The sequence below is a fragment of the Amphiura filiformis genome, chromosome 1 (genome assembly GCF_039555335.1).
Source record: "Amphiura filiformis chromosome 1, Afil_fr2py, whole genome shotgun sequence".
Classification (NCBI taxonomy): domain Eukaryota; kingdom Metazoa; phylum Echinodermata; class Ophiuroidea; order Amphilepidida; family Amphiuridae; genus Amphiura; species Amphiura filiformis.
In genome coordinates this window covers 58,155,237-58,227,325 of record NC_092628.1, presented here as the reverse complement: position 1 = coordinate 58,227,325, position 72,089 = coordinate 58,155,237, and positions in this window count along the sequence as shown.

The following is a 72,089-nucleotide window of genomic DNA, read 5'->3' as shown; positions in this document are numbered from 1 at the left end:
TTTTCAGTACAGTAGTTGTAGTCCTTGCCCCTACATATCTTACTTATCACCAATGTGCGATAATGTTTGAGAAAAATGCAAAAATAGGTACAAAATTGACCAGGGGTGTAGTACCCTCTTAACCTATAAATTAACCCCTGATAGAGGGCAGAGCCTGAAGAATGCGCAAAATAAGGGGAAAAAAAGGAACTTGATGTTTTTTGTTGATACTGGACCAGCCCAACAAAATCAAGGGCTGAGGCCGGAAACTGCTATTATAGTGAGGACTTACAACTAATGGAATTTTCAAATGGCCCCGTGGGGCAAGAAAGCAATGTGTAACATTAAGTTATCGACAGCCCGTCACCTTTGGTTTTTGTTAGTTTTTTAATAAGCAATGCGTAACCTTAATGTAACGTTGACCAACAGAAGGCGTCAATATACATGAGATACTGTCCTCAAGAGGAGGAGTAGTTACTAGCTCTTGGATGATTCTAAACATGAGATGCTGAACAGTATCCCATATATTTTTGCATGTTCTACTACTCACATTGGGTGAATATAAATTTACGGTAGGTTGTTGGACAAAAAAATTGGCATGGAAAATCAAATTTAGCGCTTTTTCAAAACCTATCAGAAATCGGCTGTGCTAGTTGGATTGCTTGCATCATTTCCTTTCTGAAAATATGTGACCGTGCACGACGAATGAGCCGTAAATTCCTCCCCTGTCAATTTTGTTTTATTTCGTGTTCAGAAAATATATATCATAAGCTTTAAAATGGTATATAATTTGACTTCAAACGATATTCAGAAGAGGGGTTATGGTTTGTTGAACTTTGCTCCTTCAACTATATGGCGCCTTTTTTCGTTTCTACATGGCTCTTTTTCCACATTGCTGGTAATAAATATCAAACAGTCATAATTGGCGGTCATTAAACCCAACACTTGAACAGGATTTAGCCAAAGCAAACAAAGACTAGAGCTATTAAGAATTCTATAGACATCTAAGGTAGAAGCTTATTATTCTCTTCAACAATAGGATTATTGACTGGTTTAAATGGTGTTTGACTATCCAAATGAGATACTTGTCGAAGCAACTTGAGGTACCGATGAAAACTACCTTCGTGCACATTATTTTTACACTGTAACTACAATATAAATACAATTTAGGACATTTACGGCTCATTCGTGCTGTATGGTCACATATATACTTTTAGGTACTTATCATCATAACTTTTAAATACAATACAGCACAATCTCTAGAGTAATCATGCCTGCCCCCTTAAGATATTTGCTAGCAGTCTTCGGCATTCTAATGACCACGGGTGACTGCGACAAGCACACAGACACTGTATAAGATCCATATTCAGAGAAGCGTAACATTATCAGCATAGATAATGGATGCTTTCGTAAGTATTTAAGTGGTATCGTCTATAAATAGAACGGTCAAGAATGGATCCTTGTGGAACACCTGCGTTTATAGGTTTATCGCTAGACCATTTGTCGTTGTTGGATGTCATTACTATACGTTCATATTCATCTGTCTTCTATGGCTTTTGTTCTGTTACTCACATAGAAAGCTATGGTTCAATTAATATCTCTGCACTAGCCGCTTTTCTATGAATATTTCCACTGCTTCTACAATGGTTTTTTAACCTGTGTTTTTATCAGTTGCTTTGTTAATTTGTTTCATCTATTTGGTATTAGATCAGAAAATACTGGATAGAGAAAGGCACCATCCATGCATTATATCATGTGAACAATTGACCTTAGTCTGATACTAACATTTACTTGTAATTGTAGCGGAATATTAACAAAATTATAACATCCGACCTCTCTGTTCTATTATGCAAGATTTTACCCATTGCTTGCGAAGTTGACAGCAGTTGTCCATTAACTTGATTTTAATAAAATATCAGTTTCTATATATTCCATGTACAAATGGGTATATTACCGGTACTATACAAAAGGCATGACACTCTCTTCAGTGTCTCTTGTCTCCCAACTAACAAACACACCACAACTTTTTATTATGCCGAATGAGATGAGAATGACATTTCAAATCAATAGTAAATCACACAATCTTGAATTACAATCCCAAGTAAGTTGTTATTTCTATATTTTAATATCAAACATAGCGAAAGGAGAATCCCTATGGTGCTTCAAAACATGTGATCGCGGGCGACCTGCAATTGATCCTGACATTCACTGATCACATAACTCAGAACTGAACTATAGGAACATCCATCCATGTCATTAACCTTTCTGGCGAAATCAACAACTTAAAGAGAAGACGTGCCAAATGAGCAGCGGAAGAATTTTATTTTAAAACATCGGGTATATAGCTTACAAGTGCATCAATTCCAGAGAGTTTTTTTAGAAAATTAGATTTTCTCGCATTTTATATGGACTGCACAATGTTCAAAGTTCATTGTCAATCCATCTCCTTTCTATAACTATTGTCTATTCTGTTATTTGCACAATACAATTCAGACAAGTGCAGGCTATTTTCGCATCAAACATCCCTTTTATTTTTCACAATCAACATCCGTCGTGAATGTCACTGGTCATTTGTGTGTAGGCCTATTTACATTATAACACTGTAAAAGACACATAGACCTAAAGGTCATACTCTTTGATCTGCACCATCTTCGTGACAGATGTGGACACACACAAAGGTCCCTTTTCCAATAAGATTTTACCATCATTTATGAGTATTTCTGTCAATCTTTTCCATGTGAAGCATCAATAATTCTATCATCTAATGCACTGTCTAAGTACTCTTTTTCATCGTCATGTCTTAATCATTTTCAAGATTCACATTCAATTGGTCACGTGACTTTCGAGTAGATATTTAGCTTCTAGCTGCATTTCTTGATCAGCTTCTTGATACACGAAATACTTTTACAAATTGTCTGCTGTTGATGAAATTTTAAACAGGTATTGAAGAAATATGAATACCGAGTATGAACATTTTTGTATATTTCAGTCAAACTAAATGTATTCTCATGAATACAAATCTCCACAGCACTAATGCAGTGGGGTTCAAAATATAGTTATGATACCTTTAAAACTGTTATACATGTAAGTCTATATCAAACATGCTGTGCCACACAATAACATTAAAGTTGCTGGCGGTTATGTCAATCAAGAAACAAAATTATCTGAACTAAAACCGATTTGCCTCTAACATTTCGTGCATAAGAAATCAAATAGGGCCTAACAATATTTTGTCATATTAAACATATTTAGATATGGAATTTATAACCGTCAAGGCACTAAAGAGGCCGAACCGTTGTACGGATTCCAGAAGGAAGAAAGAAAAGCCAAAGAGTAGAAAGGAAAGAAAAGTGGGCAAAGAAAGAAAAGGAAAGAAAAAAGAAAAGCACCAAAATTGACTCGAACTCTCAACCATCACGACCATTTGTTTAGCAGCCGAAGAAATTCCCGCTGCACGACGTAAGCCGCTTGATGAGAGGAGTCCATTTTAAACGTATTCATTATATTGTGTGTTCAATGCGCATGTGTTGGATATCTAGAGCTCAACACATGTAAGGGAATGCGTAGACTCGCTATTAGCGGGAAATACGAAAAGCACACGTAAGGCCACCCCCGTACAGCGTTACCAAATGGGATTCTCGTATTCTGAGTGCACTGGAGTGTGTCTGATATGCTTTTAGGTCCCCAAAACGCCACTGTAAAAAGGTGGCTATGAGACGCATTTAAGAAATTAAATAAAACACATTAATAAATTTAAAGCTACGACGAAACGCATTGTTGTGTAACACACTCATCAATAGCTTTTCTATTATACTGGCCCAATTACATTAAGACGTAAGATGAAACTCAAAATCACGTCTTTTTAATTATCAATGAAAAGTAATGAAATAAAACAACACATTTTTCTTTTTGAAATACGACGTGTATATAGAAATATTTGTAATACAATTGACCAAATAAAAATATGTTCACTGGCCCAAGAAACAATTTCACATTTCTATAGATGTGAAGCAATAAGTTGCTACAATTTGCATCCTTAATCGTTCATGTAGATTAAACTATGTGACTCGTCATTATTTTTAGACCATAATTAACCTATGTGATAAATACTGCATAGTTCTACAAGCACACAGACACTGTATAAGATCCATATTAGAAGCGTAACATTATCAGCATAGATAATGGATGCTTTCGTAAGTACTTAAGTGGTATCGTCTATAAATAGAACGGTCAAGAATAGATCCTTGTGGAACACCTGCGTTTATAGGTTTATCGCTAGACCATTTGTCGTTGTTGGATGTCATTACTGTATGTTCATATTCATCTGTCTTCTATGGCTTTTGTTCTGTTACTCACATAGAAAGCTATGGTTCAATTAATATCTCTGCGTACTAGCCGCTTTTCTATGAACATTTCCCCTGCTTCTAATACAATGGTTTTTTAACCTGTGTTTTTATCAGTTGCTTTGTTAATTTGTTTCATCTATTTGGTATTACACCTTGGTATGGGGCGGACATTTTAAAAATGAATTTAGAAGAGCAGCAACGATATCAATTGCATTACATTCCAGATGTTAAATCTACATCATATGCAAAATTTGAGGAAATTCGCACGAGTCCGTTTTATTTTAGGGCCATTTGTCTTTTACTGGTCTTTACATGTAGCCCTATGGAGAGAGTGCCCGCTGAGAGCACTATAACCCCCATTTTAGGAACAAAAATGTGATTTAAAAAAAACGGAATCGTGCGAATTTTCTAAAATTTTCAGAGTATGTAGTATGAACATGTAGAAATATAATCAAGTAGTTGCCTCTCCGAAAAAATAAAAAGTCCTACACCTCAATGATAATGAAACCTAGGTGATTAGTTCAGAAAATACTGGATGGAGAAAGGCCTCATCCATGCACTAGATCAGGTGAACAATTGACCTTGGGCTGATACTAACATTTACTTGTAATTGTAGCGGAATATTAACAAAATTATAACATCCGACCCCTCTGTTCTATTATGCAAGATTTTACCCATTGCTTGCGAAGTTGACAGCAGTTGTCCATTAACATGATTTTAATAAAATATCAGTTTCTATATATTCCATGCACAAATGGGTATATTACCGGTACTATACAAAAGGCATGACACTCTCTTCAGTGTCTCTTGTCTCCCAACTAACAACACACCACAACTTTTTATTATGCCGAATGATATGAGAATGACATTTCAAATCAATAGTAAATCACACAATCTTGAATTACAATCCCAAGTAAGTTGTTATTTCTATATTTTGATATCAAACCATCAAACATAGTGAAAGGGGAATCCCTATGGTGCTTCAAAACATATGATCGCGGGCGACTTGAAATTGATCCTGACATTCACTGATCACATAACTCGGAACTGAACTATAGGAACATCCATCCATGTCATTAACCTTTCTGGCGAAATCAACAACTTAAAGAGAAGACGTGCCAAATGAGCAGCGGAAGAATTTTATTTTAATACATCGGGTATATAGCTTACAAGTGCATCAATTCCAGAGAGTTTTTTTTAGAAAATTAGCTTTTCTCGCATTTTATATGGACTGCACAATGTTCAAAGTTCATTGTCAATCCATCTCCTTTATATAACTATTGTCTATTCTGTTATTTGCACAATACATTTCAGACAAGTGCAGGCTATTTGCGCATGAAACATCCCTTTTATTTTTTGGCAATTCACAATCAACATCCGTCATGAAAGTCACTGGTCATTTGTGTGTAGGCCTATTTACATTACAACACTGTAAAAGACACATAGACCTAAAGGTCATACTCTTTGATCTGCACCATCTTCGTGACAGATGTAGACACACACAAAGGTCCCTTTTCCAATAAGATTTTACCATCATTTATGAGTATTTCTGTCTATCTTTTCCATGTGAAGCATCAATAATTCAATAATATCATCTAATGAACTGTCTAAGTACTCTTTTTCATCGTCATGTTTTAATCATTCACAAGATTCACATTCACTTGGTCACGTGACTTTCGAGTAGATATTTAGCTTCTAGCTGCATTTCTTGATCAGCTTCTTGATACACAAAATCCTTTTACAAATTGTCTGCTGTTGATGAAATTTTAAACAGGAATTGAAGAAATATGAATACCGAGTATGAACATTTTTGTAAATTTCAGTCAAACTAAATGTATTCTCATGAATACAAATCGTCACAGCACTAATGCAGTGGGGTTCAAATATAGTTATGATACCTTTAAAACTGTACCTGTAAGTCTATATATCAAACATGCTGTGCCACACAATAACATTCAAGTTGCTGGCGGTTATGTCAATCAAGAAACAAAACTCTCTGAGCTAAAACCGATTTGTCTCTAACATTTCGTGCATAAGAAATCAAATAGCGCCTACAATATTTTGTCATATTTTAATATGTTTAAAAACATTCGGACATTTAAATAGGGAAACCGTCAAAGGCACTCAAGAGGCCAAACCGTTGTACGGATTCCAGGAGGTTGTTTGTAGGAGACACACTATCAGAAAAGAACTAACACAGATCGCCTACCAAATAAATTAGCAGTTCTGGTATTGCAGTATATTTCCCATATTGACCTCGAGATTGTGTGCCAAAGCAAATGGAAGTAATAAATAAATAACTAAAGAAAGAAAGAAAGAAAGAAAGAAAGAAAGAAAGAAAGAAAGAAAAGAAAGAAAGAAAGAAAGAAAAAAAAGAAAAAGAAAGAAAGAAAGAAAGAAGAAAGAAATAGAAAGAAAGAAAGAAAGAAAAGAAAGAAAGAAAGAAAGAAAGAAAAAGAAAGAAAGAAAGAAAGAAAGAAAGAAAGAAAGAAAGAAAGAAAGAAAGAAAGAAAGAAAGAAAAGAAAGAAAGAAAGAAAGAAAGAAAGAAAAGAAAGAAAGAAAGAAAGAAAAGAAAGAAAGAAAGAAAGAAAGAAAGAAGGAAAAAAAAAGAAGGAAAGAAGAAGAAAGAAAGAAGGAAAGAAAAAAGAAAGAAAGAAGGAAGGAAAGAAAGAAATTATGCTGAATATCTACAGCTCAACACCTGTAGGGGAAGGCGTACACTCACTATGAGCGTGAACTTCTATACAGTTTGTACCAAAAAACCTTAACACTTGCTTGGGTGACGAATAATTTTAGAAACCTTTTACCTTTTTCTAAAATAATTCACAATCAGAGTGTCAGGGTTGTTTTCAGACCCCCTGTGAACGTTTAAGTTGCGTATGCAGCAGTTATGCTGTGGTACTTTTTGTACTATTTTTTACACATTGACTTGTCTTTTGATTAAAAACAAAAAAGAACTACAAACCTAAACAAGTAAAACCCTAATAACTATAGCCACTTTCCAAAGTAGAACATGTCCTCAAGACACAGACTATCCGTCTTTGTATACATGCATGTTGATTTTATTTAATGTCACATTTACCATGTTTACAAATCACACATTCTTAAACAATGTCACTCTCGCTTCAGATACATTTATCTGTTACATCCGGGGTTACATCCAAGTGGTCAGCAAGTTCTTCAAAGCCATTGATGCATTCATTTAAGATGCAGAAATATACATTGCTTTAAGTCAATTTGACAAATTATTCTCACTACTTTCGCTCCGATGTATGTTGATAATCTTTCTTCGATCAAAGTAATCTAATTTGAAACATTAACTGCAAGTGTCTTTTACTCCTTTCCTCAATGTTTACATGTAAGTCTACGTGTATATCCGTTAATAGAGTTTCCCAAGAACATGTATGCTGGCTTGCCATTGAAAATTTATGAATGGTGGAGCCATTATGTTTACTTATGGACGACGGTACAACATATAAATTTAGTTTAAACAACGCCAAAGCACATTTAATTCCTCAAAGGCCTTTTCGGTAAATCCCATAAGCCTTTGCGAGTAGTCCAAAGATGTCGTCATTTGACGTCACGCCGATGCACACATTGTTTAGCGAACATCGTTACTGCGCATTTCAGAGCCGTAAAATGCGCATCACAGGTCTACCCGAAAAGGCTTTAATTTACCGAAAAGGTCAAAAGACATAACATGATGACATAATAATTACTTCCATCGACGTCATCAAAAACATTTAAGTTGATAAATACAGCAACTAGGCACCAAGCTGTTTGTACAAGTAAATACAATATACCATTACATGACTATCACTGTTCAAAATTGCGATCACGCCAAAATGCCGAATAGAATTCAAGTAAACCGGCTGTATTAAAGGCCCATTTAGTGATCACAGCGCAAGTGTAAAAAATCTAAATTGTTTATAAATTGCTTTAAAGTGAAGAATAAGTTATTCAAATTGAATTTTTGATGATTTTCACGATCATCCGGATGAGCAAATCACTGAATGGGTCTTTAAAGGCCCATTCAGTGATTTGCTCATCCGGATGATTGTAAAAATCATCAAAATTCGGATTTTGGTACTTTCGTCATTGTCATAGATGTGTTAAAATAGCCTGCTAGTGATTCAGCCAAAAGCTGTGTATTTAAAAGGCATTTACATGAATCTGTCATTTAAATACTGACATTATATAAATTGACTACATGCATTTGAATGGGGCTTCAACTTCGTCAATAATGCCATTTTCTTCGTTTTTTGCCAAATTTTTCATTTCAAAAATACCAAATGACAATCCTTCACTTTTAAGCAATTTATAAATAATTTTAATTTTTTTACACTTGCGCTGGGATCACTGAATGGGTCTTTAATGTTTTATGTCAACAGGGGGTAACGTTGTCGATTTTTTTTACATGAAAAGCAGTTTTTACTTGATCGTCATTTACTTTATTGTTTCATTGCTGTCTATTTTTCTCTGCTGTTTATTTGAATTGTGTTTGTCATCATTAAGCGCTACTTTCTAAATGTAACAGCGCTAAATAAATATTTAATATATCGTATATGTATGTGCTCCAAGTATGAATCACATTGTGTAAATCACAGGCAACAGATAATATGTCATAATATGGAAGAAGAGCATCCTTATACTAAATTTGAGGCCACATAGTTCGGGAAAGATAAGATCATGGTGTTGGTATTATATGTATGTCACTCATTGTGAATTCTTAAAGATACATGACTTCACCTGTACAAAAAAGTCGTTTGTCTAAGATACGCCTTAATCAGAGAGACATTATATCTATATACCTATTGTTAAAAACCCATCTAGTTGACCAGGCAAACTTTCAAGGGCAACCCAAATAAGACTAGCAGGCTTAAAATATAATCAAGTCAATGTTCACCTCTATACCACTAGACCACTTTGAACAGCTCATAACTTAATGTGTTTTCCAGATATCTGGAGCGGCCTTTAAACATAAGGTACATGATGTAACGTCATGTATAGAGTCGGTATCTTCTATCAATTATCATAAATTATTTCAGTAACAATCGGTGCCTGGCAGGATGAGTGTACTGGCTCTAAAAGTTTACATATTACAGATCACGAATTTTCCCTTTAATCATGCAGGAAATTCATATTGACTTATATGAGTGATCACGGAATGCCCCTTTAAAGGTCATAAACTATTAACGCTTTGGTTTATTCGCAAACAGGCATTGAGCTTTGAATTCGATTAAAATGTTCAAGATTTCTGTCTTTGGATATGTCTAAAGATTCTGCTTTGAATTCCTTACATTAATCCCGTGTCTATTTTAAGGAAGGCACAATATGTCGAAGTCATTAAACTTAATCTGTAAATGGGCTGATCAAATTGACACCACGACACTCCCAATCACAGAAGCGCAGCAGCGATTGAGATTCTACACATTTCTTTTGATTAATGCGTTGTCATGGATAGTATTTATTCTCTATTCATACAATGTTAGAACCACATAGCTAATCAGAAAAGCTGTTAGAAACATACGCGGAGTGTATTAATATTGTTTCATACACTCCTATATCAAAGCAGCCAATCAGAAAAGCGGTTAGAAAAGTACGCGGAGTGCATTGATTGTTTATATAAATGTGCACTCTCCGTGTACTACGCGCAGCTCGCATTGCATCAACGCTGCTGTATTGTTATTTTGTCACGCAGAACAGACTTCTTTAGACAACCAACAATGCTCTGAATTTACTCACAATCTATAAGTTACAACTGCTAGATGTTTATTATTTAACATATTAAAACAGTGTCACACGAGTCATGCTAGTAAAATTAAAAACAGGAAAATGGGACACAATATCCAATGGTGGAATAATACAAAAGGTATACAAAAAGTTTAAAACCCGACGTTTCGAAAAGACAAAACTTTCCTTTTTCAAGGAATATTCATAAATAGCTTTTAATGATTAGAGCTGGTCTCTACTACATGTAGTTGTGTATTGAGAGCGAGTCTCTAATTTTATTCCTTGAAAAAGAAAAGTTTTGTTTTGTTTTTTCAAAACGTTTGGCTTTTAACTATATGCTATTCCCTCATTGGATGATGTCAGATTTTCCCCGTTCTTAATATTATATATTTAACAGTTGAGATATACCCTTTAAAAGAGGGTTGAAATGATCATTTATTGGTATTTTACGATTTCATGTACGCTTATGTCACTTTATAACTTATTTTGCGATCCAAGATCCAAAGTCAGTATTTCTAGGGAACTTAGAGACTGAATGTTATCCGATAAGTCACGTATAATGATACCAGACAAAGAGCTACAAAGATCTACAGCTGTATTTGAATATTAATGCATTAAGTCATGCGGAGAAGGTAATATTTGTACCAGTCACTTTGAAAGTCATATTGCCTACTAACAAGTTTAACTAAAACAAAACTTTGTTTTGAACAAAAAGAGAAAATAATCGGATGCACTTACCCCCTTCCTCAAGCAAAGTTTAAATCCACAGAGTCAACAAACAAACACGGGTGATTTCCTACGAATATTCCGTTTTGATCTCTACAAATAAATCGTGTCGCCATGTTATGCTTTTATTCCATTGAAAGCAAAATAGAATTTTTAACATAGCAGTTAAAGGTGGATGTACGCCATTCAATTATTTATTTTGAGTTCATTGCAATCCGTTAAAATTGGCACCCTATGGTGAAGGGAAAACGACTCGAGCTAGTTGACTCCTCTTGAACTTCCTTCCTATCTCCCTGGGACTTTTATATAACATGCTTACCAGGATATGGTATACCATAGATATAGCTGCATTATATAGGCCTCAAATATCCAATTTATCATCACTTTTTGTGCTCCAGACTCACATATATATAGATCAAGCTAAAGGCAATTATTATTTGTTTTTAGACTAACATGAACTAGAAAGCGAGGTATAACAAACAGACTTGTTTAAAATATCAAAACCTTAGGCTAACATGCATGATAACTTGCTACAGATTTGGTAGCCACTGGGCTCTTATATTGACTGTCACTGTACAATAGTTTTGTCCACGTGTTATGCCATAAGGGTATTAAGGGGTTATGCTTTCTAGGATAGAAAAATAAAGATTAGCACCATTCCCCGAAAAGGTTGTACCTGAAGCATATTATCAATTTACACGTCTATAAAGTTCATCTTCTTGTTGTATATAACTTATGTGAAAAGTGGGTTACTGTTCCAATACAAACACAAGCTGGTAAATGTGAAGATCTTTGCTTACCTTACAGCTCCTTCTTGAAATAGATTCTGATACCCAGTGCAATTGTGGTATATTTTACCTATTCCTTCAGACAAGCACATATGAAGATTATGCAACCATGTACAAATGAAAAGTGCGCGAAAAATTAAAAAGAGACTGATACAATAATTTGATGACCTCCGGATATTTCATAATGCTATACGTACGTGCGTGCTTAAAAGAGAATTTCTCAAGAATTCTCGAGAATTTCTTTCATATCCTTAGAGTTATAATTGAGTTTTCTAAACGTGATACTTATATATTTTGTATGTAACTCAATCAGTAAGCCAAGAAAAGTAACCATAAATCGGATGCAAATACAAATTGATGCATAGCTTCAAATGATAGAAACAGAAAGGCAAGCAGTGTGGGATAAAACTCTTTTATTTTTTATGATCACAGGAATGAAAGATGAAGATATTTCTACATGATAGAACTAAAGTGGAGTTGTATGAACACAGTATTAAATATTTAATTTATCTTGCTCAGGTTAATAGGAGTCACGAGCATAACAAATATCCTTATCCCCTACTCTTCTGTATTGGCAATCAGCTACTCATCCTCTCTTTTCTTACATCTTCCGTCTCCTCCTCCTCCTCCTCCTCCTCCTCCTTCTTCTTCTTCTTCTTCTTCTTCTTCTTCTTCTTCTTCTTCTTCTTCTTCTTCTTCTTCTTCTTCTTCTTCTTCTTCTTCTTCTTTTTCTTCTTCTTTTCTTTTTTTTTTTTTTTCTTCTTCTTCTTCTTCTTCTGCTTCTTCTTCTGCTTCTTCTTCTGCTTCTTCTTCTTCTTCTTCTTCTTCTTCTACTACTAACTTCTTCTGCTTCTTCTTCTTCTTCTTCTTCTCCATTCTTCTTCTTTTCCATTCTTCTTCTTCTTCTCCTCCTCCTCCTTCATATTCAACTACAGCTATACAGGAATCTTCAAAGGATGGGAAGATTAAAAAACGTGTCGATGGCAACATTACCATGATTGCAGGGCATGATTGTGAAACGTTATTAACATCCTTCTGGCTGTCAGTGACTGTCACTTTATCTGAATCTATCACTCACAAATTAAAGAAGCTCTACTTCAATCCTAACCATGTGATTGCAAAATGTGATCTGTCTTTAACTCATGGGACTTCTGTTAAAAGTTAAAACAAAATGACATCACTGTGTAATTGTCACTTTAACCTTTCAGAACGCATTCGTATCTATAGTAAAACCTATAGCAAATTGGTCTTTTTTTCCCAAGAACGTATAGCTTTTAATTACGAATGTTCGCTTTTTATACCTTGGGATCAAAATACTCCAGGGTTTTGAAAACTCCTACGCCGTAGTATTGTTCTTTGAGATAAACATTATATCGGGTACGAGTATCATTTTACTCACTTCTCAGAAATACAAGAATATATGATTTTCCATTCATACAGCAGATGTGCATACATTTCCATAAATTGTTATTTATCATCGTGAGCATGCAATTACAAAATTAATGACTGCTAAATGATGGGGTATTTTCCTATAATGTTGAGAGTAACGTAGTGAAATTAAATATGAAAATGAAAACTTTATTATAGTGCGAAGAAAACTATGTTTTATGTTTAGAAAGGCATGTGTCAAAATGTTACACAATTTGCAGTCATTTGTCAAAGGGCTAATTTAACGACATTGAGGATGAACTGTGTGTAATTTGGTATACCCGATGCAACCTTTTCATGTTTTCAGTTTTAAATCTACTTTCGTACTTATTCGTTTCAGTGATTACTTGTTGAATTTAACCACATGTTACCAAATCATTTGAAAGAATTTGTCTAACAATCACGAAAAATGAACTTTTAGGGGTGTTAAATTTTCAATCTAACCAGTAAATCAAATATTGGATTTTACAATAGAAAAAGCAAATTAAGACCCCAATAATTTGTTATGCAGAACTAGAAACTTAAACATATCCCAATATTATCTTCCGTCCTTCCCGTATGTTTGTCCCAGATTGTATATTAATTCCTGTTCTCATTTTCAAAATAAGACAAACAAAATGTTGGCATTGCGTGCTAGAAACACGTAAACCTCATTTTAGTAGCGACATTGATGACACGTAATATTGCAGTCTCCAATAATGTTTTGTGAGATTGAAATCAGTCACGAAACTGGAGACATATCGAGTTTAGAGACTGCATGATTTAGAAGACTATATTAAAGGTATATTCAGTGATCAAAAGAGATTTTATTGATTATCTGATTAGACAATATTCTCAAACCGGACTTTTTCCCTTATTCCTGTCTTATCCGGTTTACCTCGTCGTGCTATGTAGTCGTAGCTGTATAAAATTGCGCTTAACAACAGCGTCTTGAAACCAGTCGACTTTGACCTTTGTCCCGCGACTCTTAATTTTTAAATCCTTTTAAATTCCTCTAAATATTGAGCGGATTTCTGGAGTTTTTGTGCAATTTTCTTTAAGTTTCGCCGATTTGGTGCAGTTGGCCGCATGTATTGATGGTCCACTATAGTCAACTGCGCCACTACGCGATACTCTCAGCATTATTCATGAGCATTCGTTCATCTGATATGAATTCTATGCTTAATTTCAAACATAGTTTTAATAATTGTGTAAGATTAATGCTATCAATGATCGGGATCTTTTCTTCCTAGAGATAGTGAGTTATTATACAGTCATGGACAAAAGTTTGGAATATTTTTATTTTTTTGCATGGCCCTGTTTTTAACTGCAGATTTCTTACCACTTACCAGCAATGATCCGTCAGCCATGCAGAATGGATCACGGGTGTCTGGCAAGGTCTTAGGTACCATTTCATATCACACATTACGTAATGTAGGACAATGGCTTCTTATGCCTGACTAGTGAACCATCAGGCATCGCTTTCGCAGTTATTGTAGCGATATGATTCATAAGGTTACATTGGCTTTTCCATTACCGAGTGAAGAAACCAGCTTTATTTTGTTGCATCTGTCTGTTGTATACGATAGTTCTGATCATGGGGTGCGAGTTGAGCGCAGATTTCTACGACCGCGTCATTGAATTACGTAATCTCGGCTACAAACAGAAGGATATTGGTGCCGCTTTAGGAATCACACAAGGTGCAGTTCCTACAATTTTGAAGAGACGTCGAGAGACCGGAACTACTACACCTAGTTCAAGGTCAGGTCGGCCCTGGAAGACAACCGCCAGGGAAGGCCGAGACTTTGCCGCAATGGCCGCACAAAGCCTGCATCTCAGCTACGAAAAGAATGGCTGAGGTCCATAAACGCGCCTGTTACCAGGAAACTTGTGAAAAATAGACTGGTTAGTGCAGGCTATCGCGCTAAGCGACCAATAAGAAAGCCGATACCTCTGCAAAGACATCGGCATGTGCTCTTGCGTTGGTCACAGAGACACAGGAATTTGACAGTAGGCCAATGGCGTAATGTGATCTTCAGTGATGAGGCCCGGTTCCTCCTCTACAGACATGGTCGGCGATTCAAGGTCCGAAGCAGGTTGGTCAAGCCCTGCTTGAAGATTGTATCCTGCCTGGAGTCCAGGGAGGTGATGGCGAGCTCACAGTATTATTTCATAGTAGGTCAAAATCACACCTCTACATGCTAGAAGGACACATGAACCAGGACCAATGCATGCATGTTCTTGGCTCAGTAATATGCTTCCGTTTGAAGAGACTTTTGGAACAATTTTTGATCAAGATGACAACACTACTGCGCACAGAGCCTGACGCGTGAGGGAATTCCTTGAAAATGAGAATGTAGAACACCTGGACTGGCCCAGATATGAACCCTATAGAGATCTTATGGGCAGATGTATCCCGCAGGTTAGGTAACATGGACAACCAACCAAACACCTTGTAGGAACTTATACGCTCTCATTGCTTGCTGGCGAGATATTCCACAAGGAACCTTGGCAAACCTGGTCGAGGGAATGCCACGTCGCGTACGTGACCTTGAGCTGGCAAGGGGTGGACACACCAAATATTGAGCTGTGTTTTCGCAAGCAAGAGACTAATCTGAACATGTCACAGTGAGAGCTTAAGTTTTTGTTGAAGCAATAAAGTTTGCTAGTGTCTTTAATCTCATTTTGTGATACAAAGAGGCCGCCAAAAAGTGTTGCAATTGTGTGACCCTTCCATTGAAATGCGCTTCCTCAGGTAATTCTTTGTTTAATTGACAAACTGTGTGATGTAAACATCAAAGGACATTTGTATCTTTCAATTAAATTCAACTGAGCACTACTCCAGAACAATAAACCGGTTCCTAATATGATTGAAACTGCATTTGATTCAAAAATATAAATATTTCCAACTTTTGTCCATGACTGTATTTTTCAATTTTGAATACTTTAGTGATCTGATTCTTTTGCAGATCAGATATTGCATGCACAAAATTTCAAATGTTAATAATAGCAACATTTTTTTGAAAACAAATTTCACTGATAAGTTTTTTACCTCACGCTCCGAAGTCACGAAATCAAAGCGCTGTTGTGAAGCCCAAAGCTATACAGCTATAGTACGACGAGATGAATCGGATAAGATGGAACAGGTATATGGGAAGAAGGCTTGGGATTTTATATTCCTTTTATATTCCTATATATAAGTGAAACCAATGTTCCTCTATGCGTAAAGGAAGAACAGCCATGCTCTATGGGAAGAAGGACTTCGGGGATTGTGATGTGAGCTACTTTCCACTGTGCTACCCTGTAATTTGCACGTTTGATATGCGGAATGCGAGGCATTGTGGCACAACTCGACATTTACCCTTTTATTATTTTTTGTTTCATTGATTCATGATTCATACATGACAAAATGATGAATGTCAGCAAACGTATGAAAGACGAGGAAAATACATGTTATTAAGAAAGCCTGGGAGGCACAAATTTTCACTGACAATTACATGCGCATATGTAAATCGTTTTGTAATGGCAAAAAGAATCATAGCACTATACAAGCATAGGCTCTGGTAAAACAATGTTATAGTTGAATGGTGATTACAGTTTCATTAGGATTACTTTAAACGGCCACATAATGATTACTTTAAACGGGTCGATCCATTATTTGCGGTTTTCATCAATTGGATGGTACTTTGAACCCGATTTTCAAAATGGAATTTCCAGATTTCTTTTCTATATAATCCTTATTCAAATCAAGCGAGGTTCCAATTCTATATAAATGTCAAATGTTTTTACTGAGAACGGAAATTAAATTGAATTTGTCTACTTCTAGGTATGTTGATTCGATGACATCGTTAACAAAGGAGGTATGCACACAATAAAGTAAAACGCGCACACAAAGGTACTTTGCAACGGGGCAATCCGCCGTTTAATGGCGACAAACTAGGCAGGTATTATTTCATGCAACAGAGCTGGAAAGAAAAGACTGAAAAAAAATAATGCGATGAAGAGCGAAAGTGCTAATATGAAGCTGTCATACTTTCCCAAAAGGAAACATATAATAACAAACGTAATAATAACCATTTCTGTAAACTGCATGGGGTGAACTTGGGGTGAATCATTTAAAGCATATTCACGGATAATATAAAAGTTAAAATTCTGTTTAAACACAAAATCATTGTAAGCATTTAGAAATGACGGACCAGTCGCATATGGAACTTATGTGACTCTATGTTTGTAAGTTTAGCGGATGTAATCGACATAAAAAGGCCTCAAAGCAAAAGGAAATAATCTGAAGGAGGTAGATTCCTCTGCTCTAGTTAAAATAAGGACACAAATATGCAAGACGATACTGATTGAAGATGATTGGTAACTCATAGCCTGAATGCACCCATGACACCATCGCACCAAAAGTAGGTCTGAGTGAAGCTCGTACTCTCTATTCTTTTTCACCAATTGATAGAATGATGATCTATATATCACTGCAGCATTGGGTGTTCCAGATATAAACTGCGTGGTATTTGAAATGTAATAAGTTTAGTGATTTGAGGCTAGAAAATACAAATTCGAATCATGATAACCTTTTACGAGAGGGTTCGTTGCAAAGTAAAGCTCTTTTCGGAGCCACCATTAAATAATTCAATCTTATCTTTTGTTCATGATGGACTTTTGAATTACTTTTGGTGAAAACATCAATAACGCTTATGTAAAGATTTTAATCGAATTTTCTTCTTCTTTATCTTTTTCGTCTTCAGCTTTATCTTCTTATTTGTCTTCATCTCCTTCATACCCATCCAAAGGAATCCAAAAAAAGATGGAAAGATTAGAAAACGTTTCGATGGCAACATTACCATGATTACAGAGCATGATCGTGAAACGTTATTAACATCCTTCTGGCTGTCACCGGGGGCTGTCACTTTATCTGAATCTATCACTCACAAATTAAAGAAGCTTTACTTCATGTCTAACCATGTGATTGCAAAATGTGATCTGTCTTCTTTAACTCATGGGACATCTGTTTTTAACTTTAAAAAGTTAAAAACAAATGCCATTACTGTGTAATATTGTCACTTTAACCTCTAGGAACGCATCTTCGTGTCTAAGACCTATATAGCAAATTGGTCTCTTTTCCAAGAACGCAGCTTTTAATTATGAATGTTAGCTTTTTTCCCTTTTGATCAAAATACTCCAGGGATTGAACCTCAGATAAGCATTATATCGGGTACGAGTATCATTTTACTCACCTTTTATTCTAATAATAGAAATACAAGAGTATATGATTTTCCATTAATATGCTGTATAATTTTCATACATTTAAATACATTTTCAAACTTTTATTTATCATCGTATGTATAAAATTACAAAATTGATGATGCCAACTGATGGTGGTATTCTCCTATAATGTACAGAGAGTAACGTAGTAAAATTGGAAATTGAAATTAAAACTTTACTATAGTATGAAGAAATCTATGTTCTATGTTTAGAATGCTGTATGCTGTTAAAAGGCATTTGTCAAAGAGCTAATTTAACGACACTGCGGATGAACTGTGGGTAATTCGGTATACCCGATGCCAGAATTGTGACCTTTTTATGTTTTTAGTTTCACATCCTAATTAATTTTATTTTCCTACTTATTCGTTTCAGTGATTACTTGTTGAATTTAACCACATGTACTTTTAAGTTACTAATCATTTGAAAGAATTTGCCTCTCGATATTACAAAAAACAAAACTGTAGGTATTTTTTAAAATGTATTTCAGCCCATCAATTGAACCAGTCAATCAAATATTGGACTCTAACTAAATAAAGAAACTAAGACATTGTTCAACAAGAAACTTAAACATTTCTCAATATTAGTTTCCGTCCTTCAAATATGTTTCTCCCGTGTCGTTTATTACTTCCTGTTCTCATTTTCAAAATAACGCAAACAAAATGTTGGCATTGCGTGCTAGAAACACATAAACCTCATTTTAGTAGCGACATTGATGACACGTAATATTGCAGTCTCCAATAAAGTTTTGTGAGATTGAAATCAGTCACGAAACTGGAGACATATCAAGTTTAGAGACGGCATGATTTAGAAGACAATATCAAAAGCGATTTTAGTGAGAAGGAAATAAATATTGCTCATCTGATTAGATAAAGTTTTTACGAGGTGTACCAATATATTCACAAACTGGACTTCTTCCCTTATTCCTGTTCCGTCTTCACCTCGTCGTACTATACTCGTAGCTGTATACAAAATACGCTTCACAACAGCGCCTTGAGACCAGGCGACTTTGAACTATTGTTCCGCGGCTCCAAAATGATCACCATGATTTGGTAACTTTGGGGAAGGGGGGGGGAACTTCTGACTTTGGGCTGAAAAAGTTAATCATTGCCCCTTTTCAATGAAGTTTGTTTCAAAAACAGCAATAACGTACGACACATATCCGAGCGTATCGTTGGCCATGTCTATCAGTTTTCGAGTGGGTCCGGTCGAGTGAGATTTTTCTTGGTCGACCGGGCTAAATCCGCACGACCGAGCATCTTAACCAATCACGCAATGAGCCCACTCGGTCTTACAGTTTTCCATTCGGCCAAGATTATCGACTCGGTGAATTTCCATGCGACCGGACTTTTGACCCGCCCACAGAGCATGGAGGTTGTGAAAAAGGCACGTGGAAAGAGCATGATAATAATTTTGTTGGCTATCTGATATAACCGGTAGTAGCTACGCCATAATATAATCACAGGGGTATTCACAACTCTACTGCAATAAACGGGCCGGCTCAATTAAAATACTGTGAATATATTTATTTGCGGGATTACCAATTGTATGTTATTTGTATTATTATTGTATTGTGTTATAAAAGGCATCGCAGAGCTAAATTTCTAAATACTGTTGCTTTATTAATTTGATATTGTTATTTTAAAATTATATAAGACGCATCGAATGCAACACATGAATGGATGACATTACCGAGTGCTGCAAGCTGAGAAGGCCTATTCATATAATTTGAACCAAAATATATGATATAATTATTCCAAGTAGTTTCCCACTTATACACAGCTCAAAAATACTAAACATGGCTGTATAACTATAAGACAGTAAAGCATATACAGGTCCAGCAATGCAGCAACTTCATTTGCCATCATATCATTGCGTGTAATTTTCCGTGATACTAGGCGTGGCCTTCAAAACTGGTATGCCCACCTAGAAAATACGAAAAAGGACCGGATTCTTGGTTGTAGGACACTCAGCCCATTGGGTATGATCAGTCGTGTGCCAATCAGTTTAGTAAATCTAAAAAAAAAGCCATATATTTAATTTCACACATTTAGTGTTAGTCATATTTAATATGTATAAATTAGGGGGGTAATCTATAAAAAATAATATCCATTGAGGTAGCACCCCCCGGTAGCCCCGTTTGAAGTCTGAGAGGCTTTGTCTCTAGACAAGCTTCGAGAACTGGCCCATAAGTGAACCCTGCATGTATTAAGTGAATTCGGTACGAGTGGGTTTATGTAGCCAATCAGATTGTATATCCCGGTCGACGTCGCATGTACATTATAAAAGGTGCTGTAAACTTGAGCTAACGAGCGGGATTCAGATGCCGATTCAGGTGACCACATGTGTCAATCATGAATAAGCAAACTTTACGACCGGGTCTCATTGGCTGATTGGATTACTCGTACCAAATACATGCGAAACGTTTTTCTGATTGGTATTACCTATTCACTATTCATGACAATATAATTATTATCAAAATTAATAACAATCTAAACATCATTTTACTCAAAGGTTTATAACAGTACATAAAATAACTACAAGAGAATTTCATTCATAGAAAGTTCATACTTCAATAATACTAAATACATGTAAAATCAGTTGTTGAACAAGTAATGATACACAAACTAACGGCATTTGGAATCAATCTCAGCTCAGCTAGCAGGGAAATCCCCTGATGGCAACTCCAATTTCAACCACCTGTGGTCAGTTAAGGTTAACTATAACTGAGACGTGGACATGGGATTCTCAAAGTTCAAGATCAAGGCATGAATGAAGATTTATGTCCAATTATCTCGGCTACTTCTGCTAGGTCAAAAGGTGATAGCCCGGTATGCCTATAGAGCGCTGTACTGAAGCAAGAACAGTGCATTTAATATTGTAAATTGAAAGGGGGGTGTTACTTACTCAAAAGAAAATATAATGTTAACAACATTTTGCATCGAACATTCTACGTATAGAAAAGTATACAGTGGATCTTAAACCATTGGAGGTCTATTATTTAGGTCTAATTAGAATGCAATGAATGCACCTTTTTTCCAAATCTGGTAGCTACATTATTTTTAGGTATGTGATTAAACAACAAAGGTTTACTTTAAGTCTACTCCATAGGTCCTGTACTTTTAAATTTCTAGTCGTTCCTATTTATATAATACCAACAATGACATCTAGAATGTGTTTCGTAAGAAAACATAGTAACAGACTACTATCATGTCAAGTCTTCTCTGCGTACTTTGTTAATTCAACAATGCAATAAGAACTCGGAAACGCAGTTTATGACATGAATTATTCGATATTGGTTATCCAAGTAAAATAATGTTGTAATGCATAACATTCAAAATACTGCATATGCCTAATTGTCGATATCTTCTGTGTTATCTTTTGATATTTAAATTTAATCATGCAGTGTTTATGAACGCTTCACTGCATGTAAGGCATGTAATGTATAGGTAGGCCCAGCAATAAGAGTGTTCAATGGTCACAATATACGCACATGGTCTATGCTTTCATGTGAGGCATGTGTATTTTTCTTTGTCTGGTAAATGATATCAGAACTAGCAGCCCGGTCGTATTGGGAGCCAGTCATTCTGTACTCTACGACCGGGCTAATCACGTGGACACGCCACGCCTCTTATCCCGGTCGAGTGAAACAAAGGCTAAAAATGGGCTGTCCGATTTAGTGAGTATGTCGTGCGAGTGAACTAAAATAAGAACGAGTGGGTTATTTGCGCTGATTGGTTAAAACAACCATTCGCTCGTATTTTACCCGGACAACCGAGAAATTTCCCGGTCGACTGGGCCCACTCGAATTCTGATAGCTATGGCTTACGATACGAGCGACACTTGAAAATCGCACAAATCCGTGTATTTATTTTGTGTATTTATTTATTATTTATTTATTTATTTATTTATTTATTTATTTATTTATTTATTTATTTATTTATTTATTTATTTATTTATTTATTTTCCCGAGTAGCTACGTATACCAGGCAGAGATGATATAGGTTGTAAGTTTCGCCGATTTGGCGCAGTTGGCCACTATTTCTTACACTGAACCACGACACGAAAAGGCGTCATTCTATGCTTAATTCCAAACATAGTTTGAATAACTGTGTCAGGATAAGGATATAATGTTTTCAACAGTGATTGGGATCTTATCTTCATGGAGATTATTATATTTTTCAATTTTGAATATTTTGTTTAATAATCTGATTCTTTTGCAGATCAGATATTGCATACAGATTTTCATTAAGTGATATAAATGACAAATGTCCACCGTGATTTCGTGACTTCGAGCGACTTCGGAGCGTGAGATGAAAAACGTTAATATACCACATTTTAATGAATTCAATCATTTTCATAAACTTCGTGATTTGTTGTTTTTGAAACAAACTTCTGCAAATGGGGCTATAATTAATGTTTTTTAGCTCATGCTCCGAAGTCGCCCAAAGTCACGAAATCGCTGTGATCATTTTGGAGCCTAAAGTCGGCTGGTCTCAAAGCACAGTTGTGAAGCCCAATTTTATACAGATATAGTGCGACGAGTTGCATCGGATAAGACGGAGCAGGTATATGGTGTACGAGTATACCCCCAAAGAGCCATGCGAGGACGGCCATGCTTCAGAACCATACGGAACTGCGGTGAATTGAACCTGGGCCACAGTGCTGTGACGCGAGTGCTTCGACCACCACCAACTCGTCCTCCCAATGGAAATGCAGAGGAGTCATGGAAATATGATGAGTTCTGAGCTGCTGCGCAATGATGATAATATACCTTCGTTTATATTCAGATCACTTATACCGCAGTGCTGCTATGCATCATTTTAAATTATTGCTGATAATAATAATAATAATAATAATAATAATAATAATAATAATAATAATAATAATAATAATAATAATAACAATAATAATAATAATAATAATAATTACACGTGGGTGATGATGAGACTAAGCTCAAACAATTGCTCAAGCCAGACTAAAAAGCCTACATTATAAATATGTTAACTTGCACAGAGCGAATGAAACAGAATTGAAGATAAATAAAAAGGAAAAGGAGCCCACTCCTAACAAATCATGTGTACATTTTTTCTGTAGTCAGCCTTTGGGTCAAGAGAAAATTCTTAATCCAATCTCATTGCCATAGAGGCTGAACTGCCACAAGCTTATTGGACTCAGAGGTGAACGGAATGATCTACTTCTAATGTATATTATTGTTCCTATTCTCCGGTAAGTCAGAAAGTAGAAAACGGACAGTATATTGTGGCATAACTCGACATTTACTTGTTTTTAATTATTTCATTGATTCATGATTCATAAATGACAAAATGAAAATGACAGCAAACATATAAGACGAGGAAAATACATGTTATCAAGAAAGTCTGGGAGGCATAGTCTTTCACTAACAATTATACATAAGCATAAATCATTTTATAATGGCAATAAAAATTATTAAGTTATAGACAAAATAATACGAATATCCAGGCTATGGTAAAAAACCACATTATGCCTCATAATGATCATTACTTAAAATGGGTCGATCCATTCATTGTGTTTTCATCAATTGGGTGGTACTTTGAACATCAATATTGCACGGAAATGCTCCTTCTAATGGAACTTCCAGATATATTATGAATTGTACAATTATCAAAATCAAACGAGGTTCCAATTCTACATAAATGTCAAATGTTTTTACTGATAACGGAAATTAAATTGAATTTGTCTATTGCTGTGTTCCAATATCTGTGTGCTAAGTTAACCCGATGACATCTTTAACAAAGGAGGTGTGCACACAATAAAAGTAAAACGCACGCACAAAGTTACTTTGCAACGAGCCAAGCCTCCGTTTAATCAGTTTAATGAAGGCAAAGTTTGCAGGTATACATTATGCAACAGAGCTGGAAAATAAAGACTGAACAAATTTAATGCGGTGAAGAGTGAAAGTGCAAATTCGATGCCGTCATACTTTGTCATAACGAAGCATATTAGCGTCGTTGTGCTGAAATAAAAACAAAATAATACAATAATAATCATTTCTTTAAACCGCAGGAGATGAACTTGACACATTTTAAAATATGGATTCAGTTAAGTGGTATAACTTCAAGTTACAATTCTATTTAAACATGAAATCATTTAAAGCATTTATAAATCACGGACCAGTCATATATAGAACTTATGTGACATTATGTTTGTAAGTTTAGCGGATGTGCTCGACATAAAAAGGCCTCAAAGCAAAAGGAAATAATCTGAAGGAGGTAGATTCCTCTGCTCTAGTTAAAATAATGACATAAATATGCAAGGCGATACTGATTGAAGATGATGGGTAACTCATAGCCTGAATGCACCCATGACACCATCGCACCAAAAGTAGGTCTGATTGAAGCTCGTACTCTTTATTCACCTTAAAATTTGAATACCAATTGATATCATGATGATCTATATATCACTGCAGCATTGGGTGTTCCAGATATGCATGGTGTTTGAAAGGGGGTAACCTTTTACGAGAGGGTTTTTGCCAGATAAGGCTCTTTTCAGAGCCACTATTAAATAATGTTATCTTTTGTTCATGAGGGACTTTTGAACTACTTTTGGTGAAAACATCATTAACGCCTGATGGGAAAATATTTGAATCGATTCTCCGGAACTTTGTAAATGTATAACTTCTATAGACATGTAATCCGGAATTACTTGCTGACGAGAGGGTTCGTTACCAGATAAAAAAATCCATTTCAGAGACACCATTAAATGGTACTGTTGGTGAAAATATCAATAACGCTTGGGGAAAAATTTGAATCGATTGTAATCCGGAAGTGGTTGATGAAATCTGATTTTCCACTTTTAGAGTTTAGATACCACGTGTTAGAATGTAACAGAATTCAAAACGTTGGCAATCATTACAGCTATTTTTTAGTGATGTGAATTCATAAATAACCTTTGTCAACTTCATCTGGAGATATTTTGTCCCCATCACTATGTTCACCCATCATAAGTTGTAATCGAGAACAAAACCAAGTTAATTTTTACTCACTGCAATTTTCGTCCTTCACATTGGACGAGTTCATCAGGTATGACCGATGGTCACTTGGTCGCTTTTTACAAATACACCAATCAAAGACATCATCGGCATAGTTAAAGCCATATTATAACATTTGCTGAAAAGAACGCCCTCAAACAATTTTTAATTCAGGTTTTTACACGATTGTAATGTACTTTAGTAAACAACGATTATCTGCAAAAAACAAGACTTTAGGTGCTGTAGTTTTGTCCAAATCCGAGATTTTCAATAAACCGCCGGAACCGGCGTTTTATTATTACGATAGAAATGTTAGTCGAACGCGTATGCGATGTCAACACACCCCTACGTACACGGCGCGCGGGACACACACAGACACGCCACAGGATCGTACCATATTACAACCGCCGGAGTAACATGCATTGGCGCTAGTAGTAAATTCCAATTTTCTTTGCTTTACCTCACTTGTTTGGCTCAAAATTAAAAGGGGACATATCTGACAGTAAATGCTAACATTTTATTGAAAATGAATACTAATCTATTTTTTTTTTAAATGTTATAATATGGCTTTAAGCAAAGACTTTAAAATGCGCACGAAGTCGACGACATAATCGAGTTCCTTTAATTCATATTGACCACAACCTATTCTGAATTCCGGGGCACCATTTACAGGCAATGCTTTGGTGTAGCGATGATCAGCCCAGTTAGCCCCAACATAGTTCAAGCCACGGTATTGGCGGTGTTATGTTTACGACGTAATCGAGATCATAAAAGGGGGACAGTTGTAAAACCTAAACGACCATATGAATGCTATCGACATAATAAAGATCATAAAATTAACTTTTGAAGAAGAGAAAAATTGTCAAATTCCGTTTTAGATACCAAAGGCATGATGGTCTTTCCTTATGTCGGTGGCCTTTCGAAGCGCATTCAAAGAGTATTCAAGATACACAAAGTTGACATAGCAATGAAACCCGACCGCCCTATCAGACAAACCTTAATCCTTCGAAAAAGCAAAAATCGGCATTTGCATTTATGAAATCGAATGCAAATTGTGGTCAGCGAGACCTCACGCATGTTCGGTACCAGACTTGCTGAACATCAAGCGGAAGTGAAAAAGGCAAATGAAACGAAGTACACTCGCTCAGAGCGCAGGACATTTGAACTGGAACAGGCAAAATCAGCCATCTCATATATATCACGGGCTACTACACGGGCTAACCATGTTATAAAGACTGGAAAGAATCTCCGATATTTGGGCGGGAGCACAACAAAAGGTCTAGAGAAGTTGGTCGGGAAGCGATGAACTAGAAGGCTATATATTTGTACACAAATACGGCTATACCCGCATGTTGTCGGTGTACCCAAACTTACAGTCCTTATTTGCTGAGGACTTAAAATAAAGAAATTGTAAAAAGTCGCCCATTTGGGCAGAAAATGTGTAAAAAGTGAAAGTCCAAGTCACAAGCTTTAATTGAATGTAGGTTGCACTGTCGTAGCACTTAAAATAAAGAAATTGTAAAAGTCCCTCCCAGAGGAGTCGTCTCTCTTACTCTCCATAGGTTGCTGTTGTCAGTCTATCTTACTCACAGTGAGGCTATGCAATATGATTAGGGGAAACTATTCTATTTCAGAGGGAGTATGTGAATTAAACGGAACAGCCTTTTTGGGGGACATTTCAGAGGGAGTATGTAAATTAAATGGAACAGCCAATGGGTATGTAATTTAACTGGAACAGCCTTAACGCTTCACGCTGGTATTTCCAATTATGATATAATAAGATCTGTCTGTTTAGTCCTACGTGTGTGGGGTGGATGGGTGTGTAGGTGTTAGTAACAATATAATTCTGAGGTGCTAGATCTGTGTACAAATTCTGAGTCCGGAAGCTGCTTTCTTTGATGAGAAACGGCCCGCCCTTTGTTTTAACATTTGGGGCACTGGGACCCATAATATTTGACTTATGAGGCCCATGTACATAATTATGTTGAAGTATAATTCTCTAGTGCTATCAGTAGACTCAAGCTGGCCACTGTAGCTACTTTATTTACTGAGTAACGGCCGGCCCTATGTTTTAGCGTTTGGGGCCCCAGGGGCCAATGGTGGGTGATATATGGGGCTCATATGTACATATAACAATGTAATTATCAGGTGCAATCTGTGTACAAACTCTGAGCCATAAAGCTGCTTTATATGATGAGAAACGGCCGGCCGTTTGTTTTAACATTTGGGGCCCTGGGGCCCAATATATATGACTAATGGGGCTCATGTACATATGTTGAAGTATGATTCTCAAGTGCTATCAGTAGACTTAAGCTGGGCATTGTACCTGCTTTATTGACTGATTAACGGCCGGCCCTATGTTTTAGCGTTTGGGGCCCTGGGGCCCATATTATGTGACATATGGGAGTTATATATACATATGACAATATAATACTAAAGACCTATCTGTGTACCAAATCTGAACCCTGTAGCTACTTTATTTGCTGAGAAACGGCCGGCCCTTTGTTTTAACATTTGGGCCCCTGGGGCCCCTAGCCTTGTACATCTGGAGCCACAATGGGCCAAAGGCACCATACCAGTCACACCACACCTGATGAAGTCCGATATGTGGGACAAAATATTGTTGTGAGTAAAAATTCACTTGGTTTTGTCAAACAGGAATCCAAAAAGGTTTCTTAACTGAACAAACCTGATGAATCTATTCAACGTTGCAAAAAAGTTATACGTTCCTGCCCGCGTGGATTTATCAATGGTTTTGGATGTATGATACGTCTGAAATTAAATTTTTCAGGTTTGGTTCAATTCACCTGCGTGGGGGTTTCATCTCAAAATTAAAGGCAAGAAACTCTCAACAAATAAAAAAAATTCAATGTTAAGCTCAATTGATATTTTGTGGCATCATTTTGTAAGTAAATGTAAACATGACCAGAAGTTCTTAGAACATTCATTTTCAGATGACTTGTTTAAAATTTAAAAACAACAACAAAATAACACAATCTGTCATTTGGAAATGGTATATGAACAGAATGGTTACAGTGTATCTAACCAGATGCACTCCAAACCCCGAAATGGCGGGAAATTCTAAAGAGAGTGTAATCTAATTTCAATTCGATTGGACAGCATCAACAGGATCCTAACAGAATCCTGAACACATTTCCACTTTTTTTCTATCTTGTGTATTTGAATGGGCATTGATTTAAAGATATGTTTCAATCCCATTTTCAGTGTACCTTTACTTAGATAATGGTCAATGGCATGCCTGGATAACAAAGTAACTCAGTTTGATATTCGTTTTAATGCGCGAGATCGATTAGCTTGTACAAGGTATTCATATTTCTTCAAGCATCTTCACTAAAGATGTACCTCATTTTGATTAAAATTAATGTGTATCAGGATTGGGACAGTAGGATAACTTGGTCCACGCTTGTAATTTCACCCCTAACGCCATATCAAACATATCCAAGGCCCACTAAAGAATATGCATAATACTACATATAGCACTATTATAATTTCAAAAGATTCAGCTGAGGATGAAACTCAAATCGTTAATGAAAACAATGTTATATTGATATAAGCGATAGGATGTGAACAAGACCAGCCACATCAACCAATGTATTGTAATTGTATTTCAATAACCCAATCTTGGAACCAAATAGATTGAATACCTTCCTCTTCTTCTTAAATCGTGTGACCCACACACGCTAGATGTTGTGTTTGAGACAAAGCTGGGCACAACTCTGAACAAAATATCAAGGTCCTCAGCCTTGCATTCTTGCTCCAATACAGGACATCGCAATATGTGCCTCATGGTTAACGTTTGTGGTTCAGTTCCACATACGGAGGTTACATCTTCGGTGTTTAGATAACCCCACCTTTTGAGAGTCAGTACCAGCTCTCAGTCTGTTGAGGCATTTCCATTCAGCCCAGTTTGAGTCGGCACCAGGGGAAAGATCTTCTTTGGAACTTCTGGACATGAATGTTGCTGGTGGAAGATTGGCAAGCCTCTCTTTCCACAAGGCAGCTCTGATGCCTTCAGGTTGTGCACTTGGTTCAACTTCATTGAGAAAGCTTTCCTTAGACTTCAGCCGATTCTCCAGCCGATTAAAAACTTAACCATTGAAATCTTCATGAATAGGGTTAAAATGTAACATAATGCAATGTATGGAAAAATACCAGCCACATCGACCAATATCAAATGTATCATTTCATTAACCAAATCTTAGAACCAAATAGATTCAATCAATACTACATGTATCTTCAGTATATATATAGCATCATGTCATATTAATTATTGGGTTAAAATGTAGTTTATAAAATAAGGCGAAACACCTGTTTAGTATTTTCTGAAAGCCTGATGACCTATATCTTTAATATCCAGGTAATTGAAATAGGGCTCATAATGTACCACTAAGGACACTGTAATACAACTGTGCATCGAGTATAGTTTACATAGCCACATTCAAAAAACATTATTACATAACATCAGTGGTAAGTTGGTAAAGACATTTATGGCATATATCACATTAATTTGTATCCTTCATCTGGAATAGAACATGCGACGAAGCTTTAAAAAGTATAAATTGGAGGGTTCATATCCTGCCGATATCGTCTTAAATTCTCAGCTCAACTAAGATAACCTCAAGGTATATGTCTTTGTCTGTAATATTTTTAAGACTACTTACTTAAAATGCAGAAATAAATATTCTTGGTATATAAAAAAAAATCATAGAAATAAACAAGATTTCGCTTTTATGATCAATTTCTACGACTGCTGTCAAGCAAGTGTCGGTTTCAACTCGACTTCACAGAGAAAAACCATGCTAGTACAACGATCAATATCAAGCGTGCTGTCTTCTGTCAGACGGTGCCGGATATCACAGAGGAAACATGAAGATTGCGTGCATCATTATATCTCACGGTAGATAATGTTGTCGTTATTGGGCCAAGCATATTATTTGAAATAAGTTACTCTTCATCATGAGAAGAATATATTATTCAATCTTCCAATCTTTTTCTTGACATTTTTCAATTTCATATCAAAATGGACTGACAATTTCGTCTCGTTCTTATTTAAAGGTTACAATTTGGGAAGAGAAATGTGAACTATCTCTCTCTAATGAGGCTACAGAGAATCTTAAAAGCATGGTGAATAAAGTGGTATGAAATTGTTTTGACTGAACTCGTTCCAGAAAAGCTTAGAAGAACAATTTTGCAAATAGATCAACATTCTTATTGATGATACGATACAGACAATCTGTAGCGTAGCCAGGATTTTAGTGTGAGGGGGTAAGCCAAATTTTCGTCCCCATGTGTCAATTTAATTGTCCCATGTTTAGTCATTTTAAAGGCACTTTAGTCTTTGCCGTCCCCCATTTTATACCTGAATATTTTCTGTGGGGGAGGAGCCGGCACCCCCTAGCTACACCCCTGGATACAGATTGCTTCATGTGGGATGTTTTGCTATAAAGTTAAACATATTGCGGTATAAATAGCTTTTTCAGCACAATTTGCGATGTAACCACTAGCCCACGTATGTATGTTATCATGAAAATGAGATTGTAATTGGCAGAATAATGACGATAAAACATATGCATCTGGAAGTGGGATAGACTGGTAAGTACAGTTTTATTTCGATTAACTTGTTATACTTTTTAACCACCGGCTTAAATGTTCGGCAATAATGCTTCATGGCATTTTCCCTAAGACTAATGTAAATGAGTTTTAAAACACAGGGCACATACTCCCATGCCACAAGGGATTGTTAACTATTGGGAAACATTTATAAAGGCGACTTTATTTTATGCATGGGAAGCCGCTTATATAAATGATGATGGTTAAAACATGGTCCAAGTGTAGCCAAGCTTGGTGAATGTCCTTTGAATTTTAAATAGTTACAGATATGATACCTTAGGTCATGTACATGCATTCATGTAGGTGCATAAATCTAAGAGTATGAATGCCATAGTTGTTAGACTCTGGCTTGAACCGTCCCAGATATAATGGAAGACAAAGATAAAAAGACTAGTTTGCGTCTGACGTCATCAGTCAATCAAACTCGAGCACGGTTTGTTTACAAGTGTCGTGATGATATGTGTTACTGAACGCGGCGGTAAAACCGGGCGCCTTATTGTTAATTTTGCACCTTCAAATACAAAACCATCTCAAAAGTTAGGTCTTTAAAGTAGGAAACTTTCTTTTGCGAAGGCACCATGTCAACAATGCCTAGAAAAGTTGCTTTTTGCCTTGTAAAAGTACGCATTTTTTCGCCATTTTCTGCTATTCCTTTTCTCTGATCGGCACCAGATAAATCAACCTTCCTTTTACGCGCTATTTAAACCAATCAAGGATCGTAGGGAATTTAATTGACGTCAGACGCAAACTAGTCTTTTTATCTCTGTCTTCAATTATAGTTTGCAGCAAAAGCAGTTATCAATGGCGTATTTTGTACTTAGATAATGATGGTCAATGGCATGCCTGGATAACAAAGTAACTCAGTTTTATATTCGTTTTCATGCGCGAGATCGATTAGCTTGTATAAGGTATTCATATTCCTTCAAGCATCTTCACTAAAGGTGTACCTCATTTTGGCTAAATGTGTGTCAGGATTGGGACAGTAGGACAAGTTTACGATTTGTAATATCACTCCTAACGCTATATCCAGCATATCCAAGGCCCACTAAAGAGTATGCATAATAGTATATAGCACTATTATCATTTCAAAATATTCAGCAGAGGATGAAACTCAAATCGTTAATGAAAACAATTTTATATTGATATAAGCGATGGATGTGAACATGACCAGCCACATCAACCAATGCATGATTGTATTTCAATAACCAAATCTTAGAACCAAATAGATTAAATACATCCTCTTCTTCTTTTCATATCCACACATGCTAGATGTTGTGTTTCATCGAAAACTGGACACAACTCTTAGCAATATCAAAGTCCTCAGCCTTGTATTCTTGCTCCAATAGAGGACATCGCAATAGGTTTGTGGTTCAGTTCCACATACGCAGGTTACATGTATTTATAAATACCGAACATGTAACCTCCGTACAGATAACCCCACTTTTGAGAGTCACTTTACATCGGCCAGTACCAGCTCTCAGTCTGTACCAGCTCTCAGTCTATTCAGCCCAGTTGAGTCGGCACCATGGGAAAGTTCTTACTTGGCCCTAATGCACATGGATGTTGTTGGTGGAAAATTGGCAAGCCTCTCTTTCCACAAGGCAGCTCTGGTGCCTGCAGGTTGTGCACTTGGTTCAATTCCATTGAGGAAGCTTTCCTAGACTTCAGCCGATTCTTCAGCCGATTGAATACATAACCACTGCAATTAATTGTGTTGAAATGTAACATAATGCAATGTATTGAAAAAGACCAGCCACTTCGACCAATATGAAAGGTATCATTTCATTAACCCAATCTTAGAATCAAATAGATTCAATACTACATGTATGCGTATTGCTATCTTCAGTAGATAGCATCATGTTATATTAATTGGGTTAAAATGTAACATACATGATTATGTATGGTAATTAATAAAAATTAGGCGAAACACCTGTTTGGTATTTCCTAAAAGCCTGATGACCTTTATCTTTAATATCCAGACAATAGGACCCATAATGTACCACTAACGACGCTGTATTACAACTGTGCATTGAGTATGAGTTACATAGCCACATTCAAAAAAACAGTACTACATACCGTAAAACATCAGTGGTAAGTTGGTAAAGACATTTAAGGCATATATCACATTAATTTGTATCCTTCATCTGGAATAGAACTTGCGACGAAGCTTTAAAAGGTATAAATTGGAGGGCGCATATCATGCAGAGAACATGATCGCCTTAAATCATTTCCAGCTCATATTATGTGCATTCAACTATCTATAACCTCAAGGTTTGCCTTCGTCTGTCATATTTAATATTAAAACTGCTTACTTAAAATGCAGAAATAAATATTCTTATATTTATATAAAAAAGCAGAGAAATAAACAAGATTTCGCTTTTTTATAAATCAATTTCTACGACTGCTATCAAGCAAGTGTCGGTTTCAACTTGACTTCACAGAGAAATACCATGCTAGTACAACGATCAATATCAAGCATGCTGTCTTCTGTCAGACGGTGCCGGATATCACAGAGGAAACGTGAAGATTGCGTGCATCATTATTGTCGTTATTGGGCCGAGCATATTATTTGAAATAAGTACTCTTCATCATGAAAAGAATATATATCCCAATTTTCTTTTAAAATAAACCGATTTAATTAACGATACCCTTAACTCCACAATTGTTTTCTTCATCCTTTTGCACGTACTCTTCAAATTATTTTTCTTGACATTTTTGTAAAATTGGATTTATTGTACTTCTATGTTATGAAATGGATGACTTTGCATTTGTAGGCATCTAAAGCACTTAACTATGAGCTACTCGAATCTGAACAGAATGATGAACATGCTATTTCAATAATTCAAAAACGAAACCGACTTCCATAAATATATTTAAAATGTTCTCCTGAAAGCAACGATAACAGGCCCGTAAGGTTTGTTCAACTTAAGCAGCCAATATTATATTAAAGCACTAGCACTATTATAAAACATTTTCCACAGATGTTATTAATTCTCTCCCATTCTTGTTTCCGTATCATATCCTTATAACATCATAAAAATTATTATAATACTATTCTATTAATTACACTCAATACTCAAATGTTTATCAAGAGTATCGCCCGAGTAGCTAGCTATGTTGTTGTGTTTAAACGATTGAATTTCTTAACATAATATACCGGTTTGTGACGCCATACGAATGACGAGGCCCTTGTGGACAAACTATAAATATAAAAAAATATTTTAATACGAAAACCAAAATTCATTTGCCTTCCATTCAAAGGTTTACACATGCGCATTGCTATGGTTAAAATAGCTTGCCATCAGCTTCAATGGGTGAAGAATTATTAAGAAAACTAAACGTTTCATATTAACTTGAGTTACGTTTTTGATATACAGAAGGCCTTGGGTACTAGTATACTATATACATTCAAATATCCCGACAAAATCAATGTTCTGTATTACTTTACCTTAATAAAATATATCAAATTCGATTTAAATTGGGAAATCTTAGCTCCTCTTATACCGCCAGCCATACTATTTAAAGTCAATTTCATATCAAAATGGATTGACAATTTCGTCACGTTCTTACTTTAAAGGTTACACTTTGGGAAGAGAAATGTGAACTATCTTTCTCCTAATGAGTTAACAGAGAATCTTAAAAGCATGGTGAATAAAGTGGTATGAGATTGTTTTGACTGAAGCTTAGAAGAACAATTTTGCAAATAGATCAACATTCTTATTGGTGATACGATACAGGCATTACTCATTGGTGTAGTCAGAAATCTAGTGTGAGGGGGTAAAGCCAGTTTTTTTGTCCCATGTTTAATCATTTTAAGGACACTTTAGTCTTTGCCGTCCCCATTTTATCCCTGAAAATTTTGTGTAGGGGAGGAGCCGGCACCCCCTGAATACACCCCTGGATATAGATTGGTTGACATGTCGGATGTTTTGCTAAAGTTAAACATATTGCGGTATAAATCGCCCTTTCAGCACAATTTGCAATGTAACCACATGCCCATGTATGTATGTTATAATGAAAATGAGATTCTAATTGAATCATGACGATAAAACATATGCATCTGCAAGCGGGATAGACTGGTAAGTACAATTTATTGCGATCCACTTATTAACCTTTTTAAAAGCTGCAAATTTGTTCATGACATTTTCCCTAAGACTAATGTAATTGTAAATGTGTTTTAAAACACAGGGCACATACTCCCATGCCACAAGGGATTGTAAACTATAGGGAAACGTTTATAAGGCCGTGTAAAATTAATATTTTGGTTCTCGTCCCTCCCTCCTCAATTTCTGGGATTTGTCAGATTTTTTTTTTTTTTTTTTTAGATTTTTCAATTTTTTAGACTTTGGAATGATTTATGAAATCTTCATACATATAAATAAGTTTATTAGAGAACAAGCATCACTTCCAAGTCTTTTTGTGGTACTCTAGGGGTTTATCCTCAGAATCTCACATTTGAAAAAAAAAAAAAAAGGGCCTCATCGTTTCCTCGAGCACTGTTGGAGAAGACCGAAAACTACTGACAATGCTAATTTTACATTGAAAAAAAAAAAAAAAAAAAACAAAACACCTCCCTCCCTCATCAATTCATGAAAATCCTCTGGACGAGAACCAAAACATTAATTTTATACGGCCTAAAGGCGACTTTTTTTATGCATGGGCAGCCGCTTAAATAATGAGGACGGTTAGACATGGTCCAAGTGACACACTTAGGGAATGTCCTTTGAATTTTAAATAGTTACAGATATGATACATGTACCGTAGGTCATGTACATGAATTCATGCAGGGGCATAAATCTAAGAGTATGAATGCGATAGTTGTTGCCTCATTTCAAATGTTTAGTTTTAGTTTTGGTTTTGGTTTTGGTCACGTGGTTTCCTATTGTCCTGCCTAACCACTTGAATCATAAGATATCGAACTCATTGTTTCTACCTTTTGTTTAAAACCGAACATTTGTGTCAGTCAGTTTCGGTTTTGGTTTCAGTTTCTTATAAGTGGTGTGAATCGTAAAATTATTTGATTTGAAGTTACCTACTCTAAGTATACAAAAGCAATGTTTAAATTTCGCAGTGCAATATTCACGAGGAGATAAATCGAGCATGGTAATCTACATTGAAAGACGTGGTTTACAAAACCGAATAAGCCTAGGCTAATTCACCTGTGAAAAATATAGACCATCGAAATATTTGCATTCGACATTACAAAAGGGGCCACTATTGTAATTGTATAGGTGCTATAAACAAAATCGATTCATGTCCTTAATCCCATGTACCAGAATCGATGGAAGGCCATTATATGACCTCTAATAACCTAATGACTTTTACGGAAGCAATTTTTACTGCAAAAAGTAGAAGATAGAGGGGAGAAGAGATTGTGTGGTGTGTGTGTGTGTGTGGGGGGGAGTGGTTGGAGGGCAAGTGGGATATGGGCCGGGAGAGAGAGAAACAGATGAGAGAGAGAGCATTGGAAGTGAAAGAGAAGGGGAGGAGAGCTCGAGATGAAGATATCGAATGTAGGGGAGGAGGGGAAAGGGGTAATTTAGGGAAGAGGTGGTTATATAGGGAGGGGAGCCTCCTCTTAAAGAGGTATGGGTTGTGCTTCCCGGGGATAATACACTAATTCATAATCAAATCATCTCCATGCATCGTTTATGTTTCATACAAACAAACAAATCCCCCACCCCGCCCCATCCTTCAATATACGCGCATGTATATGATTTCTAGGCCTAGAACTCGTGAGTGTAATATGCCACCTACCTTCGACCATAGATACTAGTATCTAGGCTTCGACAGAGAGCATCAACTGTCGTCCGCGGGATATATTTCCGATATCAATCATGATAATAATTATGTTAGCACAATAGGCTATTGTATACTTCTGGTTATACCCAGCAAACACAAAAACGTTTTAAAAACGTTTTAAATAAGTTATATTTTGGCTTTTGGTTGGTTTAGGTAAAAACGTTTTAATAACATTAAAATGTCGGGTTATATAAAGGTCATGATAACGTTTTAAAACGTTTTGTATGAAAACACACTGCAACAATATTTTTTAATGTTTTCAAAAAATGTTATTGTAAGCTATTTTTGCAAACATTTTTGCCAAATATTGTGTCAATACTTAAATAACATTATGTTAAGAAATTTGAACCCAGGAAACACAGAAATGTTCTTAAAATGTTTTTTCAAAACCTTTTAATAACATTTAAATGTCGGGTTATATAAAGGTCATGAAATCGTTTTTAAAACGTTATTGAAAATATTTTGGGCAAACATTTTTCGCAAAATATTTTTTCAACTAAAATAACATTCTGTTTAGAATGTTTTGTATCAAGTTTTCAAGAATGTTTTTGGAATGTTATTAAAACGTTTTTATACCCTTTATATAACCCGACATTTAAACGTTTTCTGGAAAACATTTTTGTTTGCTGAGCAGTAGATTATCAAAAAATGTTTTTTAAGGTTATGAAAACGTTTTATACTCTTAATATACCATTTATATAACCCGACATTTAAACGTTTTCTGACAACCTTTTATAACCTTTTGCGAATGATGTCGAAAACGTTTTGTGTTTGCTGGGTATACCCTATACTGTGTCCTCCCAGCATAATAGTGTTATGATTGCAGACCAGATCAGCTCTACTTTTTAATCCCTTGATTTTTTGTTTCTGAACAAAAGAGAAACCAAAACTAAAGATTTGAAATGAGGGTCTGGCTTGGACCGTCCCAGATAGTTTGCAGCAAAAACAGTAATCAATAGCGTATTTCCGCAGCTTGGGCTATTTGTTGTTGTGTGTGTGGTTCTTTTTCGGGCATTCACAGATTCACTCCAAAAGTAAGAATAAAACCTTTGGGGGGGGAGTGTAGGCTGGTAGGTTGTGAGTAACATAGTCCTTGCATAATCCGTCTGTTTGATGCTTCACATTCATATCAACAGTAATTATTACTTTACTCCAATTGAAAGATAATTAAGAACTATTGAACGTGTACAGATAAAACTCCATAGTCAATTCACCGTAAGATAACCCTTGATTGATTTTTATCCTGAGGGGTACTAACTTTTATCTACGTTTGACCGTTTGCACCCTTCTTGATCTGAACTAGATATAAACGTACCCCCAAAGCTATGTAAAGTACTGAGATGATGTTAGTATGCTTAGTATGTCATCCACACCAATTAGGTTGGACCCTTCTTGCATGTAAAATTTCATCCCAATCTGACATACATTGCACAGTGTCATCGCCCCAATATCTTCATGGCAGAAATCACCATGGTAGGTTGAATCCACCGCCACGCATGGCCATTTTGTTCCGACCTGTTTAATAGTTTTGAGACGCATAATGGGCCGAAGGACATCTGACTAAGGCTACTGACAATTGCCCGGTGACTGACATCTCTGTGTGTGAGTCGAGCATGATACGCCATAGGTCATATGCTTTTAGACTACCCACGATTGGCCTATACACTGCACTATATAATTCGGCACATATAAAATCAGAATTATTGTCAGTTTTGAGTTCAAGACGCAAGCTTCTTTCTCAAGACGCAAGCTAACGACTATCATATCTGTTCAACACATATATTCAAGTGCAAGGAACCACATCTGGTTTCTTTAGACGAAATCATTTACGGGAGATATTCATCATTTTCTACCCCGGTATCCAAAGATTTTCGTCTGAATACCAAAATCGTGCATAGCACATTCACGTGTAGCAATCCCGGGTATTGATTTTAGTATCTCTGGTGTACCAAGTAATTATTAGCCAGGCGATGTCGGTGTGCATTGTAGATTGAATATAGCCTGTGAAGTATGACTTCTACACCCTAATCAGCAGTTGATATACCAATATCGTTATCACATCTGATGATAGCAAAACAAATGCACTATCTACACACTGACGAACAGGTGCAATAGTCTGCATGTACCAAGTAAGACATCCGCATCCTGATCAGCTGTAGACTGCATACTAAGTATGTCATCCACACCCATCCTAACATATTGAAATAACTTCTAGATAGCATAATATCAAGAATGCCATCCACACCATAATCAGGAGTATGTAGCATACCACGTATGTCATCCACATCATAAGTAGATAGCATAGCATAATACCAATATGTCTTCCACATCCTGATCAGCAGTAGAAAGCATACCCAGTAATATGTCAATTACACCCTGATCAGCAGTAGATAACACACTAAGTATGGCACACGCACCGTGATTAGCAGTAGATGGTATACCCAGTGTCATCCACGCCCTGATCAGCAATAGATAGCATCTCAAGTATATCAACCACACCATGGGCGGTGTTAGATATTTGATAGCATATGACATCCATACTCTATCGGCAGTAGATGGCATACCAAGTTTGTCATCCAACCCTCATCAAGAATATATTCCACATCAAGTATGTCATCCACGCCCTGATCAGCATAGCATCTTAAGTATGTCACCTACACCTTCATCAGCAGCATCACATGTATGTCATCTACAAATTGGTCAGCATTAGATACCATATCCAGAATGTCACCTACACTCTGGCACTAGAAGTATGTCACCCAAGCATCAGGAGTAAGTCATTGCATTTCAAGTACGTCACTCACACCATGATCAGCAGTAGGTTGCATTCTAAGTATGTCACCCACGCCCTGATAAAAGTAGATGAACATGATAGAGTTTGTCATGCACAACATGTCTTGGTTACATTATGTTTCAACTTTGGCTCTTGCCATATAAACAAAATATAATAGGCATACAGGATTCTTCAGCCTCATCTAATGTTAAGATTTTACTCAGTTTTCAAATTATGATCATGAACATGATGAAACTTGAAATTTCTCATTGTTTTTCAATTTGCCGAAGACACTTGACATTTTGCAGGAAGCAAACGTTGATTAAAAGATTCTCAAATTTTAATTCAACAGCTCAAACTCCTCATGTTTTGTTTCTAGACATCCCCATGGGACATCCATTTCTTGTTTCTAGCACACCCTCAGGATATAATATGTCTGTTGCTGCAGTGAAACACTCGATCATTGACTCTGCACATTGTCATAGACTTCGCATATAATGATTGACTTTGCTCATTATAATTATACTTTTTACATTACAGCCAACAGCCAAATCAGACTATGCAGAATGACGTTATAAATAGCCATACAATTAACCACGCAGATATCTTTCCAAAAGTGCTACAGGCATTTGACCCATTTCTTGTCAATTGGTTTTAAACTGTTTGAAGCTATTAGCCATCTGAATTACACCAATGTGGACTTCAAAACTTTTGGCGTAGAGATTTCTGAAATAACCATGGGTGTCTTTTGTTTTAGTGCCTTGAGCACTCTTTAATGAGTGGATATGTGCCTTGTCGCTATTATTATTATTATACAGTAAGCCAAAAAATTAAGGTACCAGTTATGTTCACCTCCTGTATATCCTAAACAAAGACAGATATGTCATAATTGGAACCAGCAGCCAATAGCCGCATCTTTTAGCTCGAATTTAAGACCTCATTCGTTGAAATTGTTCAAGAAATAAAGTCGCGGCGATCCCAAAACCCAAGATAGATACCAATTTAAAAGTTGCAGTTTGCTGCATTGAATGCCCTATTGATTTGTACACAAAGTGTTCGTTTAGAGAACTAGCGCTTCCATTGATTATCACGTTAAAACTAGCGTGGTGCTTTCATTGATTAGAACATTGACTGCTTGTTTTAATTTTGACATATTTGTCTTTATTTAGGATATACAGGGGTGAACATAACTGGTACCTTAATTCTTTGGCTCACTGTATGGAAACAAACAAGCACTACCGTATGGAAAGTCAAACATCTTCTAAGAGCAAGAAACTAATAACAGCAAATAGTCAAACAATAGTGTGGACGAGATAAAAAGATTCATTCGTTTAAATTACCATTTGTACTCTACATGAAGATATGTTGATTTCATCCAATAGCAGAACTTGTAATCGACATAAGTAAGCTAATTTTCGTAAAATGTACATACGTCAATTACCTTAGGAGAAATCGACATATGTTCATTATTTGAAAACTAGTGTCGAATTTATTACTGGTTATTGGTTGCTGCAACCGGTCTTCATTCTCATTGGCTGAAATAACCACCAGAAAGATTTAAAATGTAATCGACATATGCCAATTTAGAAATTGACATATGTCAATTTCCAAATCGCTACACTACGAATGCGCCCAAAATACACTTCGGAGTACGAGCTCTATCACCGTTTATGACCCTCTTGTTGTCCGCATCGTTTTAAGCTGTTATATGTGTACAACCGGTCGTTTGTTGCAATTTTTACATCATTCTACAACTATTTCAACATGAATTCCGTTCTAAAATGGGTAAATATCGAAGTTTCCCATTGTATTGTTAGAAAGTAAATGATGGCCTAAAGCCTGCTTTTAAAAATACAATGTACGACATAACGTGTGTATGGTGTAAAAGTCTACATGGATGGAAGTTTATTTCCTGTGGAGGTCTTGGGGGTGGTGCAATAATGATCATGTGTACCCCGGGGTAGACGGTGATTTATAGGGGGTGTAGGTGGTCAAGATTTTTAGGCAGGCCATGAGCGGTCAACGTATATCGATAGCCCATACATCGAATTCAGTTGGGCGTATTAGACGTCTTTTCGGTTGTATTCTTTTCTGCAACAAATCACAAATCTTCAAATTTGACATATGTCGATTTATACCGAAATGATTGCGAACAATTTCAACCAGTTAGATATGCAGAAGCAGTACGCAGCTAATTACACTATACTAGTTGATGCAAACAGCACATGTGGTTTTAAATAATGGACATTATGTCAATTTCCATCCTTCGAAATGACATATGTCGATTTTATGTAAATTAGCTTACTTATGTCAATTACAAGTTCTCCTATTGGACAAAATCATCATATGTCAATTTCTTTCAGCGAAATTGACATATGTCGATTTGCCTTTTAATGGCAGCGATCGCACGTTATAGACGTCTCATAGATAGACGGAAAAGGCATGAAAGGTGGGGTAAAATACCCCCGGGAAAATACCTTCGCCGGAAACTTGCCCTCAACGACATATCGTCTTGCTCTTGTATTTTGAATATTTTACGACCAGACATGTCTGAGTGACTATGTCCTATGCATATTAAAAGAATCCCACATTAAGTGACATTTGAAAATACGGCAGGGTTCAAGACAACAGTGTGAATTAATTCTACTTTTTATGTGTTAAAACTGATACGCCTCAAGTTATTTGACTTGACCAAAATATAAATAAATGATAGTCCACCTACTATTCACCTGCCCTATACAATCTATGCTCCCTAAAGTGTCTAGTTCTCTCTACCGACACGATCGATTTCCGCATCTACTTTACATTTCTTGTAATGTTATTTGTACTTTTGAAACATTAAAACGTTGTTTTCATGCAGACGTTCAAGGTGAGACACTTAAAGGAGTATTTCGTGATCCTAGCATCCTCTTTTTATGACATTTTTTTTACATATCCACGAAAAAAGCATATTCCCAAAATTTCAGTTGATTCCGATTTTGCGTTTGCGAGTTATGCATGATTATGTGTATTACAATGCTCCATAGACAATGCATTGTAATTTCGTTCTGGTGCACCAGAACGAAATTCAAATTTCACGATATCTTTGCAAAACGAATTAATCTGCACGAAATTTTTTGTACATAAACATTATGTAGCCAGAGGTTTCCAGTGATATAAAAATCTCAAATTTTTTTGAGAAAAGTGGGGGGATGAGGCTGTGGATCACGAAATGCCCCTTTAATTCTATTTTACACTATTTTGGCCAATAATCAAGGGGAAGGTGTAGTTGGGGTTTAACACATCGACGAGAAGATATTTACAACAATAATATTATTCGGACGATTTCGTCCTGCTTTGAGCAATGGGCAAAATTCACCTGCCCCCGGTTGGTACGCTACTGATTCTATTGTGAATACTTCTTGCTTTTACCTGCCAAGAGACACACACATTATCAATTAATCAGCACTGTGCCTATGGAAAACGATTTGCATTAAGAAACAGGTGATAACTAATAGTATTTGGACATGCATTCTCTTTCGGTTAAAACATGGCAAGAACTATTCAATTTGATAATATGTAAAATCGTAAAATGCTAAAATCGCCGAATATCATAATATTATCTTTGATGTGAGTATCACTGTAACAGGGTGTGCTTCAATCTTGGAAAAGGTGCTTGGGACACTCTTTCGTTGTGTTTGGAAACAAACATGATATGTACAACAATGATTTACACTGCCCCTCTCCCCATTGGAAAACATTGGGAAACTGCTAAAGACACTGGTATTTCTAAACATGGTAAGTGACAGTTTTCTGTTCTTTACACAAAAGCGTTGCAAGACTTTTTTCCAGGATTGTAGATATGCTCTCGGCTATTATAGGCCTACATAAAAATTATATTTTTATGCATTTCACGTATAAAAAAATGACCATCCTCGAACTGAAGGTAGGAGGGCTAGGTAAATGAAACTGTGTCTCGGTCAACGTCAGTCAGTGTACATTATAATATCAATAAAGGACCTTTTACCATCTTTTACTCGTATTTTTTCTTTATTATGCTCTCGGGTATACATACACTCTTATGCATGTCACCTTAAAAATGATCATCCTCGAAGTTGTTTGCCTGCAATCCCTTTAAAAAGATAAACTACCATGTTTACCATGACTATGTGCTTCACGTACTTAATATTATCTTGAGGAAAAGGGGAATGTGATGGGATATGTCTGTCCCACAGCTATATGAGCCATTCAATACTTCAATACCGGTATTTCATACATTATATGGGCGACAACGTATAAACTTCGCCGGCAAATTGTCACCTAAGCCGTTTAAAGCATTAACAATATACATTTTAGTAATCCTTTTCTGCTTATATTCACAGCAAAACAAACCATGTTCGTTGACCTGTTGCTGTTTTACATATCACTATACAGCGAAATCGTGGATTAGATGAGCAAGTTCCACCCTTAAAATATTTGGAGTAAATACAGCCAGTTTTCCTGTAAATGTTCCTGTAAAGGGACTATATACTATTAAATCTTAACTTAAATACTTTTAAGTTAAAACTATTCAATACTTTTCCAAAAGTTTAAACTGACTTTCGGTACAATAAATTCAACTAACCTTGAATTTGTGATGTGTGACACACATCTTCATCAGCAGAAGTAGTATTAGAGTATCCAATACTTATTACAACCTTTTCCTTTGGCGCTAGCATGACCTTGGGCCACATTTTGACCAATAGTACCTTATCTACAAATCGGAGATGTTGGTAAAATATTCTGTTAATCTTTATATCAGACGAATAATGATAAACAGTAGACAGCTAGGAGTTGTCAAAAAAACAATATTAATGCTTGTATGGAATACAACTGAGTTGAAAGCGCAACATTGTGAATTTGTAACTTTAACTTGTAATGATAATTGCTTTCTGAAATCTGAACGTCAGCTATTAAGGTTTAGAGATTTGATCTTAAACATGATATGCATTGGGTTTATTATACCAATTTCTTAGGTTATGTTACTCATCCGGTAATGTGAGCCTCGAAATAGAATAATTTTCACCTTTTGATATTCTGACATTTTCAGCGTAAAAATTTTACTTGCTTATAATGCTTTAATAATATTAAAAGTATATTCTAATGACTACTGATTTCCCAGTGGTTTGCACAAATCACCGGCATCAAATTGACAAAAAAAACATTTACTGAAAAGGGAATCTGGCACGCGCTTATTGCTTTGTAATATGGATGCAATATTTAACTTGGTATTCCCTTTGTTATTGAATCTGTCTGAAATATTCAATGTACTCATTTCTCGACAGTTATAGTTCTAACATTGTTGAAGCTTTGAGCGTCTATGAAATTGACTTTCGACAACTTGAAAGCCGAACTATTCAGAAATCGTGCCATAATAGGTCAGTAATGATGGGTTAGTTTATTTTAAAGGGAATTCGATATTTTTTGTTTTTGTTTTGTTTTTAATTTGTATTTTATGTTTTAAAAAAATAAGCTCGGTGTACGAGAATACGCTTTCAACACGACAGGGGAGTTATACTCGTATTACTCTAACCAAGGCAACTGAGGAGACGGAAATGATATTTCACACGAAATTCGCTTGAGTGAGGCTAGTATAGACGAATCCAACGAGCCAAGTCATGGTCAGGATTTGGTCGGACATCTTTGGGTAGCCGCTAGCACCAACCTGGTGTTTTGAGCGTCCAATTGTGCAAATAAAAGCCGCCTAACACCTAGAGAAGATGCAAGGACGAGGAGGTTAATAGAATAATAGCTAATAATATATATAATGGAGATAATTCCGCAGCTAATCCCGTCGCATCTATTCATACATAGTCCTTTTGTTCGCAAGTACATCAATGCATAGATACCGCGTGTAGTTAATCCGATTATTATGTCACTTCAACAGCGAATAGACCATAAAGAAGCTGTAAACTTTAATCATTCTTTTGTCTACCTGTGTTTTTTTTTTTTTTTTAAAACGGGTGATGGAATGCAGTTTAAAATTTCCGCCAAGGCCGAATCATTTCACATTTTGAGTGCATTATAGCCGACGGCTACCCAACTAAAGGCTGCTAGTCAGGTGTAGGAATGCGTGAATTTGGATTCCTCTATAGGTAGCAATATTCTAAAATCCTATAATATTGATTTTTGCTGAACCATGGCATGGTCTCAGACAAAAGTAGTCTTGTGCGGTAACCGTTCTAGTTTATATGTAATTATATCATGATATGAATTCGTCACTTTTACATGTGTCAACGAAAATCGACATTGCTATATCTCTGGTCACGGTTCGGTTAATTTGTAAATCCAGTTTAGCTCAACCAATACGGAGCCGGCTACAGGTTTAAAAAAAAGAAAATAATAGGCACCAAAGGGTTATCATTATTATGTCAGAATTCAGAAATTTGGCTAGTACATGTATAGCAACTACTTTTTCCCCTGGCGATACGACTTCATAAACAACATACCCTGCATAAAGTTCATCTAGATACATAATCGCTCTACATTGCTATTCTTGATATTTGTCCTCATTACCATGATCACCCATCATTCATCACTCTGACGATCATAGAGAGGATTTGTCATATCCGTCCGACACATAAAGATACTGATGCCCGCCTGAATGGGTATCAATGGTGTTTGATGCATCGGGAAATAAACATCTCAAAAAAAGTAACTAACCCCCCTTAAATAATGGCCATTATTCAAAAAGGACCTCTCATTTGATACGATAGCCCAGAAAACAATAAAACACCGGTCAATTTAATGTAGTGAGGTCCAGATTTGAAAGTTGCACTTACATACAAATTTTGACAATACAAAAACACTCAGATATCATTACACAGATTTCCTTCCATTACACTGAATGCAAAATCAATAGAATTTACTGCACCTTTCAAATTTAAATTTAAATGTACGCTGTGACGTCAATTAGTCAATTGCTACAAATGAGGTGTCAAAATGTGCAGAAATAAATTCTGCTTCCAACGCATTTTACAGATTTGTAATACAATTACCCGTTTTTGAATAATGGTCATTATTTAAGGGGGGTCAGTTACTTTTTTTGAGATGTTTATTACGACAAATGGTCATTGATTAACCATCCATCTGCGTATGTGTCATCTCAGGATTGCAAGCAACAGAATATAAATATATTTAAAGGTAATGTCAAATTTTAACATTTTTCAAAGTCATTCCAAACTCCTCCAAAATATCGCTAACTTTCAAGAATTCTATCGGACATCATCAACAGGATTCCGTAAATTTATTCTAGTTTGATTGATCGGCTCATCTCATCTGCATCCTCTGTATAATTCATTCTTAAAACCATTTCATTCTGTTTCTTTTGCTTGTGTATTCACTGGCCAGTGATTTATATGGACGTGATTCAATGCCATTTTCAGTATACTCAGATGGTTGTCATCAGCACGGCTGTATAATAAAGTAACTTAGTTTTATATTGGTTCTCACGCGAGAAATCGATTCACTTGTAACGTATTCGTCAAAGACCAAGATTCACCTCATTTTCTCAAAATGTGAATCGGGATTGGGATAGTAGGACTTTACCATTTGGCTCACACTGGTAATTTTACCTCTAGCGCCACACTCAAGACCACACCAAAGAGAATGCATAATAGTATTTGGCACTATTATTATTTCAACATATTCAGCTATGAATTCAACTCGATTCGTCTATGAAAAAAATGTTATGGATAATAAGCAATATTATGTGAACAAAATCAGCCACGTCAACCAATATAATGTTAAAGTTCAATAACCCAATCTTAGAACCAAATACATTAAATACTACATGTATAAATGCCTATTGCTATCTGCAGTAGATAACATATTAGTTGGGTTAAAATGTTATCTTCACTAGATATAACAGATGATAATGTGTGGTAATTAATAGGGGAAACACTTGCTTGGCATTTCCTGAAAGCCTGATTACCTATTTCTTTAAAACCCAGATAAGACCCATAATGATATAAAATTGGATATTTATTGGTCCAGCTATGAGTTTTAAAATATTGGACGTGACGAAGTCGAGTCCAATAGCGTGACGAAGTCGAGTCCAATAGCCCGTTAAACGTTTAGCAATGGGGATTCCCCTATTGGCTTTTTTGATTCCGTCCGCAGGTGTGTTCGTCATGATATATAGCCTACATCTGCACGTTACACGTCCTGTGTTACGGTTATTAATTGGGTGTCTTAAGGGATCTAGAATGAGCGTTTATGGCGTTTCGACAGTATTTTTGTGGGACATGAGAGCACCTCAGACGTATCGAATTGCATTCTGAATACGAAGCATGTCTTTCTGATATCAAATAATTTTCATTTTTGAAATTCACGATATAATACAAATTTTATGACAAATTATAAAAATTTGATATTTTTCAAATTTTGATATATAACAGTCCTCGAAATAAATTTTATAAATCTAATGATATATTCTTAAAGTGTATGTAGCTGGGAGGAAAAGCCGACGATCAATTGACAATTTTGACCTTTTATATTGAAGATATGGATTTTTTTCCCAAAAGACATATTTTTTTTGGTGTTTTGGGAAAAAAAATCCATATCTTCAATACGAAAGGTCAAAATTTTCAATTGATCGTCGGCTTTTCATCCCACCTACATACACTTTAAGTATAAATCATCAGATTTATAAAGTTTACTTCAAGTACGGTTAAATATCAAAAATATCAATTTTTAATGATTTGCCATAAAATGTGTATTACAATGCGAATTTCAAAAAATCAAAATTATTTGATATCAGAAGAACATTCTTCGTATTCAGAATGCAATTCGATATGTCTGATGTGCTCTAATGTCCCGCAATAAATACTGTCCAAACGTTCATACCCCAGCCCTTAAGAGGATCTGCCGTGGTTTTAACATTGATTACGTAGAATCGAGCTATAATGATCTTATACTAAACATATAGAAAGCAAAACATGATTATCTTGCACCAAAGATCAGGGGCGATGTAAATTGAAATCTACCAAAAAAACGTTGACAACGTAAAGAAATCAGCAAGTTTAAAAAAACCCACCTCGTCTCACTTTTTGAAACTTGGTCCCATTTGTAAAAGGTACTGATTTAAACTTTATCATATTTATATAAATTTAAAACATTTCAAGAAGTGTTATGTATCTTTAATGTGCAGATGCGATATTAATTTGTAAGCTTTCTGGAACGACCTGAAAGGTTATTATCTTGTTCTTGCACGGTAAGCCAATATCCTATTGTGTTTTGTTTTATAATAATCATGATTAATACTTGAATTAAATAAATAACACGTAGGCTTGTAATCTTGTTGGAAACGCTGTGTTCTGTTGAAATAAAATAAAAACACTGATTTGCTGTTGGTGTTTAAAATGGGACCAAGTTTCAAAAAGTGAGCCGAGGTGGGTTTTTTAAACTTGCTGATTTCTTTACGTTGTCAACGTTTTTTTGGTAGATTTCTTTTCTTTTTATGAATGTAGCCAAGCAGCTCCAAGCTTGGAAAGTCATCAGGTTAGGATGTGCTCCATAAAACAAATAAAACGAAAAATAGATGTTTGAAGTTGCAATTCTGGATTCATGACAATAAATAATTAAACAAAACTTTATCAGTCGTTTATTTTTAAAACTTGCTTGTCACACGTGACTGTAATGTTAAGAGGCGTACACAATGATCAATATACATTTTAATATACTTTAATTATTCAAGGCAACGTAAATATGTAAAAAAAAATGTAAATATGAACAACACACACCCAATGTTGACAATGCCAGAGAGACACAGAGAGTAAGTCCGATTTAGGCCTACTTCAAGTCGGAACTGGTAAATGCGCATTAAAAACTTCGGTCGAAGTTTTGCCACAAGTTAAAAAAAATAACGGTTAGTTCATGAAAAAGAAGAAGTGAAATTTAGCAAAACGCGACGAGGTTTATTTGCCCGTAAGAGAGCTCTATTGTTCCGCTATTGTATCCGCTATTGTATCCACTATTGTATTCTATTCATAAAAGCTACTGCAAGAATCGCGGCAATCCCTGATATTGCTGATGTCTACCGCCGGCGTTTCGCATTTATTAACAATCAAAATTATCCCATACTCTTACATTTATAGTCTTATTCTCACCTTTTATATAATATTAAGAAATTGCAATTATGAAAACTACAAACTTTGAAAGTGAAAATATATTTACCATCGAAAATATATCATACTTAAATTCTATAGAGTCTATAATATATCCAACCCAGAAGTGCCCATTTATTTAAATTGTTGTAATAGCGCCCAAATATCCCCACAAATATCTTATACACGATTTTATTGATTCATTTTGGGCTAAATCAAAAGTCAGAAGTAGTTAAAAAGGGCAACATCCTCACCATTACTTGCTGCTTTACAAATTATCCTCGCTTGACCAAACACGCATAGTACGTTGATCGAAAAACCTAGCGTGGTTGTCTAAACAATGCAAAAGAGATGTACAGCTTACCCACTAACACTAGCTCATTTACAAAAACCTATTGAACAGTTACGTAGTCCATCGATAGTGCGGACACTCTTCACTCGCAAACCACCAAAATTCGTGTTATGTTGGCGTTGGAAAAGAAATCTCGTGAATAGATTGCCCTCTCTACTATCTGCCTACATGTTTACGTTCTAGAAATGCCAACTAAAATCATCCAACAACTTCATTTTAAGAATTATTTCAGTATAGAAATCAATAGGAACAGAAAGAGTATGGTCTACACATTCCAGGAAAATGTTTTATTTGTTTCTTCCGCCATTCTATATTTCCCTAAAATTATCACATTTTTTCTCCAAAATCCTATGTAAATGATTCTCCACGCTACGCAGAAATTATGTGCGATAAATCATACAAATTTGCCACAATTTTACATCACTTTAGACAGTATTGCAATATCTTGATGATTTTTAGGCATTTTCAACGGCAACTTGAGTATATTCAGAAATCAAATATCGCGCCAAGGGGATGACACTCTTATTCACGCATTCATTTACAACGCAAACTTGTATCGAATCCCGGTGGTTTGCGACCAATGAAATGTCCGCACCCCTGGATTTATTCATCCCTGGTATGAATTATTTATTAGGTTTGTCAAGGCAATAACCACGATCCGTTTTGTAATAATATAAAAGCACTTGCAATAGAATCCCGCTGAGTTCAATGAACTGCGCCCTGAAACCGATGGAGAGGTGCCCCATAAAGAAGCTATTCCATTGACCTCTATTAACAGGTCAGTGAGCTCTCCATACACAAATGAACAAGTACAATAGGACAAGGCCAGCACATATTACACTGATCAGACTGATCTTTATGTTATTACAGCGAGGCTCACATACAATGTTCAACACAAAGTGAACGATGTTATAACTTGGAGGGCTAACAAACCAACACCGCTAAATTCGACTGACGTGTGAACAACGTGGGATGCTATGAGGAAATTGAATACTCGTTGTCTGATCATGCATGTGTGTTTATGGTTCGGATAGCGGTTACTTAGCAACTCTCGTTCCGCCTTGGGTTTATTGAATACACTCTATATAAAGTCATCACTATGTCGTTTCCAGTCCTTGGCTGAACTATTGGGTTCAGCTATTATTTTTTTAATAATTCTGTTAACCCCATAGCATTAAAAAAATAGTATTTTGATAAATAAAATAGCTGGATGCGGTATGCAGCTGATTGGGGTGGTTACGGGTCGTTAAAACCACTAACCGCGAAATATGGATATCAAACTAGTTTGCCCCGCAGGGCTACAAAGAACCGCTAACCGCGAAATATGGATATCCAACTAGTTTGCCCCTCGGAGCCTCAAAGAACCACTCACCCCGAAATATGGATATCCAACTAGTTTGCCCCGCAAATCTAAAGCACCATTAACCGCGAAATATGGATGTCCAACTAGTTCACCTCGCATGGCTACAAAGAACCACTTAGCGCGCAATATTTTTTACCTCAAAAAGAATTAATATCTACCAAAAACGTTTCAAAACGTAAAAAGCGGCCAAGTTTAAAAAATCTTTCCTGTGTGGCTTTTCACCCTTTTTTAAACTTGGTCCCATTTATGAAAGTTTCTAAAGACCCATACGAAGTCATCTATAGGCTACTTGTTGGTTTTCTTAGTTGTCAGTGTTTATTTTGTAGAGCAAATGAATTAATGTTCGTGCGTAATCGAAGTTTTTTTCCGTATAGACGTTATAATGTATTTTGTAGCAAATACTCACTTTGTTTAATTCTTCATCGTCATGTGCGATTCTGCGCCTTATGTACAGATGTAGGGCCTGTATGTAGCAGGTTGACACACAGACAATTTGCTAAGTATATATAATACTCTACTACTCTTTATGATCACGTAATATAATAAAACATAAACCTTGAAATGTTTTTGATAATGGTTGCATGTAAAAATTAGGACTCATTCTTCATGTTATTACTACTTTACTAAATGGGACCAAGTTAAAAAAAAGGGTGAAAAGCCACACAGGAAAGATTTTTTTAAACTTTGGCCGCTTTTTACGTTTTGAAACGTTTTTTGGTAGATTATATTTAAGCATATACTACGGAAGCGTCTAAATGCCCCGAGTAGGCAATATAATCATGTTTTAATGTTTGTGGTTCTTTGTAGCCCTGCGGGGCAACCTAGTTCGATATTCCTATTAAGCGGCGGTTGTCGGCGATCTTTCGTGGTTTGTGGTTTTCATCAAGCCCTGCCCTCTATCGGGAGCTAATTTATAGTTTAAGCTTGTTGGATATCCATATTTCGTGGTTTCTGGTTCTTTGTAGCCATGTGGAGCAATCTAGTTGCATATCCAAATTTTGCTGTTTGTGGTTCTTTATAGCCCTGCGGGGCAATCTAGTTGGATATCAATATTGAGCTGCAGTTGTTATCTTTCGCGATTTGTGGTCTTAATTTGTTGGATATCCATATTTCGCGGTTTGTGGTTCTTTATAATCTGGCTTGTTGGATATCCATATTTCGTGGCTTGTGGTTCTTTGAAGCCCTGTGGGGCAATAGCTGCATATCGAAATTCCGCGGTTTGTGGTTATTTATAGCCCTGCGGGCAATCTAGTTGGATATCAATATTGAGCGGCAGTTGTTGTTGATCTTTCGCGGTTTGTGGTCTTAATTTGTTGGATATCCATATTTCGCGGTTTGTGGTTCTTTATAATCGATAGGCCTGTGGGAAATCTGGTTGGATATCCAAATTGCGCGGTTTGTGGTTCTTTGTAGCCCTGCGGGGCAATCTAGTTGGATATCCCTATTAAGCGGCGGTTGTCGGCGATCTTTCGCGGTTTGTGATTTTAATTTCCCTTATCAAGCCCTGCCCTCTATCGGGATCCGGGAGCTAATTTATAGTTTAAGGTTGTTGGATATCCATATTTCGTGGTGTGTGATTAATCTTTATAGCCCTGCAGGGCAATCTAGTATATATCCAAATGTCGCGGTTTGTGGTTCTTTATAGCCCTGTGGGGAAATCTAGTTGGATAACAATATTCAGCGGCAGTTGTTGGCGATCTTTCGCTGTTTGTGATTTTAATTTGTGACAATTTATAATATTTATTCCAAATATAATTTCAGTCTGAGCTGTGAACAGAGCCACTGATAAATGTGTTTTAAATGACGAAGATATCATGATAGTCAGGCATGGTGAAAGCATCTGGATGGTGAAAGTAGGCCCTAGGCCTAGGCCTAAATGTGAATAAAAAATCAAACATGTTTGTTTGATGAAAAAATATAATATCACAATAGCAATGGATGTTCGAAATGGTGTTATTCTTGATTTATGACAATAAATTGGTTAATAAAACATTAAAACAATGATGGTGGGAAGTTTCGAACTTGGACAAAACTTCAAAAGTGTATTAGAAGTCCATGGCCTTAACCACTTCGCCACGGGGACGTTCCGATATAACGACGTGTGAAAGTGGAGTATTTATTAATATGAATGTATGCTGTGGTCCGGAAAGAATAAAAGAATTGTGAAAAACTTGATTTTTTTGGCGAATGGGATCCAGAATTTGTATGTAGGGTATCCAGGAAAATGCTAGGGTATATTTTGAAAGTGAATCTCAAAAAGTAGTGCGACAGTGAGAGCCATGTATGGCTGTAGCAGTGACGAAAGATTCTGGATATCAGTATGATTAGCTATGATTTTACACTAATTTTGGCTATGAAATACCGCGTGAAGTAATACAAGAATGTTTGTTTATTATCAAACAATCGGATTGACTGTAAGATTGGTGTAACTTTTTGAATTAATGAGTTATTAAAATATTACACTTTGGACAGTAAATAAGATTTAGCATGGTTTTAGATATATTTTGTACCCAGCGAAAAATATCGAACAATAGCGTTTTGTTTCGTGTAAATATAGTCCGCGGTGCATCTGTTTATTCTTCTTTATCAGTCGTTTTTTTTTAAAAACTTGCTGGTCATGCTACCGCTTGACTCTAATGGAATGGACATCTATTGTAGATAATATGGCCCTGAAGATCATCAAATTTGGTTTATGTCGTTTGAAGAAATTTAAAAGAAAAATACGTATACCTTAGTAGCCAGTGGGTAAAGTCACTGAATCCATAAATCATATTTGTATCCTTAGGGATAGAACTTATCAGTCAGTGGATCATCTGGAAAAGGAGGAACAGAGTTATGAGCCCGATTGTTGGCTACACTTGCCTGTTCTGTAAAAATGCCACGACCAGCTATCTACGACGACCCACAACACCGGGTCACATGTTCCTGGACGAGTTTCGTCAGCGTTATCTCCTAGATTTCAGATGTTTATGCCTAAAATTGTGATTGTCTCTCATTTTAGAAGAGTCAGTCTATTATCCACATTCCGAATTTAAATGCAGAAATTATATACACATTCTTGGTAAAAAATAAAAGCATAAACAAGAGTTCGCTTTTGAATAAATCAATTTCTACGGCTGCTTTCAAACAAGTGTAGGTTTCAACTTGACTTCACAAAAAAATACGAACCTAGCGCAACAATCAATATGCTTTCTTCTGTCAGACGATGCCGGGTATCACAAAGAAAACGTAGAGATTTAGTGCATCATTATATCGCATGGTGAGGAATGTTGTCGTTTTTTTGTTTTGGTCAAGCATATTATTTAAATTAAGTTAACGTTTCGTCATAAAAGCAATAAATTATTCCAATGTTTCAATATTATATTATATTCTTAAATACAACGATATTATAGGGCACTGATAGTTTTTTCACACATTCTTACAATATTATTGACCGACATTTTCCTTGAACGCGTTTGACATTTTCCTAATGGATCTATTATTCCTATGTTATGAAATGGATGACTTTACATTCTTATGCATTACAGCACTTAACTATGAGCTGCTTGACTCTGAATAGATGACAGGCAATCTCAAAAATCCAAAATCGAAACCGGCTTACTTCCGAAATGCGTTTAAAATGTTCTACTTAAAGCTAAGATGATAGGCCCGTCAGGTTTGTTCAACTTAGCGAATATTAAAGCGCTGTTATAAAATTACTACACTACTTCTCTCTCATATTGTTCCCCTATCATTATAGCATCGTAATTAGAAATAATAATAATAAAATAAATAAATACTATCCTATTAATTGCTGTATCCCTAGCTATGTTGTGTTCAAACGAATGAGTTTCTTAACATTAACGGCTGTGACTCCACACGAATGAACGAGACTCTTGTGATCAAACTTGGGATGTTGACCTTGACCTACCTTGACCTAAGACGTCGGCACGGGTGGATCACTCTGCCTTGCCATCTGTGTCATGATGCTTTGCCAGGTTGTTCTTTGTGTTTCTAGCCTTCCAGCTTCCACCAGGGATGTCAAGTTATGGTTGAGGAGTCTGTCTTGATGCAATCCGTCCATCTCTTTTCGGGTCTTCCTTTTGGTCGTTGTGGAAGTATGCTTGCTTCCAGGAGGATTTTTGGATGCCTTGTGTTTGGCATTCTTTGGATGTGTCCAAAGAATCGCAGTCGTTTCTGAGTTACTCTGTTTAAGATGGTGTGGTTTATATCTAGTGATTGACGGATGGTTGAGTTTCTAATTTTGTCTAGTCGAGATACTCTCTTCAGGTGTTTTTCCTGCAGAGCTTAGTAAAGCAGTAAAAACACCAGTCCTGAAGAAGCCCTCTCTTGATAGGAACCTGTTAAGCAATTATCGCCCCGTCTCAAATTTGCCGTTTGTGGGCAAACTTATTGAGAAAGTGGTTTCTACTCAGGTCTCCAATTACATCAATGTCTATGAGTTGTCGGATCCGTACCAGTCAGCCTACAAAGTTTCTCACAGTACCGAGACTGCGCTTACCTGTGTCCAGAATGACATTCTTAGGGCTATCGACAACCAGCGGGCCGTTCTACTTCTGATGCTTGATCTTTCAGCAGCTTTTCATACCGTGGATCACGGTATTCTTCTGGTACGGCTCGCTGGTGATTTCGGTATCAAGGGTAAGGTGCAAAACTGGTTCAAGACCTACCTTGAGGGTAGGACTGGGAGAGTTCATATAGATGGTGTTTTTTCTGACGATAAAAACCTCATTTATGGGGTCCCCCAGGGCTCAGTCATCGGCCTCCAGGCTTTTACGTACTACACCCGGAGAGTTGGTCAAATCATTGAGAGACATCACCTACTCTACCACATTTATGCTGATGACGTTCAGATTTATACGATCTTTGATCCGAATTGTCACGGTGATGCTGCTTGCGCATTATTTAAGTTGAGCCAGTGTGTTAATGATCTGCAGGCTTGGATGCTCAGAAATAGATTGAAACTCAATCAATCTAAGACTGAGTTTTTATTGCTTCATCTGCTCACCACTATAAGACCCTGCAATATCTCACCCTTCATCTTGGTAATCAGGAAATTCCATCTTCCCCTAGCATCCGTAACCTGGGTGTTATTTTTGATTACTCCATGACAATGGCTGATCACACTACCAATTTGTCTCGTACCATTAATTAACTGGCAGCTGCGAAATCTCAATCGTATCCGTAAATACTTAGATACCGACACTTGTCATAACATTGTCCGCACTCTCATTTTATCCAAACTGGACTATTGTAACTTACTCTTCAATGGTATAGATAAAAAACACCTAAACCGTCTTCAAGTCCTCCAAAATAAGTCTGCCCGTCTTATCTTCAGGCAACCGAGTCGCAGTCATGCCTCTCCTCTTCTCCAATCTCTCCACTGGTTGCCTGTTGCCCAAAGAATACAGTTCAAAAGTCTTCTCCAGACATTCAAAGCATTTCACACTCAAGCTGGCGATCGCGCATTTTCAACAGTGGGGCCGCGCCTTTGGAACGAGTTGCCCACCACTGTCCGAGGTAAAGAAAATATTACCGCGTTCAAGAATCTCCTTAAAACCCACCTCTTTCCCACTGATTAGCTCTTTTTTCCTTTCTTGTCTTTCTCTCTTTTAGCGCTTTGCCTACTTTTGTAAAAGGCGCTTTATAAATCGCATTGTTTATGTTTATGTTTACTCCCAGAATTTTTCTCAGACACATCATCTCAAAGACAAGCAGACGATTCTCATCTTCCTTTTCAAGGTCCAGGTTTCTGCCCCATATAGCAGGATGGAGAGAACAAGTACTTTATACAGTTCAACTTTGGTTGAGCGGCGAATATCCTTTGCATTCCAGATTGGCTGTAGTCTTTGAACCGCACCTAGCGCTTTTCCAATTCTGTGTTTGACAAAGGGACGTTATCAATCAAAAAGTATTTTAATAAATAAATCAGTTGCCTTCCACTCCATGGTTCATAAATAAACATTCCCAGCAAACACAAAACGTTTTCGACATCATTCGCAAAAGGTTATAAAAGGCTGTCAGAAAACGTTTAAATGTTGGGTTATATAAAGGATATATTAAGGGTATAAAACGTTTTCATAACATTAAAAAACATTTTGTGATAATCTACTGCCCACTAAACACAAAATGTTTTACAGAAAACGTTTAAATGTCGGGTTATATAAAGGGTATAAAAGCGTGTTAATAACATTCCAAAAACATTTGTGAAAACTTGATGCAAAAAATTCTAAACAGAATGTTATTTTGGGGTTGAAAAAATATTTTGCAAAAATGTTTACCCAAAATGTTTGCAATAACGTTTTAAAAACGTTTTCATGACCTTTATATAACCCGACATTTAAATGTTATTAAAACCTTTTGAAAAAACATTTTAAGATCATTTCGGTGTTTGCTGTGTGCAAATATTTTAATATAATGTTATTTAAGTGTTGACATAATATTTGGCCAAAATGTTTGCAAAAATAGTTTACAATAACATTTTGAAAACATTAAAAAAATTAATATTGTTGTAGTGTGTTTTCATACAAAACGTTATAAAAACGTTTTCATGGCCTTTATATAACCCGACATTAATGTTATTAAAACATTTTTATCTAAACCAAAACCAAAAAATTAACTTGTTTAAAACGTTTTTGTGTTTGCTGGGTTATTATGTGTTGGACATTTTAAACAAGTCAATGGTAAAAAAAAGCTGAAAATCACTTCTAATATAAACATCTACTTATGAATTGTTCAGGAAGTTTGTTTGTTTGTTTGTTTGTTTGTTTGTTTACCCAGGTTGGTCCGTGAGGGACACATGCTAATCCATTGGAAATCCATGGACCGTTCCAAGCTTATACTATAAAACAGCACAAGCCTGGATAGCCAGTGTAGGCTAATAAAATGCATGCTGGCCTAGATAGCTTTGATTAAACAAAGCAAGAAATGGAAGAAAATAGCAAGGAAAAGAAGAAAGAGAGAAGGCCACTCCCAAACACAATTGTACAATTGCATAACTTGTGTTACGTTTTTGACATTAAGAAGGCCTTGGGTACTATTATACTCTAAACAACGACAAAATCAATGACCTGCAATACTTTGAATTATTGGCTCCCCTTACCGCCAACCATACTATTTAAAGCCAATTTCATATCAATATGGATTGACAATTTCGTCACGTTCTTACTTTAAAGGTTACAGCTAGCTGGTTTTAGTCAAAGAAATGTGAGCTCTCTGTTTCCTAATGAGTCTAGAGAGAATTGGAAATAAAGTGATATGAAATTTTTTTGACTGAACTAAAAGCTCAGGAACACAGAACAATTTTGCAAATAGATCGACATTGTAGGTGATATGATACAGATTGCTTGGGACACGTGGGATGCTTTGTCAAAGTTGCTAGTGTTGCGTTATGAATCGCTGTCATAATCTTTCATCACAGTTTGCTGATGTAGCGGCAAAGCTGTAGACGAGGCAACTCGAGTCGCTCGTGAATGAACATCTAATTTATGACAAGCAACAGTTGAATTTACACGAGTCAACTATAAAAAAAAAGTGATTACAAGTTTAGCACAATCAGGGTAAAGGGACAGTCCCCATGTTTTTCGACCAATAGAGCAGTAGATAGCATATTATTATGGGGTCGTAGTCGCAAGCCAAGGCCAAAAACAGCTTTTACCCAAGGTCACTTCAGAATGCACAACAAAACACACTCCGGGCGACTGATGTATATCCTGCTTCAAACCTGTCCAGCGAAGCGCACTGTTGACTTGGGTAATATTTGATGAGAATTTCCCAAACGGGACTGCTTTCACTATTAACTCGTTTTCTTCAGGAAACATGCATCTTTCCACACTGTTTCCACTTACATTGACATATTTGTATTGTTTCAGCAAGTCGACAGAAGAATTTTTTTTTTGAAGAATGAGCATTTTCTTGTGCTTGAAATCTCCTTCGTTATATATTGCTGGATTAATAGCACATTATTGTCTATGCAACATACTGGCTCACAGGTACCTTTCTTTGAAAGCACATAACAGTAGACTGTAAAATAATTCTACAAATAAAATCTGCCCGAAATCATGTAGGTCTAAATATTTTGAACAGCAGTAGCTAGCAGTAGTTAGCACCCACCCGTGTATATCATCGACAACAGTAGATAGCACTCCCATCATATCATTGGCATCCTGTCGTATTTAAATGTTGTGTCCTTAAAATGTTGGCATTACCATCAATCCAATTACCAAAAATATGAGGGGGGGGGGCAATTGACCTGAATTGTCAAAAAGTGGCTGAAAAAAAAAATGGGTCATTTTGCCCAAAGGAGGGGGAGAACGTCCCCTCTGTGCCCCCCTTCCCCCGATTGGGCTATTCCAGAAAATAAGTGCACACCCCCTATAGAGGAGTAAATTTTCAATCAAAGAAATGTCCGGATTTCCAAGTCTGCTTTCTGAAAACGACTGGAATTCCAGTTGCCATTGTCACTTGAAAAAGCATGGAAATCCAATTAAATGAAGGAAAAATCACGGAAATATCCAAAATGAGCTCTCAAATTAAGGATTTCTGATTTTGAACTATTTTTGTGCCGGATTTTTTTACCATTGGACACTTTAAAAGTCTGGATATCCAACAATCATGATTGGACAAAAAGTCCGGATATCCGAACTCCTCTATAGGGGGTGTGCATCTATTTTCTGGAATAGCCCAATGGAATAGAACATAATGTGTTACAAATTCGACAACTAAACAAGCTTCTTCGTCCTCTTGTAGTAGTTGACTTCTTACTCAGTGTTCAAATATGATCATGTCACTTTGAATTTATTTCTCATTGTTGTTCAATTTGCCGAAGACACTTGAAATTTGCATGAAACAAAAGTTAATTAAAAGATTCTCAGATTTTAATTCAACAGTCCAAACTCGTCATCAGGTGGTCATGTTGTATTTCTAGCCATCCCCATGGGCCATCCCATTTTTTATATAGTTTCTAGAAAACAGCCGCAGAATATAGATGTTTGAACATTATCATCGACGTTATTCATTATCGTGATTGCCATTGACTTTTACATTACTGTTAGCAACCAACGCAGACAAAACACGGAACCTGATCATCTATGACAACTTTTTTTTACAAAATCTACATCAGAAACAAATAAACATTGGGTTATTGAGATATGGAGGGTATCGACAGAATGACATTATAATCGCTTCATTTTATATTCGCTTCATTTTATCCAGATATCTTTCAAAAAGAGCTGCAGGTACTTGATCGTTTCTTGTCAATTGGATTTTAACTGTTTGAAGCTATATACATGTATTATTTATCAAACAGAGCCTGCGATATTGCTGTTTTCCTACAATTTGGTTGACTTGATTAGGTTTTTAAAAAAAATCCATACCATTGTTTCATAATTTCCTGCCGTTTGCCGCTCTGAAGATGATTTTGCTTCCGCTGCGCAGTCGCACCACAAACGCTAGCGGTGACTAGCGGCAGCACCACTGGGATTTTAAGTCAACTCGGAGCGGTGCAGCTCTGACGTATGAGAACAAAATACGATTTTGGAACGGTGCTGAGCGGCAAGAGTGGCTTTCAGAGTCATGCCGCTGCCGCTCAGCGGTGTGCCGCTCCGCTTGCAGACAAGTGCAAGCGGCATCACGCCGCTGAGCGGCAAGCGGCAGAAAGGATGAAACCAGCATGAGCCTCTCTCTACTGTGCAAAACATAACATAAGAATACTGGGGGATGATATAAGATTATGAATATAATATAATTTCTTACGTTTCTTAAGATTAACTTCTACTGTAACTAGGTTTTAATTGATTTGCCTGGCGTATTGCCGTAAGAAATGGTAACTTCCATTGTACCAGTGAAAAGATAGGTGTGAAATTCGCTCATCTGAATGACCTTAAACATGGCATATAGAAGGTATCTGAAAGGTCATATCTCAAAGTCATGAGCGATACTAATATCTCAAACTCATACGTGATACAAACACTGAAAAGATTAATAAAACGGTTAGTCTAACCGTTTTGGTGGTAAATGAATAATCATCTACGTGTTTTTTACATATAATGTATTCAATGAAAAACGGACAAGGGGGAAAATTCACCGTAAACTTGCCCTCGTGTCTTTTTTTTTACATATTTTAAAGGTCTCGGCATACGAGCAAGCCTGTCTGGCTGATGATGTCTTATGCATACTAAAAGGAATACGGACTTATATTTAGCTTCAGTGACATTCAAAATCTCCTATTTTTAGGAAATATGATGGTGTTGAAAAGACAACAGTGTGAATTAATTCCCCTTTTTGATGTGCTTGAAGCTATTTGACTTGATAAAGCTATGAATAAATGACACTATTCACCTCTCGTACACAGTCATAACGCCCCTTAAAGCCCCTAGCCTATGGCGTGTATTTTACAGACAGTTCCAAGTATCCCCTATCGGTTTCCACATCTTCTTTACATTTCCTGTTATGTTGTAAAATCGCATTATCGTACAGGGTGTCCCAAAAGTCTCGACACCATTTTGAACCGTCATATCTGTCACAAGGATTGGCCGAGAGGAAATCAAGATACATATTTGTAAAGAGCAAATTCGTGCAATTGTTTGGATATCAAACATGATACATTTTCCTTCCTTTATACGACATACATGACCAATCAACAATGCACCTCATATGCGACATGTCAATACTGGTAACAAAAAATGTGCGTTTCTCGTTGGAAATTGTGAAATCGAATGTTAGACTTCGCTCTTCACCTATTTTACTAGTCAAATTTCAGTTATGATTCTGTAATGATATTGTATAGATGATAATATATTGAAATCGTTTTCCAATTTCCAATCTAACAATGGTTATATATTAAAATAGCAGTTTAGTTTTATTTCACCATTAAAAAACTTCTACATATTAAAGTGAAACAGAATCATTTCGTAGGAGACCAAACAGAGCAGGGCTCTAACATTTTTGGCCACCCTTAACAATATGTTAAACATTCAGGACGAAACACGATCAAAAGTTTGCTTAGGTCCTTTTTGATTGACTTGGGAGGTTTGGCTTTGACAAAGGAGAAGATGTTGGAAATCCTTTTGGTGGTATCGGGTGTAACCAAACCACGTGGTCCGATTTCTACGCAGGAAAGATTGCAAGTAAAGCCATTCTCGAAAATGTCTGATATGAGGTCTGTATATTTCTGTATATAGTTTTGCTGATTTAAATGCAGAAACTATTATACATATTCTTGGTAAAAATACAAGCAGATAATTAAACAAGAGTTCGCTTTTGAATAAATCAATTTCTATGACTGCTATCAAACAAGTGTAGATTTCAACTTGACTTCACAGAAAAATACGAAACTAGCGCAACAATTAATATGCTTTCTTCTGTCAGACGATGCCGGGTATCACAAAGGAAACGTAGAGATGTGGTGCATCATTATATCGCATGGTGGATAATGTTGTCTTTTTGGGGTCAAGCATATTATTTAAATTAAGTTAACGTTTCATCATGAAAACAATATATTATTCCAATGTTTCAATACATATTTTTAAATAAAACGATATACAGGGCACTGATAGGTTTTTTTCACACGTACATCCTTACAATTATTATTGACCGACATTTTCCTTGAACGCGTTTGACATTTTCCTAATGGATCTATCATTCCTGTGTTATGAAATGGATGACTTTACATTCTTATGCATCTACAGCACTTAACTATGAGCTACTTGACTCTGAATAGATGACAGGCAATCTCAAAAATCCAAAATCGAAACCGGCTTACTTCCGAAATGCGTTTAAAATGTTCTACTGAAAGCTACGATGATAGGCCCGTCAGGTTTATTCAACTTTAATAGCGAATATTAAGGCACTGTTTTAAAATTACTATACACTCATCTTCTTCCCCTATCATGTAATGATAAAAAAACAATTAAAAAAAATACTATCCTATTAATTACAGTATCCCTAGCTATGTTGTGTTTCTTAACATTAACGGCTGTGACTCCACACGAGTGAACGAAGCTCTTATGAACAAACTTTAGATGTTATCAATCAAAAAGTATTTTAATAAAAAAATTCAATTGCCTTCAATGGTTCATAAATAAATATTTTGTGTGTTGGACATTTTTAACAAGTCAATGGTAAAAGTAACTGAAAATCACCTTCAATATACATCTACTTATATATTGTTCAGGAAGTTGCATAACTTGAGTTACGTTTTTGATATTAAGAAGGCCTCGGGTACTATTATACTTTAAACATGCAAATTGATCGACAAAATCAATGACCTGCAATACTTCACCTAATAAAATATATACTAAATTCGATTTGAATTATTGGATCCCCTTACCGCTAACCATACTATTTAAAGTCAATTTCATATCAATATGGATTGACAATTTTGTCACGTTCTTACTTGAAAGGTTACAGCTAGCGGGTTTTGGTAAAAGAAACGTGAGCTCTCTGTTTCCTAATAAGTCAAGAGAGAATTGTGAATAAAGTGATATGAACATTTTTTGACTGAACTGATTTTAAGGAAAGCTCAGGAGCACAAGAACAATTTTGCAAATGGACCGACATTGTAGATGATATGATACAGATTGCTTGGGACACGTACATGTAGGATGCTTTGTCAAAGTTGCTAGTGTTGCGTTATGAATCGCTGTCATAATCTTTCACCACAGTTTGCTGATGTAGCGGCAAAGCTGCAGACGAGGCAACTCGAGTCGCTCGTGAATGAACATCTGGTTTGTAAAATTTATGACAAGCAACAGTTGAATTTACACGAGTCAACTATAAAAAAGTGATTACAAGTTTAGCACAATCAGGGTAAAGGGACAGTCTCCAAATAGTTAAGTTTTTCAACCAATAGACTGAATAGTTGATAGCATGGGGTCGCAGTCGCAAGGCTCCCAAGGCCAAAAACACCTTTTACCATGTTCACTTCAGTATGCACAACAAAACACACTCTTTGCATATTTGTTAAGTTCTGTTGCACTCACAGTTCCGGGCGACTGATGTATATCCTGATTCAAACTTCCTGATTCAAACTTGTCCAGCGAAGACCATCGGTAATATTTGATGATAATTTCTGCTTTCACTTTTAACTCACTTTCTTCAGGAAAAATGCATTTTTCCACACGGTTCCCACTTACATTGACATATATGTATTGTTTCAGCAAGGCGATAGAAGAATAGATTCCCTTTTTTTTGAAGAATGAGCATTTTCTTGTGCTTCAAATCTCCTTCGTTATACATTGCTTGATTAATAGCATTGGCTATGCAAAACAACTGGCTCACAGGTACCTTTCTTTGAAGGCACATAGCAGTAGAATGTACAATAATTCTACAAATAAAATCTGCCCAAAATCATGTTTACACTTTGAACAGCAGTAGCTTGCAGTAGTTAGCACCCATCCGTGTATATCATCGGCATCATGATCAGCAGTAGATAGCACTCCCAGCATATCATTGGCATCCTGTTGTGATTAAATGTTGTGTCCTTAAAAAGTATATAAAAGTATACATATTTAGAATGGCAAAGACTTGATAAGTTCATCTGTGAGGTCAAATTTGGGCCAAAATGCTCATTTTTGGCCCAAAATCCCCCAAAACGGTTTTTGGCCCACTTTTTTTTTTGTGCAACGTAAAAAAAAAAATTCTTGGGCCAAATTTTTTTTTTTTTAATTTTTAAAAACTAGACAAAAATATCTAGGGACCTTTTTTTTCATTTTTTTAAATTTCGACCAACTTCAAGAAATTTGCACCAAAAATGGTCAAAATATTTTTGGTGAAGTTGGTCAATCGCTCAGCGATGTGCCGCTCCGCTTGCAGACAAGTGCAAGCGGCATGATGAAGCGTCACGCGGCAAGCGGCAGAAACTATGAAACCAGCATGAGCCTCTCGCTACTGTGCAAAACATAAGAATTGGGAAAATAGGGGATGATAAAATATTATGATTATAATATATTTTTTTACGCAAAGTTTAACTTCTACTGGATTTTAATTGATTTACCTGGCGTACGCGTAGAAGGAAGTATTGCCGTAAGAAATGGTAACTTCCGTCGTATTACCAGTATCTGAAAAAGTAGGTGTGAAATTCACTCATCTGAATGACACACCTTAAACATGGCATATAGAAGGTATCTGAAAGGTCATATCTCAAAGTCATGAGCGATACTAATATCTCAAACTCATACGTGATACAAACACTGAAAAGATTAATAAAACGGTTAGTCTAACCGATTTGGTGGTAAATGTATAATCATCTACGTGGTTTTTACATATATTGTATTCAATGAAAAACGGACAAGGGGGAAAATTCACCGTAAACTTGCCCCCGTGTCTTTTTTTAAATATTTCTAAGATCTCGGCATACGAGCAAGCCTGTCTGTCTGATGATGTCTTATGCATACTAAAAGGAATACGGACTTATATTTAGCTTCAGTGACATTCAAAATCTCCTATTTTTAGGAAATATGATGGTGTTGAAAAGACAACAGTGTGAATTAATTCCCCTTTTTGATGTGCTTGATGCTACACAGTCATAACGCCCCTTAAAGCCCCTAGCCTATGGCGTGTATTTTACAGACAGTTCCAAGTATCCCCTATCGGTTTCGACATCTCCTTTACATTTCCTGTTATGTTGTAAAATCGCATTATCGTACAGGGTGTCCCAAAAGTCTCGATACCATTTTGAACCGTCATATCTGTCACAAGGATTGGCCGAGAGCAAATCAAGATACAGATTTGTAAAGAGCAAATTCGTGCAATTATTTGGATATCAAACATGATACATTTTACTTCCTTTATACGACATACATGACCAATCAACAATGCACCTCATATGCGACATGTCAATACTGGAAATTGTGAAATCGAATGTTAGACTTCGCTCTTCACCTATTTTACTTGTCAAATTTCAGTTATGATTCTGTAATGATATTGTAGATGATAATATATTGAAATCGTTTTCCAATTTCCAATCTAACAATGGTTATATGTTCCACTTTGGAGCAATAATCAGGGTAAGCGTACTTTTCATTATAGAGGTGCCAAGGCATGGAACAAACTTGCATCTGATGTACGAAGTAATTACGAGTCAATGAACCTTCATGTGTTTAAAAATGTATTTGCTCAATGTTCTATTTAACATGTCTTCTTAAAATGTTTTCCTTGTTTCCATTATTTCTGTATTAGAAAGTATAAGCTTTGTTTTGATATGTTATTTATTAAGTATTGTATATTTTGTAATTAAGTGCAGGGCCTTCTTGGAGATCAGTACTAGATACTGAAGAGGTTACCCTGGATAAAGAAAGAATAAATAAATAAATATATTAAAATAGCAGTTTAGTTTTATTTCACCATTAAACAACTTCTACATATTAGAGTGAAACAGAATCATTTCGTAGGAGACCAAACAGAGCAGGGCTCTAACATTTTTGGCCACCCTTAACAATATGTTAAACATTCAGGACGAAACACGTCCTTTTTGATTGACTTGGGAGGTTTGGCTTTGACAAAGGAGAAGATGTTGGAAATCCTTTTGGTGGTATCGGGTGTAACCAAACCACATGGTCCGATTTCTATGCAGGAAAGATTGCAAGTAAAGCCATTCTCGGAAATGTCTGATATGAGGTCTGTATATTTCTGTATATAGTTTTGCTGATTTAAATGCAGAAACTATTATACATATTCTTGGTAAAAATACAAGCAGATAATTGAACAAGAGTTCGCTTTTGAATAAATAAATTTCTATGACTGCTATCAAACAAGTGTAGATTTCAACTTGACTTCACAGAAAAATACGAAACTAGCGCAACAATCAATATGCTTTCTTCTGTCAGACGATGCCGGGTATCACAAAGGAAACGTAGAGATTTGGTGCATCATTATATCGCATGGTGGATAATGTTGTCGTTTTGGGGTCGTTTTTTTAAACCTTCCTTTTTTATTATTTAAATTAAGTTAACGTTTCATCATGAAAACAATATATTATTCCAATGTTTCAATATATATTCTTAAATACCACGATATACAGGGCACTGATAGTTTTTTCACACATTTTACAATTATTGACCGACATTTTCCTTGAACGCGTTTGACATTTTCCTAATGGATCTATTATTCCTATGTTATGAAATGGATGAATTTACATTTTTATGCATTACAGCACTTAACTATGAGCTACTTGACTCTGAATAGATGACAGGCTATCTCAAAAATCCAAAATCGAAACCGGCTTACTTCCGAAATGCGTTTAAAATGTTCTACTGAAAGCTACGATGATAGGCCCGTCGGGTTTGTTCAACTTAGCGAATATTAAAGCACTGTTATAAAATTACTACACTACATCTCCCATATTGTTTCCCTATCATTATAGCATCGTAATTAGAAATAATAATAATAAAATAAATAAATAAATACTATCCTATTAATTACAGTATCCCTAGCTATGTTGTGTTCAAACGAATGAGTTTCTTAACATTAACGGCTGTGACTTCACACGAATGAACGAGGCTCTTGTGAACAAACTTGGTATTTTAATGAAAAATTAGCTGAATATCACTTTCAATATAAACATCTACTTATGAATTGTTCAGCCTGGAAGTTGCATAACCTGAGTTACATTTTTGATATTAAGAAGGCCTTGGGTTCTATTATAAACATGCAAATTGATCGACAAAATCAATGACCTGCAATACTTCACCTTAATAAAATATATTAAATTCGATTTGAATTATTGGCTCCCCTTACTGCCAACCATACTATTTAAAGTCAATTTCATATCAATATAGATTGACAATTTCGTCACGTTCTTACTTTAAAGGTTACAGCTAGCGGGTTTTGGTAAAGTCAATGTGAGCTTTCGGTTTTCTAATGAGTCTAGAGAGAATTGTGAATAAAGTGATATGAAATTTTTTTGACTGAACTGATTTTAAGAAAAGCTCAGGAACAAAGAACAAATTTGCAAATGGCTCGACATTGTAGGTGATATGATACAGATTGCTTGGGACACGTGGGATGCTTTGTCAAATTTGCTAGTGTTGCGTTATGAATCGTTGTCATAATCTTTCATCACAGTTTGCTGATGTAGCGGCAAAGCTGTAGACGAGACAACTCGAGTCGCTCGTGAATGAACATCTGGTTTGTAAAATTTATGACAAGCAACAGTTGAATTTACACGAGTCAAATATAAAAAAAAGTGATTACAAGTTTAGCACAATCAGGGTAAAGGGACAGTCTCTAAATAGTTAAGTTTTTCAACCAATAGACTAAACAGTAGATAGCATATTGTTATGCTGGTTTCATACTTTCTGCCGCTTGCCGCTGAGCGGCATGACGCTTCATCATGTCGCTTATACTTTTCTGCACGCGGAGCGGCACACCACTGAGCGGCAGCGGCATGACTCTGAAAGCCACTCTTGTCGCTCAGCACCGCTCCAAAATCGTATTTTGTTCTGATACGTCAGAGGGCACCGCTCCGAGTTGACTTGAATTTAATTCCCAGCGGTGCTGCCGCCGCGGCAAAGCGGTGGAGTGATCGATATATCGGCTTGCCGCTGGTCACCGCTAGCGTTTTTGGTGCGACTGCGCAGTGAAGCAAAATCATCTTCAGAGCGGCAAAGCGGCAGGAAAGTATGAAACCAGCATTATGGGGTCGCAGTCGCAACCCAAGGCCAAAAACACCTTTTACCACGTTCACTTCAGAATGCACAACAAAACACACTGTTTGCATATTTGTAAAGTTCTGTTGCACTCACAGTTCCGAGCGACTGATGTATATCCTGATTCAAACTTGTCCAGCGAAGACCACTGTTAACATCGGTAATATATGATGATAATTTCTGCTTTCACTTTTAACTCATTTTCTTCAGGAAAAATGCATTTTCCACACTGTTCCCACTTACATTGACATATGTATTGTTTCAGCAAGTCGACAGAAGAATATTCCCTTTTTTTTTGAAGAATGAGAAAATAGGGGATGATCGCAAAGTTTAACTTCTACTGGATTTTCATTGATTTACCTAGCGTACGCGTAGAAGTAAGTATTGCCGTAAGAAATGGTAACTTCCGTCGTATTACCAGTATCTGAAAAGATAGGTGTGAAATTCACTCATCTGAATGACACATCTTAGACATGGCATATAGAAGGTATCTGAAAGGTCATATCTCAAAGTCATGAGCGATACTAATATCTCAAACGCATACGTGATACTAACATACACTGATATTCGCATATGTGATATACGTATACTGATATACGCATACTGATATACGTGATATACGCATACTGATATACGCATACTGATATACGTGATATACGCATACTGATATACGCATAAGTAAAGGCATACGTGATACGTGATACTAACACTGAAAAGATTAACAAAACGGTTAGTCTAACCATTTTGGTGGTAAATGTATAATCATCTACGTGGTTTTTACATAATATAATGTATACAATGAAAGACGAACAAGGTGGAACAAGGTGGACCTTCATCGGAAACTTGCCCTCGTGTCTTATTTTGTTTTAAATATATATATGGTCGAATCCAACGAAAAGTGTACACGGCATGTTCAGGGCTATAACTTAAAAGTATTAATCAATCGGAATTCGTTTTTGTATTGTGTTTATTCGCCTTGATCATACGCTTCGCGCCATATATAATAAGACCCCGTTCTGTGAAAAACTTAGATACAGAGACCCCAAAACATGCTATTTTTACCCATTTTTTCAAAATATTTCTTAAAGTATTTTAAAAAACAAATAAATCAGTTATGAAAAGAAGTCATTGGATTGAATCTAAATTGATTTCCTGAAAGGTGTGTATTCAAAGATTGCCTGTTCAATTTTTCAAATATTTGTACATAATTATGAATTTTTTGTGATAATTTTTTGAGTGGTATTTTTTACATTACCTACGAATACAATTTTTCATAGCACTAGATATATCTTTAAAAATGGAAATCACTAATAAATGCGCAATTGATACAAGCTTTGATATGTCCAATACTGAAATGCATTGCATTCGGACACCTTTATTATTGTGTTTAGCTGCCAGAAATTCTAAATGGCACAAAGGTAGGTTTGGTAAAAAATATGCATTACCTCCGAATACATGTTAAAAGCTGTGCCATTTCCACAAAGTGAGAGAATAGTAAACAATAGTTAAGCAATAGGTGCAGGGTAATACACTCTTTATTTCTACCAAGTTTCAATAGCCTGCGTTTAAATATTTCTGAGATGTCAACAATAAAAGCAAGTATTCGTAGGTAAATTTCGGTAACCGAATGTTACCTACGAATACAATTTGACATCATGACAGTATTGTGAAACACCGCCATTCATGCCAATGCCCATATTGGTACATAACAAAGGCCTGTATGTTTACTATCAAATCATATGTCAATGAAAGTTGCAAATTCACATACATGCCCACCATGCAAAACTGAATACGGCTTAATTGGTGAAAAATATGTACTGAAATAGACGACGGTCTGCTCATTTGAAAGAAAAATCAGATTCAAAGAAGATTAGAAGGGATAAATACTTGGATTTGTCAACTGTCATGTGTGCTTCATTTTAAATGTTTACCGACCTTCTGGTTTCTGAGTAATTTGTGTCCAATTTGATTTATTCGAAGGTAACTTTTGACGTTTTCGCTAAGGTTACCTACGAATACCATGGAAAAAACGACTGTTCTCATTGTCTCATGATCTAGACAACACATTGATGGACCCTGATATAAAGCTAATTGTAGTTGCCCTCAAACGAAAGGCCACAAGACGTAACTGACTCCAAGATGGACTTCACGAGTCTGCAATAACAGTTTTAAGCGATTTGTGTGCAATTAAGCAAATAAAAGTCACTTTAGTGCCTTTGTTTCTTACTTCAATACTCTTTCAACCGCTGTGAACCGACATTATTAATATATGATAGGGTCTAAAGTATCAATAAACGCACATTAAGAAAATAATACATTCAAAGTGCTTTATAAAATGAAGTTTTGATTGCGATATCCACCAAAAGTCTAATTCTTACCTACAAATACTGAAATGTTACTTACGAATACAGCATAATACATGACATGTGTAATGAAGTGTCTCTACTAATGGAAATTAATTGTCAAAAACTTTAAGCGGTACCCCAGGACACTATTATTACCCATATACGGATTCATTCAACAATTATTTATTATGTAAAATTGCTGATTAACTACTTGTATATCAAAATGAAGTGGTCAAAATCTTGCTAAAAGCATCAAAAATGTTTGATCTAAGGTAATAGCATTTATTCATTTGGACGTACCATCTGAAAGAGATCTAAAACTACCATTTTATTAATTCATTACCATAATAGGAAAATTTAAACCTCTAAACTCAATATAGATATTGTTAAATCGCTCATGTTACCTACGAATACCCGGGTTTCTTCACCTTTTCATTGTATAAAGCGTTAGGTGTATACGTATAATTCCTAATATTCTTGAAAACATATATCCTACTCGTTCTCATACAATGTGTAAATTGATTCATACTCATTTGATAAATAAAATACAGAAACTGACCTAAACTTCATTTTCAAAAATAAACTAGCATAAATTGACTAAGATCATATTGATCGCGTTATAAAAATAAAAACAAATATTTTCTGATTGAGCTAGCATTTTCCTGACACCCTGTGGTCTACATTACACGAAAAAAGCGTTAATGGGAATATTCCATTTGTTTTAGGTTGATTAGTATTGCGATAGTGAAAGCATCCTAGTGGTATTCGTAGGTAACATTGGGTTTTGATATCACATTTAC